Here is a 72,089-nt window from a genome sequence, read left to right on the forward strand (position 1 = left end):
GCAAAATCTGATGAGCCGGTTTGCTTCTTCTGCAATGGAGCAGGACACAAGAAGAAATACTGTCAGGCTTACCACGCATGGCGTGCTAAGAAAGGTATATCTCTTGCTTTGGTTTGTACAGAAGTTAATTTGATTTCTGTATCTAGATACACTTGGTGGATAGATTCAGGAGCAACTACTCACATAAGTGTATCTTTGCAGGGCTGCCAAAGTTACCGGAAGCCAAGTGATGATGAAAGATTCATTTTTGTGGGCGATGGTAGCAAGGTGGAAGTTCAAGCTATTGGAGTATTTAGATTATTATTAAAATCAGGCTTTTATTTGGATTTGCATGAAACTTTTGTTGTTCCGTCTTTTAGACGAAATTTAATTTCTGTATCATCTTTGGACAAGCATGGTTTTGCTTGTAATTTTGGTAATGGAAAATTTAATTTGTTTCATGATTCAAAGTGTGTTGGCTCTGGTTTTCTTTCTGTTTATGATAATCTATACACATTGGATGTAAATAGCTCGTACATTGAGGTTTTGCAAACAGATACAAGGAAAAGAAAATTAACAAATGAGAATTCAGCCACATTATGGCACAAGCGATTAGGTCACATTTCTATAAAAAGAATTAAACGCCTTGTGTCAAATGAAATTCTCCAACCCTTAGATTACTCAGATCTTAATGATTGTGTAAATTGCATAAAAGGGAAACAAACCAACTTAAGGAAATATCAAGCTAGAAAGTGTTCGGAAGTCTTAGAATTGATACATACGGATATCTGTGGTCCGTTTCCAACGGCCACAAGAAATGGACACCGTTATTTCATTTCTTTCATAGACGACCATTCGAGATATGGCTATGTATATTTGATTAAAGAAAAGGCTCAAGCCCTTGACATGTTCAAAAGTTTCAAGGCGGAAGTTGAGCTACAACTCAACAGACGCATTAAGGCCATCAGATCTGACCGTGGTGGAGAATACTATGGCAGATATGATGGATCAGGTGAACAACGTCGAGGGCCTTTTGCTCAGTTCATAGATGAATGCGGAATTGTCCCTCAGTACACATTGCCTGGTTCGCCAGCAATGAACGGAGTATCTGAGAGGCGCAATAGAACGCTTAAGGACATGGTAAGCAGTATGATTAGTCGTACTACTTTACCAGATAATCTATGGGGTGAGGCCTTAAAGTCTGCAGCTTATATTCTTAACAGGGTACCCACTAAAGCAACTAACAAAACCCCATACGAGATTTGGACCGGGCGTAAGCCAAGTTTAGGTCATTTGCGAGTATGGGGATGTCCAGCTGAGGCAAGGCCTTACAAACCTGCCGAAAAGAAACTGGATGAAAGGACAGTTAGTTGTTATTTTATTGGGTATGTCGAGCGCTCAAGGGGTTATAAATTTTATAATCCTACAGAACATAATGTATTTGAGACGGAAAATGCAAAATTTTTCGAGGATGTTGAGTTTGTGGGGGGTGAGAAAATAATTGATTTCGAAGAGGAATATGCAAATATTCCATTAGGTGTTGCGAGTTTTGTGGATATAGATCCGAGTTTTACTCAAAACACCATTACGGATGAAATCATTATTGAAACTCAAACTCAATAAGATGAAACAGCACAAAATGAAAATACAGAGACGGGTGCAGGCCACTCAAGGTCGCACGAAGGTTTGGAAGATGCTGTTGTAGGTCAGATTGTTTTAGACAATGCTGGAAATCCTCAGGAAAATTTAGAAGAGCCAATTAGGAGGTCCACTAGAGAGAGAAGGCCTGCAATATCTTCGGATTATGTAGTATACCTTCAAGAGCATGAGTTTGATGTTGGCATGTTAGACAATGACCCCATTAATGTCAAACAAGCCATGGAAAGCTCTAACTCTCACAAGTGGACCGCTGCCATGAATGAGGAAATAAAATCTATGGCAGACAATGACGTTTGGGAAATTGTCTCATTACCAGCAGGAAAGAGAGCCATTGGTTGCAAATGGATATTTAAAACCAAGCGGGACTCGAAGGGTAATGTAGAGAAATATAAGGCACGTCTTGTCGCTAAAGGTTTTACTCAAAAAGAAGGCATTGATTATAAAGAGACTTTCTCTCCGGTTTCACTGAAAGACTCTTTAAGAATCATATTGGCATTAGTGGCACATTTCAATTTGGAGCTTCATCAGATGGATGTTAAAACTGCGTTTCTTAATGGTGACATTGAAGAAACAATTTATATGGTGCAACCAGAAAACTATGTATCAGGAGATGCAAAGTCTATGGTATGCAAACTTAAAAAATCCATCTATGGGCTAAAGCAGGCGTCTCGTCAGTGGTATTACAAATTTCACAATGTGATTGTCTCATTTGGATTCGAGTCTAACATTGTGGATGAGTGTATATATCTCAAGTTCTGTGGGAGTAAATTTGTGTTTCTGGTTTTATATGTTGATGACATTTTGCTTGCCAGTAACGATATAAGTATGTTGCAACAAACTAAAAACTTTCTGGCGAAAAATTTTGAGATGAAAGATCTTGGTGATGCATCATTTGTCCTAGGGATAGAAATACTGAGGAATAGAACCCAAGGTATATTAGGATTATCCCAAAGGAATTATATCGATAAGGTTTTGGCAAGATATGGTATGCAGAACTGTAAACCAGGAAATACCCCTGTGGCAAAGGGAGACAAGTTCAGTCTAAACCAATGCCCGAAAAACAATTCAGAAAAGGAAGTAATGCTACAGTATCCATATGCCTCAGTCGTTGGGAGCATCATGTATGCGCAAGTGTGTACGCGTCCGGATATTGCGTTCATCACTGGCATGCTAGGGAGATACTTGTCAAATCCAGGCCCAGATCATTGGAAAGCTGCCAAGAGAGTCTTGAGGTACCTGAAGCGAACAAAAGATCATATACTCACGTATCGGAAATCAGAGAAGCTAGAGGTCATTGGCTATACCGACTCTGATTTTGGAGGATGTCAGGATAGCATGAAATCGACATCCGGCTACATTTACATGTTAGCCGGAGGAGCCGTTTCATGGAAGAGTGCAAAACAATCCCTTGTTGCATCTTCCACCATGGCGGCAGAATTTGTGGCATGCTATGAGGCATCAAATCATGGTGTTTGGCTACGGAATTTTGTCACTGGACTTCGAGTGGTGGATTCCATTGAGAGACCACTACAATTGTTCTGTGACAACAATTCGGCAGTGCTGTACGCAAATAACAACCGAAGTTCGTCGAAGTCTAAGTACATCGACATCAAGTTTTTAGTTGTAAAGGAAATAGTACAGAATGGTGAATTGAAAATAGAACATGTAGGAACAGACTCTATGTTAGCAGATCCTCTTACTAAGGGATTGACACCGGCAAAATTTGTAGAGCATGTTGCTCATATGGGTGTAATCTCTATTGAGGATATTCAGTTTTAGTGGGAGTCTATGATTTATAATTTAATGTTCTATTTTTCATTGTAATTTTGGATATGTAACTTGTGACATGTAACAAGTGTTATATATATTATGAAGTTTTGGCATTCTGTTTCTCGTTTATGTTTGACCTCTAATTAAGTTAATTTTTGAAATTCAGTTTCAAGATTTAAGTAGGAGACCAAGTTAGAAATAGGCATGTAAGATCACAATTGCATGTAATTTCTATGCTACACATCCACATCATGATTCATGTCATTCAGCTGTATTAGTAATGTGATTATTGAGGGTTTAGTTGCGAATAAATGCGACGAATGCCGCTTTAGTCCTTTACTAGTATAATTGATGGACCGAATTGGTTTGGGAATATATAAGGAAGACAGTAAAGAAATGTGCGCACATAAGGAACACAATGCATAATTAAAAAGTCATGACATATTGCTCAAGTGGGAGATTGTTGGATTTATTGTCAACCTCGTTGGATTTAATGCCAACATTGAGCATATATGTAATCTAATTATGCATTGTTTACTGTCATATATGGTTGTCAATTAAAGTGATCAAATAAAGAAATAGACAATCAATATATTCATTAGGATGTGGTCCACAAATGTGTAGAACAATTTAGGCAAAAATCAAATCATTGATGGACTGATTCTCAGATTTGCAATTAAGGGAACAGATTTTTCAGCAGCTGCACGGATTTTGATGCGACTGCACGGTTTTTGATGCAATAGCACAAAATACCTTTTTTAAGTTGGCATAAGGCCAGAAAATCTGTTTAGGGTTAGGGTTTGGCAATATGCCAACTCCTCCTCTCTATAAATAGGTTGGTCCCCAAAGCACAAGCATATACGAAAAGTTGCAGAATTTTCTAGCCGTCATCTAGTCAATTCTGTAGCCTTCTCTACTTCTCCCCATTAAAGAATAGAGATGTGAGATCATTAAGAAATTGTGAACACGATCTCACAAGGGCAGTCTTGTAGCTTTGGAAGGCTTTATCCTACCACTAAGAAAGCTGTCGACGCTTCAACCTCTACATCGGCTCAAAGTTTTTCTTGCCGCTGTCTTACAAGTTCATCAACCGCTTTTGAGAGAAGCTTTGCATAAATGCCCTAATGGAGTCAGGTATTGCGTCTGCTCCCTAAGAATTGATGAATTTTGCATGATGGCCATTTTGGCATAGGTAGATCAATAGTGGCATATAGAATTGAATTGTTTATGTGTAACAATAAGGTTCCAACAAGCCATCCCTTCCTCTCACTCTCCTAAAATTGAAACATAAGCATGAAAAAGAAACATGGCTTTTTCCTAAAAAAAAAAAAAAAAAAACGCGACATGGCTTTACCAGTATCTGAAGCTTTAACAGGAGGAGGTGAAGTGTTGATTAATTTGGTGGTTCGACTTGTCGTCGATTTGAATGGTTTGAGAGGGTTGGTGATCTTGTCAGGGACAAGTGGGGTGGCATAGATGCTCCCTTTCCATGAGCTAAGAAAAAAAACAATTGTCATTTTTCATCCTTTTTAATATTTTAATTGTTAAAGTCAAGAATTACCTCTAATTTTTACACATCTTTTTCTGGTTATCACATAAATTGAGGATCTGGCTCTATTCTTTAATAAATTTAAGAAATATTGATGTATACTCTTATTTTCGATTGAAGTCTTATACAAAATTCTAATTAGTTAGTTTTGAAAAAAAATCTAATTAGTTTGTAAGTTTTGATATTTATTTAACTACTTATGTACTATGTTGTAATTAACTGAATATATATGTTGGGATAAACTAAGCAATACTGCACTGCTTTGTGCCAGTATGCAAAGGATTGAAGAGAGATGAATATTTTTCTGAATAGAAACAACGCTTTATTTTCTTTCTCTCTTACTCAATTACATAGAGTTCTACAGTATTTAAAGCAATACAATGTTCCTAAAATAACCATCCACAACTTCCCTAAATTAAGCACCCACTACACAACATGCTAAAAATAACTAACCACTACTCTAACTAATCCTAAAATAACTATGCTTAAAATAACCAATGCCTAAATAATCATTGCAGTTTTCAAACGTCTAAAAACTGCTTCTAAATAAACTAAACCTATGCAGAGATTATCTAAAAATAATTTTGAATTAACTTTCAACACTCCCCCTTAATTCAAAATTGATTATGCCAAAAACTGCTTTGAATTCTTCAAACATTCCTCTTGCCAATGCCTTTATCAGAATTTCAGCCTTATGTTCTTCTGAACTTGCACTCTTGATCTCCATTGTTCTTGCTTCTAGTATTTCTTCTTGCAATGCTTGATGTTAGTTTTTCATTTTCTGCCATTTCTTCAAAGATTGCGGATCTTTGCCTTCCACCTGCTGTATACACCATTAAAAGCATGGGTTGCTTTTTTTTTTCTTCTTCACAGCATGCTTGCTGTTCTTCCCTCTGTTTTCTGAAACAATCGGCTTGCACACAGCCATATCTGTTCTGCTGGAAGCACTAGACATCTTTTTGTCGTGCTGAAACTCAAACCCGCCAAATCTACAATGGTCACGTCCACCTCTGCCTTGAGAGGACTCCCCCTTTCTGTAGAACGCCTTTTCATCGTCTTTCTCCTTTGATCTGAACTTTGCTTCATGGGTCTGCAGTGATCCCATCAGTTCATCGAAGGTGTAGGTTGCTAGATCTTTGGACTCTTCAATTGCTGCAACTACATGATCAAACTTGGGTGTTAGGCTCCTTAACACTTTCGCCACCACCGTCTTCTCTTCCATGGTGTCTCCAAATACTCTGATTTGATTGACCACCTGTTGTACTCTTGAAAGGAAAATTTGCACAGATTCTTCCTTGTCCATCTGCAATGTTTCAAAGTCCCTGCGTAGGCCTTGAAGTTTGATTTCCATGACTCGAGTACTCTCCTGAAATGCTGTTTTCAGGGTTGTCCACGCCTCCTTTGCATTGGTGGCTGCTGCAATTTTCGAGAAGATTGTGTCGTGCTCTACTTGTTGGATGAAGAACAGCGCTCTTGCATCTTTCTTCATGGTTTCTTGTGGATTTGGATCAGGATTGGGAACTCCTTTCTCAATCAAGTCCCATAGGCCATGCGATTTGAACAAGGTTGACATCTTGATACTCCAAAACTCATAATTCTCGCCTTTGAAGAGAGGAATTGCTGGTTGCGTCACATTCACCAAGCTGCTGCTGTTTTCTGCCATTGAAAACGCCCCAATTCTTCAACGTTGCACAACAATCAACTCTACCATCAATTGCAACTTGACTCTGCCTTCAATTGCTTGCCCACCGAACCTTCGGCTCTGATACCATTTTGTTGGGATAAACTAAGCAATACTGCACTGCTTTGTGCCAGTATGCAAAGGATTGAAGAGAGATGAATATTTTTCTGAATAGAAACAACGCTTTATTTTCTTTCTCTCTTACTCAATTACATAGAGTTCTACAGTATTTAAAGCAATACAATGTTCCTAAAATAACCATCCACAACTTCCCTAAATTAAGCACCCACTACACAACATGCTAAAAATAACTAACCACTACTCTAACTAATCCTAAAATAACTATGCTTAAAATAACCAATGCCTAAATAATCATTGCAGTTTTCAAACGTCTAAAAACTGCTTCTAAATAAACTAAACCTATGCAGAGATTATCTAAAAATAATTTTGAATTAACTTTCAACAATATAATTATATATACATTGAAAATAACATTTTAAAATATTAGCTCAGAGTGTGGACGAACTTCCTGCCTTGTTTCACAATATTTTTAACGGGTATAGGAACACACACTAATTAATATTTTTTACTATTCGTTTGTGTAATTTGAATTTGAATTTTGTAATTATTATATTTTCGAAAAATCGAAGTGACAGTAGAGTCATTGGGAAGCATTGATGGATATCAGCATCAATGCATTAAAAAACTAACATAAATATATAGTGTGTGTAGACTGTGGAGTAATATAAAAAATGTACAGGGTAGAAACTGAATAAATCAATCCTCTGAATTAGTATAACCATGAACATATTATACTATATAGGATAAGGACATCACTGATGCCAAACACAATTCTTCTACTTATATAAACACAATATCCAGCAAACAACATTGGAGTAGTAACTACTAACCTTCATAAAATTTCAAGCTAGCTAACATGCAAATTCTCAACCTTTTCTACAGTTACAAAAATAAAATAAAATTAACAAAGAACTAAGATGAAAGAAAATCCTCTTAGTGTTCTTGTCATTCAATCCTCTGAGACATCTTCAACTTGTGATTCTTTTACTGCAGATTGAGCTTCAATCGGTTTCTCGGCAAGAACCGATAATAATGTCACAAAAGGAATAAAGATGGACACCAGCTTAAGGATCCATAATTCTTTTATTATTAATGCAAGAATAATCACACCTAAGTTGATGATGAACAACGAATCAAGACAATTGACATTGGGTTTTCGTTCTAAATCCTTGAGAGCATCAGAAATCAACAACGGCGAGCCAATGTAATTGGGCCAAAATTCGAAGTGAAGATATGCAATAAGAATCAAAATCGCAAAAAAACTATATCCAATTATGACTACAATTTTGAGAGCCATAAAATTAGAGATAAGTAATGTGCCAATAATCACCAGTGAGAGGAAGCCTATCATGCAAAAGTCCTCTACAAAACAACAATAATAAGAACTACGATTTAATTTTATTCTAGTAGTAAGAGAAATAATACTAATTTATTTGTGTAATAGATAGAAATAAAATTAGAGTTGGTTATGGCTAGTTTCAATTATATAACAATGTCAGATACCCGTGTAAAGGTATTTTGGTCATAAAAAAATTTATTCACACTCATATATGTCTTATCAATTTTAATCACCATAAGCATCGCCTCCCCCCACACTCTCTTAAAAAATGCAAGAAGAAAGAATAAAAAAGCAACATGGCATTACTTGGAGCTTTAACAGGAGGAGGTGAAATGCTGACTTGGTCGCTGGACTTGTCATCGATTTGGATGATGCATTTCGGGTTGACTTGTTCGGTGAACTTGGGTTCGACTGGGTCTGTGGACTTGGGGTCAGCTGGATCTCTACTATTGTTGGGGATGCTCTGGTGATGGTGGTCGTGGTGTTGGTGATCAAGGTCGCCATATTGCATCATCTTTTTATGTTTCACTTTATCTTTAATTCATCTATCTAAGAAAAAAAATATAGCAGTTTAAGTTGTAAAAGCCACAATATATGTATGGAATATGGATGTGTTGAATATTTTTGCTAATAATTTCCTGTGATTTCTCAGCCTAAAATAGAGATATGGTATATATTATCTATATAAAGTTTGAAAATGGTAAGAACTATTGCAAAAATATATAGTATATAGAATTTTTTTTATAAATTTACTTTGATTTTGCTCCAATTAGTTTGTTGATTGTCGCAGTTGAATGATCATCAAAATATTAGTTTGGAACTTAGATTGGTTCTCATGGTTTTTAAATTATTACATAGATAGAAAAGTAATTATTAAATTAACAGTTCAATTTGTTTGGCACTTTTTTTGTTCTCATGATTTTACATTATACTAAATTTAACATTTGCAATCTATTTATGTTGTAGTTAGCATAAAAAAAAATTTTGAACATTTTTTATAGTTAGCATATTTTTTTTTTAATAAAGGTCGGATGTCAAGGTACCCAACTATTTAATACTCTTGTAATACAACAAAGTATTTCCCCTATCTGGGTTTAAACCCTTGACCTCCTACATAGAGACTATGTGTCTTTGCCTCTAGAACAAAGGTCAGTTCTTAGTTAGCATATAAATTGAAGATCTAACTCAAGAACTAGCCTTTGATGTAGTGGCAAAGGCTCATGGTCTCTATGTGAGAGGTTATGGATTCGAAACTCGGATGGGAAAAATCCTTTGTTGTATTACAAGGGTATTAAATAGTTGGGTGGCTTGACCTCCAACCTTTACTCAAAAAAAAAATTGAAGATCTGACTCTATTCTTTAATAAATTTAAGAAATATTAATGTATTTTCTAGTTTTCGATTTGAGTCTCTTCAAAAAAAATGTGTGGAACTCTTTTAACGTAAATATCAATATAGTTTGTAATTTCTGATATTTTTATTTCAAAGTAAATATCAATATATCCTATTATCACATATTAAAATATTAGCTAAAGTGGGGGACAAACTTTCTCTTATTTTACCTTAAAAAAAAAAACCCTTCTTTTTTGTTTTCATTTTCCAGTTTTGGCAGAAAACTCTTCTTTGTTCCAAGGTATTGAATTGTGGAACTCTTTTAACGCTAAAAGAATTGAAGTTGAAATTTCATATATGTTTCAAATTTAAATATGTACAGGATAAGAAATTTCATGCAAATGAAAAATTGGAGATACTTTTTTTGAAACTAAATAAATCAAACCTCAGAATTAGTATAACCATGATCATATTAATTATACTAAATAGGATAAGAACATCACTGATGCCAAACGCAATTCTTCTACTTATTTAATGCCCACAATATCCAGCAAACAACAATGTAGTAGTAACTACTAAACTTCATAAAATTTCAAGCTAGCTAACATGCAAATTCTTAACTTGTTCTATCAGCCACAAAAAAATTAAAACAAAAAAGGAAGAAGAAAAACTATAACAAAGAACTGAGATGAATGAAAATCCTCCTAGTGTTCTTGTCATTCAATCGTCTGAGACATCTTCAACTTGTGATTCTTTTACTTCAGATTGAGCTTCAACCAGTGTCTCGGCAAGTTCGGTAACTTGTTATTCTTTTGCTGCAGCTTGAGCTTCAATCCCTGTCTCCGCAAGTTCGGCAGCTTGTGATTCTTTTAGTCCCCTGATAATTCTCTCATTTTCAGGATAAATCTTTATTGCCGCCTCATAGTCCTTCACAGATTCGGTCCAATTTTCAAGCTATTTCCAAAAAAAAGAATCACATTTTCATGATTCAGTTGTTATCCAACAATTATAGATTCAGGAATTGAACTGTTTTTTGGGTCTGTGCATGTAAACATTTGGTATTATACTATTTGTTCCGAGTACAATGTTTAGAAAATGATAAGCATGCTAGTATTTGCATATTATAATTAATATGCTGATATTATTTTTTCAAATTTCACCAATTATTCTGCAATGATGTCGATTTGATGAATAAATCACAGACTTTTTTGGCTTCTTATCTCTAATTATTATGAGTAAATCACAGATTGGTATCAATAAGTCACCTTGGCATATGAGTCAGCACGTAGGATGAGAGCCTTGTAGTTGTCCGGCCAAATTTGAAGGACCTGATTGCAAATTTCAATGCAATTTTTCCACGTCTGCATTTGCCAGTGACAAGCCGCGAGATTGTTTAGCAAGGATACGTTGGACTTGGCAAATTTCAACACGACCATGTATTCCTCACGTGCTTTCCAGTAATCTCCCAATCTGTAACGCTCGTTTCCCTTAAGGTAGGCCGTCCATATTAGTCGAACTTGTGTCTGTATGGCACAGATTTCATCATTCAATGTGTCTATCCTGTGGGCCCTGTCTGCTTCTTCAACAGCATTGTCAAACCTGTACAAGAGGTTTTATAATAAGCTAAAGAGTTATGAACAACATACTATAATCCCAACAAAAAAGAAAAAATAATATAGTTTGCCTTAATTACCTTCCTAGTGCCAATTCAATTTGCGCATTCACGGCACATAAGTATGCCTCAGGCATCATGCCGAGAAATTTATTCAAACTTGGTAGCTTTGACTCAAGCGCAATAGCTCTCTTCATTGTTTCCTCGGCATGCTCAAGTTTATCCAACCTAAGAAGCATCTCAGCCCTAAATGCCAGTATCTGAAATTAAACAGATTTTGAGACTTATAATTGAAACAAAGTCAGAGAACGATGGCTTGAATCTTAAAAAAATTCCATTGAGTTAATTACAGGTCGAGAAGAGTCGGCTCCTTCTGCTATCATGGCATTGACTTCTCTGAGAGCGGCAATCCAGTTGGCATCTTTTCTTGCAAATCCACCCCTCCTCAGGTGATCCTTCACTTTCTCTATGTTTGCACTTAGGTCCTTTTTGTACTCTTGACTCGCCTTAGTCATGTGCGAATGTGCCATATCAATAACTCCAAGCCTGCATTTGAATTAGGAGAACCTTGATTGCATACAAAAAATGTGGAATTGGGTTGGAAGAGAACCACAAAATAAATGATCGAGAGACAATTCACAAGAAAAACAAAATATTGCACACGAGAAAAATGTCAATTTCACTTTATTTCAGCAATTTGAGAAAGGGTCAAAATTTAAAGATCAGAAATCATTGTATCAGAATAAATAAATCCAGAAGAGAAAATTACAAATGGTTACAGATATATATTCAGTATAGAGTTCCTACAAATTGAATTTTCAATATCCTTGCAAAATATGACAGTAACTACATAAAGATCAAACTTTTACAGAACAGAACCACTAAAAAGTTTCCAGTAATTCAATTCGCCCAAAGTGTAAATCCTTTAAAGCTAAATCAATGCAATAAAGATCAATTCTGTGCACCAACAATGTCAAGAATCATACAGTTCAAATCTTTGTTTATTAAATATACTGAAATTTCTCACTTCATTTAAAAGAAACAGAGTGAAATGGAATGGCACCAACAAATACAAGAGACGAGCATATATATATATTTTGTTCTACTTGCCTTAGATGGAACAGAGACAGTTTTTCATGAAGTCTACCATTGTCAGGATCAAGCATGCATGCTTCTTGAAAATCATTAAAAGCCTCCTCAAACCGGCCCAGACAAAATAAAGTTTCTGCCCGAATGATCTTCAAATATACATCTCTGGGTTGCATGTATACCGCCTTGTCATATTCCTGCAATGCCTCTTGATACTGGCCTTTGTTGAGCGCATCATCCCCAGCCTGTACCGTCTCTTTGAAGACCATATTTACTGTGTTTATGACACTCCCATACCCGTAAGTTGATCGCCCGGATCCGAGAACCTTTGTTTTTGGAGGGGATTTGAACCAGGAATCCGTTCTCGGATCTACACCATGAGGGCTGATATTACCCCGTATGATTTTGTCGCTAAAAGGACATTTGCTTGGCGGAGCGGGTCTGGATGGGGACCCGGTAGGAGAAACTTGAGGGCTGGGTGAATCAGGTGGGGACTCAACTGTTGAAGCAGGGAGCGAGTCATCTAAAGTTGGCGCTATGGATGAGGATTCGGATCCAGCAAAACTCCATCGATTGGGTGTCAACCCTGTTGAAGAAGTAATTCGAAGAATTGGGAATTCTTCAACGGTTAAAGAACTACTTTCACGACTGTTAAAGAAGTGGAACCATGAGTTCTTGTCTGGCAAGTTGGAGTTGCGGTTCACAACTTTATCATCAGGTTTAGAAGAAGATGAGCATTCGGCTTTTGTTTTGGAAGGCCTGTCGAGTTTAATATCAGGATCATCATGACTAGGAATCGGTTTTGTCTCGAACTCGTAAATGATATCATCAGGCAATTCATCATCATATTCTGACATTTTATTTTGAACAGGGGGTGAGAGACAAGTATCCTTTTTATCACCATGTGCTGACATTGTAGAGAGGTTTTGGTGGATTAGTGGAGAGAATGGCTGATAGAGTCTTGTGTTCTTTAAACAGAGAAAGAAAACAAGAATGAGGAGAAACAGGGTATTGTGTAACAAACTGAATGGCCGTTATATAATGATTAACGAAGGTGGAATCAGGGGCAAAATTGTAAAAAAAAGATAATAATAATAATAATAAGATACGTGGAGTTAAGACAGGAGCACTGATGTAACTGTTTCATATAAGAGTATCCTTGTCAATAAAAAAAACTTGTAAATTGTCTGGATGCAAATGCAGACCGTTGGATTGGGAAGTTGTGAGATCTTTACTTCTTTTACTTCTTGCTTGTTCCACGTTAATAAATAGTTAATAAACTAAGTAAAGAATGTCTTTGTAAAAGAAGAAAAAAAAAACTTTGATAATTAGAAGAAGAAAAATAAACTTCAAAAGATCAAGAATGTCTTTGTAAAAGAAACCAACAGTAAACAATTTGTTAGTACTTTCTTAACTATTTTTTATCATTCAAGTTGCTTATTTAATTTCCCTTTTTTATTTGATATTGTAGTTGTCTCTTTAAATAAAATTTTAAGTAATGCTAAACAGGCTGGATATTTGAAAAGATTAGATAATTTTGAAGGAGTTGGGGATATCTTAAATTTGTATTTTGGAGACGATACACTTTTGTTTTTAGAGGCCAAATGTAACATGGTAGAAGCTTTAAAAATCTAACTTTCTGGTTTTGAAAACATGACTGGTCTTAAGATTAATTATCATAAAAGTGTGATGATTCCTCTAAATATTAGAGAAGTTGAAAGTAGTAGATTAGGAAATATTTTTGGTTGTATTGTTTCTCAATTACCAATTACTTATTTGGGGGTTCCTATTCATTGGAAAACTATATCTATTGAGTGTTAGTAGGTGTTGATAGACAAAATAGAAAACGATTGCAAGGATGGAATGGCAAGCTACTTTCTATAGGGGGTAGAATTACTTTACTTAATTATGTCATTTCTACTATTCCATTATATTGGTTAGCTATTTATAATATGCCTGTCACGATTAAACATAGAATTGATCAGTTGAGGAGATGATTTCTTTGATATGGGGGACATTTAGTTAGGAAAAAAAATTCACTAGTATCACAGCAAGAAGTGTGTGCAGATAAGGATCAAGGGGGGACTAGGATTGATGAATTTAAAGGCTATTAATTGTGATTTACTGACTAAATGGTGGTATATATTCATGATCCTGGGGTAAATGGAAATTAAAAATGCATTCTAAAATCTAAGTATGAACTGTTAGGTTGTACTACTACTATGTTTGGTTTTTGGTCTGGGGTGTATAAACATAAGCATATAGTGGACTTAGGTTTTAAAAAGGAACTTGGTAATGGAGTTGATATATTGTTTTGGTATGGTAGATGGTTAAGTGATTGTGCTTTATGTGATTTATATCCAAAATTATATTCAATAGTTGTAGATAATAACATTACAGTGGCTGACGCATGTGCTGAGGGTACTGTAAATTTGGTATTTAGAAGACAATTGATAGGGGATTTTAGGGATGAATGCATGAAGTTATGTGATCAGTTAGGTAGGGTGCATATATTTAGGGATAGAAAAGATAGACTTTTTTTGGAGATGGAATGGTCAAGGTAAATTTACGGTTCACTCTTTATATAAGTGGTTGGAGTTTGGAGGAATTAGGAATAGATATTACGATACTGTGTGGAAGATCAATATTTCTTTTAAGATCAAAATATTTCTATGGTTAGTTAAGAAAAAAAAGTGTACTGACTAGGGTGAATTTGAGTAACCGAGGATGACAGGGGAATGTATCTTGTGTATTTTGTGGCAAAGTTGAGACTGTAGATCATTTGTTTGTGCAGTGTCCTTTTATTCCTAATATTTGGAATTGGATAGCTGAGTGTAACAATTTTCCTTTTGATTATTCAACTATTGATGAATTATGGTCGATGGTAGAATTACTCAGAGGAGCTATGTTGTGGTTAGTATGGTTAGCTACGAATAAGTTATGTTTCCAAGGGTTACTGATACCTCGCATATTTAGCCTATATTTGACTTGATTTCGTACCAAATTCACGTTCTAAATTGTCAAAATCATGTGCATTTCATTGATATATCCTTAGAATTTGGTACTGCTGAGAGTTTGTTTGTTTTCTGCAGGATTGGAGCAAAATACACGAAGAAACGGCGTTTTTGGACTCCCTGGTACGGCCCTTACCAGGCTTGGTACGGGCCATACCAGACTTAGCCGATCCAGCCTCTCTCCCATCTTGTACGGCCTAGCCGTACCACCTTGGTACGGGCCGTACATAGATGCCGCCTGACAGAATTCAAATCTTGGCATAGGCTATTTAAAGCGAGGGATCTCTCCATTTTGGGGGATTCGATTGGATTCACATTTCATTCCAGATTGAGAGCTCAGAGAAAGAGAGAAAGAGAGCAAAGGAGCAAGGAGAGAAGAAGAAGGAAGAGGAAGAGGCGAAAATCGACGGATCAACCCCTTCTCCACTCCCGATCTTCGATTTAGTTCTATCATGCCTCTCTTTATCTCTTTACTTGTATTTCTGGACAGATCTATGACTTGTGAGTAATAGATCATTGTTTCTAGGGTTTGTAGATGGATTTTCTTGATTTGTGTTGCTTTTCTTGATTTGGATCTTGTATGAACTTTTTTGATTGTATTGATTGTGTATTTGCTTGTCTTGATTACTTTGTCTTGCTGTGATTGCATGTGGTGTGCCTATAGTGGTAGATCAACCCTAACAAGGTCATGTGACCATTGCCTTCTCTCAACCAAACCAATCCCTTTAGGTAGACTTGTTCGAATTGAAGCCGAAAGGTTGAATTCTCCCCTAATTGACAGATTAGATGATACCTTAGATCTCCAATCAATCAACTAGAGGATCTGGACCAAAACACGAGAGTTGAGGTTTAGAAACCCTAGAAGGTAAAGAATTGACTCCAAAACCTAGATCTTGAACCAACAAACGAGAGTTGAGGTTTAGGAACCTTAGGTATGGTCAATTGAACCTTTCTCAAGAGTTTAAAACAAGGTACCAGCAAGAAATGCATCAACTCGAACTTGTAAGCTTTGTTCTGGTAAATCAGTACGGGTCTTACAAGAGTGGTGCGGCCTACCCATACCAAGCCCACACGGCTTGGTGGAACAAGGTTGGTGCGGCCTAGCCGTACCAACTTGGTAAGACCCGTACCACTAGAGGCAAATCAGAGATGAAGTCTGAAACCCTTGAAACATCTTTTATCCTAAATCAAAACACAGTTTATACCTTTCCTTGCACAGTCACTATTCTATTGCATTGTTTGATTGCTTGAGTTGATTCTTTAGGAAGATTAAGTACCAAAACTCCCTCTTTCTCACTTCTAGTCTTTAGTCGAGATAAGTAGATTCTAGATAAAGAAACCGTCCCTGTGGATCGACACCCGATTATACTCCTCGATAGGGTTGTGCACTTGCAACCCTAATCGGAAGGTGTAACCGCGGTTTTAAAAGGTACGCTCCCAAGCGTACCGAAACTTGCGTTGCGCTTTCACGCGAACAGTTACAACGAATTATAAATCGGTAGGGTCTCAAATCATAGCTTTAGTGCATTTTTGGGTGAAGAATAAATGCTCTGGTTCATTGTTGAAGTTATCTCTATTGCTTCCTACTGATATTAATCAAATTGTAGTATATTATGTGAATATTTTATTGCAGGAGGGGCAGCATGGACAAGAAGGGGTAATCAGGGGGTTACTGCCTATCGATGGATCCGACCCAAACATACATAAAGTGAAGTAATTGAAGAGTAGGGCTAGGTTTTGATTTTGAGTTGTTGGTTTATGTTTTTAAGGGGTTGTTTTGTAATATCATAGTTTGTGTTTAGTTGGAGATTTTTGCTTCTTTTGGTTCGATGCTATGTTGCAGTTTGTAGTGTTTTTGATGTATGTTTTCAATTTGTAGTTTGTTCTTAAAAGAACTAGTACCAGAGGTTTGGTACCGACTCCTATGACATTGTAGGTTTCTTTTATAATAAATTGGTGGTTTATCCACTTTTATGAAAAAAGAAAAGGTTGCTTATTTAATTAAGATTTAATTGTAACAATTAACATTTTAAAGTACTTAATTTGCCTTTTAAAACATCCAAAAATGTTATCATATATTTCAGTAGTCTTGCAGGATTGCTGTAAATATTGAAAAACATGGTCCTATCCTATAAATTTATTGTTTTCAAACTTTCAGTGCATGAGACAACAAAAATCTTGCGAGTTACATTCCAGTGAAAATACTCAGAATTTACAAACTATTTTGGCTTGTGCTGCAAGCTCACTGCATATTACCAGAACATACTGACTTGTTATGTACTGATAAGTGACTGACTGGTACAGTGACATGACTAACAATTAGGGCTTTTCTTGGTAATAAAAATTAGGGTTTTCCAGGAACTTACAAGTGAGTTAGTTTAAGAACAGAGTAGACTAGAAGCCAATATCCTCTCTTTCAAGTATTTGAGTATCTCACTAATGCCATGCATAATCAAAGGTTCAGAATTAAGAAAGGTTCATATTTTTTTAGTGTTGGATGATTTAAATTTCTGAACGTAGGGAGACTTATCTCAAGATAGATTTTATAATGCAATACATATAACCAGAATGTCTCAGTGAAAAATACTAACATGTCTCAGTTTCCTATCAAACTCCTAATATTACCAGAATATCAGTAGGTTAAAGCCACAACAAAGAATCAGGAACAAAAACTATAAGAACCTGAAACAACCTGACAAGCCTATCCAGCTTCTTCCAGCACACCACATAAAGCAAATTAAATAGACAGAAATCTGCATAATCTACCAATTTATTACCATAGGATACAAAATTCAAAAGTTCAAACTACTAACAAGCTTAGCTTGGTTCCAAATTCCAATTAATAAAGCATTCTGAAGGAAAAACTGCAACACCAAGTTCATTTAACACGTCACATAAAAGCTAAAAGCAGATGGTATCCATTACTATTGACTCAACTCTTAGATTGCCTCAATTCAGGCCGCACAAAGTCAGCATCAGCTGGTACAGATATATCAACGGTAGGCCTCAGCTGTGCACACACCTCAATCGCTCCGTGGACTGGGTCCGAGAGGAAGTTGCTGATAAGGTCACGGTTTATTGCCGATTTATTGTCAACTGACACAAAAGCCTGTTGGGTAAGGATGTAGTCGAAACGTGGGGCCCACTTACGAGAACCAAGCCGAGCTGTGGTAGAGCAGTTATCTACCATGAATGCAACACCACGTGCATGCATAAATGGGTTCAGGGAATCTACAGCCTCGATCAAGCTCTCATTGATGATTTCTGAGTAGGAGTGCCCCTTCTTTCTTAGCACCTCTATCTGTACAATAGAATTAACACAAGAAAACAGAAAGAGGTTTAGGGTTTAGGGTATGCATTCATACACACTTTTCATTAATTTCAATGATTTCTTGGCAGAGAAAAAGCACGATAAAGATATACCTGGGCCATCATCAGTGCAACAAAAACTCCAGCAGTGAAAGGGCATAATGGTCCTAAGTCGCCTTCAGGCCGTGTGGCACGCACCTGTTCACCGACTTTCCACATCCTTGTCTGATCAATATTACCCATAGGGAATGCAGGGAGCCCTTCCTTCTCCTATGACACATCACAAGTAAAAGAAATAAAATAATAAGACACAAACACATTTTGACTGTTGCAGTGTCTATGTGGTCACAGAGAGAGAGAGAGGCATTACATAAAACCGACGGCCAGCGAGTACAACACTGCGTATTTCACTTCCAGATGCAACATCTTCATAGCATTCATACAGTATATCCATGCATGGATAATATGATGCACTATATGCAGCATTGAATTCCTTCTTTCCCTCCTCTGTGAGTGAATTGTACACAGCAAGCATACCCTTGTATATCATGAAAACAACACTAGAATTTAGCAATAGTGCCATGTATCATACACTACAGAAACATTTTCCAAATATAAATAGTACCTTTGTAGAGATGGTTCTTGATACAATCCCTGTTATACACTCAACTGTATTTTTATACGCCAGATCCTCAGCCATCCCATTCTCAGTGTACCTCCTAAAAAGCGCCTCGACAATTCCATGAACAGCACCGAGTAATATTCCTGCAAAAGTATACTATTACAATCTAAATGTAACTTTATGAAACCACCCATGAATATACATTGAAAAATTACAAAAGTACCCCTTTCTCCAAAGATGTCACTCTTGTACTCCTGCTCAAGAGTTGTAGCAAACGTGAAAGGAGAACCCAGAGCTACAGACCATGCAAGCGCCACATCAGTCGCCCTCCCATCAACATCCTGTTTGCAAAATTAGTTCAGTAAAGATTTTCTATGTACAGTAAAGGCTTGTAAAAGTACCAGTATAAAATGCCAGATGACTGAACTCACAAGGTCTAACACAGTAACACCAGTACAATATAGATGTCATGTACAACATAGTAATACTGGTATGGAACCATAATTGGTGCCCCACAAATTACATTTAATTCAAGTAGGCAGAGTACCAATAACTGAACCAGTTCAGTAAGGATCTATCAAAATCAGCACAGTAAAAGTGTTGTTACAAGAGCATGGTAAATACCTGGTGGACACCAAAGCTAGAATTAATACCAGCACCATTGACCTCCTTTCCTTGCACATAAAGCCTTCTTACAGATGGGCCCATTCCCTTGGGACATACTGCAATGACGCTAATGTTTTTGGGGAAATCGAGGCCGAGGGATTGTAAATGCCCCAAAAGGAACCCATGTGACAACCCCAAAATGCTGTTTGGTTTCATGTGTGAGAATATCTTCTCATAGTTGTCAGCCTGAAAATAAAAATAAAAATAAAAATAAAAATCAATACTTGTACATTTGAAGAACAGACATGCTAAAAGCACATTTGCATTTTAAACCCCCTGACAAGTTAAAATATCGAGTGCAGTCCCAAAATAATTGCAAGTAGGCCCCTGGCGACTTTAAAACTTCATAAACAAGCTCCTGGCCATGTATATTTATGATATAAACCCCTTGAATCCTTGAAATTACAATGAAGACCTTCTGAATTTACAAATAGGTCCCTGGAAATCGAAAAGCTTCACAAATAGGTTCTTTTGAGCCCTTTTGAACACAAATCAACTCCAAATTGACCCAAATAAATTCCTACATGATCCAAATCAAGTCTACATTAATTCTAGACCCAAATTGAACCCAAATTGAATCTAAATAAATTAATACTCAAACAGTCAAATATGCAGAAAATAGAAATAAAAAGTAAACCTGAGCAGCATCAGAAATGAGCAAGAGCACCAAGTCACTACCCGAAATGGTGTCATATATGTCACCTAGTGTACCACTTTCCTCTGTGAAACCGGCTTTACGAGCTTCATTGAATGAGCGGGACCCTTTCCTCAGACCAATCTGAAACAACAAATTAACTGAAGCAATGAACCAAGGATTTTTAGTCTATAACAAAATATTTTACAAGTGTGAAAATGTAAAAAGAGGCTAACTTTGACAACTATGTCTGATTTGGCTTCGGCAAGGGAATCCCTCAAGTTTTGTGCTTGTGCTGGTCCCTGAGATCCCCATCCGATCACACCAATTTGCTTGATTCCCTTGAATGCTTCTGGCAAAAGAGGGAACAAATCCCTTCCTCCTCTCACAATATACTGTGAAAAAGATCGAGTTTTTCATACTAATTAACAACAAAAGATAGAAACTTTCTCCAAATAGAATCGAAATCAAACGAACCTCGTCATGACCAGCAAGAGAAACTTTTTCTTTCTTGAAAACTCCAGAATCGAAATCAAGGGATGGAGGAGGCTTGGAAATGGATGGAGAGGAGACTGATCGAGTGGCATTGGAGATGGAAAGACGAGGTAGGGTAATAGAGGAGGAGGTGGAGAAGGTGAGTAGGGTTTTAGGTTTGGGTTTTAGGGTTTGGGATTGAGAGGGTAGGTAGAGAGAAGAAGATGCAGTGGAGGTGGCGGCTGCCATTGTTCAGTTGATGCTGCCCCTGCCCGTGTCCGTGTCCGTGTCCGTGTGTCAAGAGAGAAAAAGAGAGAGAGACGCGACAAGTGTAACTCGGGTTTATATAATTTGAAGCAGAATAAGCTCAATTTGTTCAATTAATTACCTCCATTTCTTACAACTGGAGAAGTCATAAGCATAAAATCACTTGACTGCATTTCTTTTATGGAACCGAATCTCCTGTTTCTCTATGGACACGAAATTTCTTTCCCTAAATCACTAATGCATGAATCCGGAGTGAATTTTGAGGCAAAACTATATCCAATATTATAAGTAACTTTAGGGGCAGATAATATGGTTCCTTTTTGTATAGGGTACGTTTGGATGTGAAGGGAATATCGTTTTTGTAAGTTAATACACTATTTTTTTATGCTATTTTCTGTTTGAATCACATAAAAATAGCACTATTTTCTGGGTTAGTGTTTTTTTCGCTAATTTGTCAAAATATGAGTTAGCGCTAATTTCATAACAGCATTGTTCTCGCTATTTATGTTGCAATATCCGAACGTACATACAGTCATTTAACTATTATATGTAATTTAATCAGATTTTTGAATCTTTTTAATTCAATCAACCACTTAAATATTCAATTCGTTGTAATTGAATCTTCCAATTAATTCATGTTAATATTAATTGTTAACGACAATCAATATTTAATTTAATGGCAAAAATAAATGTCCCTCATTTTTATTTCTTAAATAAAAAATAGTACTTGGCTATTATTTTCTAACTATCAAGATCCTTAGATCATTTTTTTTTTCTAATTGAAACATCTATTTGGATTGCAGTGTTCATAAGCAGCTTTATAAATGGATACGTCCAGTATTAATGGAAGGGGAGAGTATAAGGTGGAGAGGAAGACAATTTCAGATGGTCTTCTTCAATATTTAATATTTTGTTTGGCCTTTGGCTATCTCAAAGAACAAAATCCTCTTGAGTTCATCTCTGATTCTGTAAGGTATTTTTCTGAGTTGTATCATACTTGTATGAAGACAAAAAGCTGACTACGCCTGTATTATGGGAAACAAAAATACAAAGAAATCGTTGTGCATTTAATGCGGGATCATTTTGCAAAATATTTTTAAGCTCTCTACTTTTAATGTCTTATTTATATTTTTATTTTTAAAGAGAAGCGTTCAAGTGCCTTCATATTTTGTCTTTATTTTTTTTTATTTTTAAATAATAAAAAATTTAAATTTATATATATATACATGATGTGATATATATTATTTTTTCTCCGTACATATAGAAAATTTAAGTTTAAAAGTTTGCTAAATGGATAATCAGCCTAAACGGGTGTTTTTTTACAACACTAGAACTAGTTAGATTTTAAGTTTAAAGGTTTGCTAATACTACTCGTCACGTGTGTCGATTACGTGACGTGACCATATTCGAGCAAAAATTACACATCACGTCACGTCACGTCACATCACATTACGTGGTCACGTCAAGTTACGTCATGATATAAAACATAGAGTATCCAGTTGTTTCTAATTAATTTTCATTTTTTTGTTGGTACGCATAGAGTATCCAAATTTTTCTTTTAATGTAAGTTCAGTGATACCGGTACTCATATAGTACTGCTTTTTATTTTCTCTTGTTGTGTCCAATAAATTTTTATAATTTGAATTTTTAAAGTAATATCAAATGTCTAACTGTCATTCATAAAAAAAATTTGCAACATTATTAATTTATTTTAGAATTTTTTATATTTTTTTTCTAAATTTTCAACAATTTAAATTAAAATATAAAAAAAATTAATGTGAATAATTTACATCACATGTCACGTCACATCATGTGCAATCACAGCGTGACTACATGTGACGTGACTATTTGTGTGACGTAACTGTTCGTCACTATTTTGCTCATGTCACGTTATGTGAAAAAAAAAAGTTTATAACATAATGTGATCAAATCACAGTGTGTTTGTCACATCACATCAAATAGTAGGCCCAAGATGTACAATTAAGTAGCTAGGCCCTTATAATTATTTCATTCATATTTATATATATTTGATTCACAGAGAAATCTTGACAATCAAGGCGGATCCACATAGTCTCAGATGGGGGTAGTCGTCTTTTCTGAGTTTTGAGTTTTAATGGTAATCTATCGGTACCGATTGACTTTGTCTTCTTCTAAAAAAAAATTTTGCCCCCCTCTGAATGTTTGATTTGTGATTCAGGTTAAATTTAGAATTAAGATCAAAATATTTTTTTTAATTATGATTAGTAATTAGAATTATAAGTTAAAGCATCAGAAATTATAAGTCAGAGTATTTGAAAGTATAAGTCAAAATATTATTTTTTTTTATCAAATATCCAATTAATTAATAAATTTAAATCTGATTCGATATTTTTTTACTCTGACGAGAATTTTGAATCCGCCCTATTGACGTTAAGCTCAAGATATGTGAAATCGAGTGCACATAAATTTCATTGCTATGTCAGACTATACATGTGGTCCTTTTACACACATGACCCTATTCTTTATTTTTATTTACACATCTTACTAGAAGTCAGGGTTTAACAACTCAAATATAGTGAACAGTGCTGAGATTCACTAGGCGTTCATGATTTTAACTTTACTGTCAACTGTCAAGCCTTCATCTCACATATCTTACAAACATACCCTTATAGTTTTATATATTTTCTATAAAGTCCATTTTTTTACCAGTTAAGACAGATCTAAAAGCCCATGGAAGGGAGCAAGTGATGACACGTGTGCACAACAACCCTTACACTTATTGATTTTTGTATTATATTATATTTTATATGTGACAACAAATATATGTAGAGGAGACATCAACTTACAACATTTGAAAGTTACAACAATTTATAATAATTTGATTTTACGATTTTCAAAATCCAAACAGTCGATCCAAACCGTACAACATGATATTTATATTAAAATGTGTTTGGAGGTCAAATTTTATATTTTTTAATTTTTTTTTACTATTTATTATGTATTTTTCAAAACTGTTGTTTTTGAGTGGTCCAGAATTGTCTAAAAACAGCAGTTTTATAAAATACATAATAAATAGTAAAAATATTCAAAAAGATGTAAAATTTGACCTCCAAGTATATTTTAATATAGATATCATGTTGTACGCTTTGGATCGACTCTTTGGACTTTGAAAATCGCAAAATCGAATTGTTGTAAGATGTTGTAACTTTTAAATGTTGTAAGTGGATCCCTTCTCATGTATGTATCTATAATCTATGAAAATATTTATATTTTTTTAGAAGATCCTTGAAAGCTAGTCTGTTGCTGCAATCAGTGACTAAATTATGTTAAAATCCACACTTTAGCTCAGTGCCAGAATCCGATGAGCGTTTTAAATGCTTTAATGAATGAATGAATGAAAAAACAAATTATGATGAACATTATTTATTACAACGAACTAGAAGAGAAGTAAATGTGACACAATATAGTTAAAATCTTTCATTATTGATACAAGTATTACATTACATCAAAAATAGGATTACAAATCTAAAAAACAAATTCTAAGAAATCCCCAAGAATATGACACATGTCTAAACAAATTGACACGTGTAAAAAATAAATTCGAGATATATTTCCATATCTCCATGAACTTTTTAAAATTTGATAAAAGTGAATAAAAAACATTATTGAGTAATCTCAATGTCACGTCTATTTTGACAAATCATTTCATTTTTGGTATTAAAATGATTTTCAAGAATAGCCTGACATTGTACACTAAAATAAAAGATATACTTCCATATCTCCGTAACTTTTCAAAATTTGGTAAAAATGAATAAAAGACACTAATAAATTTTTATTATACTCAGTAATTAAATTATGCAAATAATTACCTATTATTAACAAATCTAGATAGTTATTGTCTTCTTTGGACGTCATATATTTATTGATTTTCTCTGATATTACATTGTATGATTTATTAGAATCACATACAAAATCAGTCGTACAATTATCAAATGTATGTTTTTTGAAACTTTTTTTATAAAATAACATTAGTCATATTTAAAATAATTAAGTACTCATTTTAATGTTTGTCGTTGACTCTTTTATATTTTGTATATATTATTGTTGGTATCATTTATATGATTTATAGAATATTTTATTAAAGAATCGAGCAATAAATGCATGATAAATCATGCAAAAAAAATTCTCTATCCATCTCTCCAAGCTTGATTGTGTTGAAAAAAACTTTCACATGCTTGTACTCTTTGCAACCTTGAATCTTTACAACTGTTGATATACATGGTTGACCCGTTTCTAGGGATCAGATGGGTCCAAGTCTGTGTCGCCTTCCGTGTTAAAGCATTTTCATTTTTTTCGTAACCGAGAAGAAAAAAAACAACAACACCTACCTCGCAAATAAGTTATATAAACTGCAAAATTTTCATTATATATGTGTATATCTCTCTACGCGTATATTGGTTTGAGATGTTTTCTTTTAAATGCTAGTCTCATTTTTTAGAACAAAATGAGTCCAATATGGAATAAGATTGTGCAACTATTTTGTTCAATGTTATCAGAACCGAACCGGGCATTGACCCGGCAGAAGCTTCGGGTCACTGGTTTATTGGTCGGACCGGCGGGTCAATCGGTTCAATCGCTGATTTTTTAAAACAATTGAGTATGATATTGAATTGTTATCTGTCATCTTATTATAATGTGAATTACAGTAATATTATGTACATAAAGTTTAAATTTATAAATTTAGTTACATAAATAATCCAAAGTATAATATTTATATTATTTGTTGCTAAATTCGATTGGTATACATCAGGTTTTTTATAATTTACTATATAAAATATAAATCATCAAAAGAATAATTTTTTAGTTATTTTTATTTAGAATAGCACACACCTGTATGTCAGTTTTACATGGTCGTGTCAGTACAATATTTAAAGCCAATATTAATTTTCATTATTGATTTCTGAAAATTTAAATCAATACTATTTCATATAATTCACTTTAAAAATAAACATGTTTAGAAAAATAAAACGCAACATAACTTTTTTTGTGCAATAAAAAATTCATGCTTAATATACAAAAAAGAAGAATTAATAATTTATTTTTGTAATATATCAAAACTTATGACTTCTTCGGCAACAGGAGTTGCCTATGATATCAAAGCTTAAAAAGATAAATTAATGGGCCACTTTTTTAATTGGGCTTTCTGTGACATATCTTCAATCTTCAAAGATATGGGTCCCACTGTCATATTCACCTTTCTTTTTTCCATTCCCCATTTCCCCTTCTTTTTTTTCTTGTTTCCGAACTATTTTTTTCAACGAAAATCTAATCTAAAACTTCAAATGAATTTCTCCTGACTGAGTTTTGCTCGAAATGTGTCGGTTTTTTCACTAAAACCGGCCGATCTAACCGGTTTTGGCCGGTTCAATAGCATAAACGATCCTTCAAGCGAACCAAACCGGACTAGTGACCGGGTCCGGTTTTTTTCGGTTTAACCGGTGGTCCGGTCCGGTTTTGATAACACTGATTTTGTTAGTTTTTTTTTTTTCCCTTTTGTGATTTGGACCTCGAATATATCATTTAATTTAAACTAAAAATGTTTGATATGACTAATAAGTATAAAAATCACAAGTCATTTTATACGTTTATTTGTTTTTTACATACTTGAAAATTTAATATTAACAATTTCTAGCTATTTAATATTAAAAAATCAATTTACAAATAAAAATTAACATACTTCAATTGTGTAAATACATATGTTTATTTTAATTAATAAATTTATAAGAGATGGTGTCTATAAAGTTAACACCGTTAGTTTCTTATTTTTAAACTTTACCATTTACTTATAAAAAAAAAAATTTCTATGTAGATACAATTCTTGAAAAAAAATGGGCGAATGTACATCGCATTTCAATTATACGTACTCCCGTTTTATATTCTTTGCTTATTTTATTTTGCAATTATTAATGAAATAAATTTACTATTGAGAACCATTTTTCGACAAGTTTTCGGAGTGTTGAAACAATGAAAGGTAGGGACATTTTCTCTGATTTTCTATATCGCTACAACTAAAAATTAGCAGTACAACCCATGTGTTTGTTGATTTTCTCTGATATATTATTGTAAAATTTATAAGAATCACATACAAATTCAGTTCTAGAATTACCAAATATATGTTTTTTGTTACAAAATTCAATTATAAAATAATATTATTCATATTTAAAATAATTAAGTAGACATATTTTCTAATGTTTGTCGATGACTTTTTTATTTTGTATATATAATTGTTGATTTGTTAGTATCATTTATGATTTATATAATTCATAACATATTTTATTAAAGAATTGAGCAATACATGCATCCATGATAAATCATGCAAAACATTTTGCTCTATCCATCTCTTTTAAGATGCTTTTGATTGTGTTACAAAATCTTTCGCATGCTTGTGCGAAATTACGCAATTTAAAGCATAATATTTGTTCAAAATTTATAAAATACACCTCTAAACATTGAAATTACGCTATTCCCCCTCAAAACTTCAAAAACTCATAAATTTATTCATTTTATTGTCGTTTATATTAAAACTCATTTTAAATTTACAAAATATTTTAACTTGCTATTTAAATAAAAATATAACTATAAAACGATCAAATAAATAACTGAAAAAGCAATACAAAACTTGGCAGCAAGCAGGCAAGCACATCTAATATTCCATAGATTAATATATTCAATAAGCTAAACATGATACAATTTAACAAGTCATCATTAACAAAATAAAATAAATAGATCCTTGGAATGGAAATATATTCTAAATTCTAAACCTAATATAAAGTAAATCAAAACCAATTATGGTTGATTACTTGAAAATTTTTGGATTGGATGAAATATAAAGATGCCCATATATATCGATTTTAAATATATATTGCCTCACATGCCACCATACTGCAAAAAGCAAGAACAAATAAAAACATTACTAATCATGTAAAAGAAAGCAAATAATACAACTGTTATTTTTGTTTGAGGAAATTTCATGTATACTCTTCAAAAACTTTGAAATTATGAAATTTTAATATTGTTTTTGTATTATTGTTACTCTATATGGGTATGTTTGGATGTGTCAAAAATACAAGTTATTCTAGAATAGAGACTATTTGGAATAGCAATGTGCATTCAAACAATATTTTTACTGTCTGGTGTAGCTAGAATAGTTGTCATTCTCTAATGAGTTTGAACCCGATTAACTATTTAAATTCGGTTCGTTAGTTTTTTGCCCCTTCTTGATAAAAATCATGAATCCGCCCTTGACAATAAGCTCAAATATGTGGTCCTTTTACACACATGACCCTTTTCTTTATTTTTATTTACACATCTTACTAGAAATCAGGGTTTAACAACTCAAATAGTGAACAGTGCTGAGATTCACTGGCGTTCATGATTTAAACTTCACTGTCAAGCAGTGTTATCAAAACCGGACCGGACCACCGGTTAAACCGAAAAAAACCGGACCCGGTCACTAGTCCGGTTTGGTTCGCTTGAAGGATCGTTTATGCTATTGAACCGGCCAAAACCGGTTAGATCGGCCGGTTTTACTGAAAAAACCGACACATTTCGAGCAAAACTCAGTCAGGAGAAATTCATTTGAAGTTTTAGATTAGATTTTCGTTGAAAAAAATAGTTCGGAAACAAGAAAAAAAAGAAGGGGAAAAAGAAAGGTGAATATGACAGTGGGACCCATATCTTTGAAGATTGAAGATATGTCACAGAAAGCCCAATTAAAAAAGTGGCCCATCAATTTATCTTTTTAAGCTTTGATATCATAGGCAACACATGTTGCCGAAGAAGTCATAAATTTTGATATATTACAAAAATAAATTATTAATTCTTCTTTTTTGTATATTAAGCATGAATTTTTTATTGCACAAAAAAAGTTATGTTGCGTTTTATTTTTCTAAACATGTTTATTTTTAAAGTGAATTATATGAAATAGTATTGATTTAAATTTTCAGAAATCAATAATGAAAATTAATATTGGCTTTAAATATTGTACTGACACGACCATGTAAAACTGACATACAGGTGTGTGCTATTCTAAATAAAAATAACTAAAAAATTATTCTTTTGATGATTTATATTTTATATAGTAAATTATAAAAAACCTGATGTATACCAATCGAATTTAGCAACAAATAATATAAATATTATACTTTGGATTATTTATGTAACTAAATTTATAAATTTAAACTTTATGTACATAATATTACTGTAATTCACATTATAATAAGATGATAGATAACAATTCAATATCATACTCAATTGTTTTAAAAAATCAGCGATTGAACCGATTGACCCGCCGGTCCGACCAATAAACCAGTGACCCGAAGCTTTTGCCGGGTCAATGCCCGGTTCGGTTTTGATAACATTGCTGTCAAGCCTTCATCACACATATCTTACAAACATACCCTTATAGTTTTATATATTTTCTCTAAATCCATTTTTTACCAGTTAGGACTCAGATCTAAAAAACTATGGAGGATACCATAAACTGAGTCAAAAGGGAGCAATTGATGACACATGTGTGCAGAACAACCCTTACACTTGTTGATTTTTGTATTCTATTATATTTTATATGTGACAAGAAATGTATCTATGAAAAATATTTATATTTTTTTTAGAAGATCCTTGAATGTTTGTTTGTTGCTGCAATCAGTGACTAAATTATGTTCAAAATCCACACTTTAGCTCAGTGCCGGAATTAGATGAGCATTTTAAATGCTTTAATGAATGAATGAAAAAAAAATCAAATCATGACATCCTTTATTACAACGAACTAGAAGGGAAGTAAATGTGACACAATATAACTAAAATCTTTTATTATTGATACAAGTATGACATTACATCAAAAATAGGATTACAAATGTAAAAAAAAAAAAAAATTCTAAGAAAAAACTACAAAAAGATGACACGTGTTTAAAATAAATTCGAGATATATTTTCATATCTCAATCAACTTTTTAAAATTTGGTAGAAGTACATAAAAGACACTAGTTAGTCATCCTAATTTCATTTTATTTGAATAAACAATTTAATATTTGGTGCCAAAATAATTTTCAAAACAAGTCTGCCATTATACACTAAAATAGAAGATATAACGTAAATCTAAAAAAAGATTAAAATCTCATTCTTCTGGAATTTACACATGTTAAAATTGTAAAGTTTGTTTCATAAAAATAAATTTGATAGTAGAACACTGGCTCCTTACTCTGTTTGAACCGGATATTATCCCAATCCATCCAACTCAATTGTCTGAAAAATAGTTAGGAGTATAACTAAATTAATTAATTTCTTGATTTCTTTTACGAGCAAGATATCGTTATATATATTTTTTTTTCTTTTTTCTAGATACAAGCAATATAAGCCATATGTTTGTTGATTTACTCTGATATGTCATTGTAAAATTTATTAAAATCACACATAAAATCACTTATACAATTACCAAATATATGTTTTTTTTTTGTTACAAAATTCAATTATAAACTAACATCATTCGTATTTAAAATAATTAAGTAGACATATTTTCTAATGTTTGTCGATGATGCTTTTTTTTATTTTGTATATATAATTGTTGATTTGTTGGTATCATTTATATGATTCATAAGATATTTTATTAAAGAATCGAGCAATACACCCATGATAAATCATGCATAACATTTGCTCTATCCATCTCTTTTCACATGCTTTTGATGGTGCTAAAAAATCTTTGCATGCTTGTACTCTTTTGTACCTTAAACCTTAACAACTGTAATCGGATGCGTCCAAATCTGTGTCTCCTTCCGTGTTAAAGCATAATATTTGTTCATTTTTAATTCGTAATTAAGAAGGAAAAAAAAAAACGCTTACGAATATGTTAAGAGCATCTATATCTGTGGTATTATTAGAGTTTTATAATATGATTTGGCAGTTTCTAATTCAGTTTCAAAAATGTGAAAGAGTTTATTATTTAAAAATTATGTAGTAAAGTTTCTTATTAAGAAATTGTTTATAAACTCCATGCTGACTAATGATTGGCTCAAATTATTTCTCATTTTTAATTTGTTGGTGATATGACTTAATAGAAATTCTAAAATTAATTACAGAGATGTGATAATTAAAAACTTTAGAGACCTTAATTTTTAAAAAGTAGATAACATTATTAAGAAACCCATTTGAGTTGCTGAAATATAAATGTTCTTAAAAGCAGTTTTTTTAAATGACTAAAAGTCAGCGAAATTTACATTGAGTCCCTGAAAATATATAATTTGCAAAATTTTATGTGAGATTAATATATCTCAAGTTTAAAAAAATATTAAACATGTATATCTCTCCTAGGGGTGTCAATGGCATCTTTTTATCCGTTTATTCGACCCGTACCGTATTCGATAAGACGGGTATGAATAAGATCTTTTTTTCATAAACTTATTGGGTAAGGATACGGGTAAAGATTTTTTTTCCGTTATCAAAACCAGTAAAGGTATGGGTAAAGCCTATTTTGTACCCGTTATCCGATCGGGTAATTATATAAAAAAAAAATTATATATATTATAGATCTTAATGAGCATTGAATTATTATCCATCTCCAACAGTCCAACTAGCAACTACTCTTGATCTTGGAAAACAAAATTTATTAAATTTTCTAAGTTGAGCAATTGACCATTTATGTAACTGTGTTAAACATAATTCACCATTAAAGCACTTGAATAATTGACTATCTTGTTTTTATTTGCATGCCTGATTTATTTTAATTAAATAATAGAGATATTTGTTTTTTGGAATTTGTGTTTTAATTAAAAAAAACAATTTAGTTGGAATTAATTTTCATATTAGTAATGTGATTATATATGTGACAAATAAATGTATCTTAGTGTTTTATTTAATAAATAATAAAAATAATTATTATACAAGTATTAACTGTTACTTACCCGCTACCGTTTTGTAACAGGTAAGGATAGAGTTCGGGTATGAAAATGTTTCTATTCGACTCTTACCGTACCCGTTGACACCTCTAATCTCTCTACGCCTATATTGGTTTGAGATGTTTTGTTTTAAATGCTAGTCTCATTTTTTTTAAAACAAAATGACTCCAATATTGAATACATCTTGCAACTATTTTGTTAGTTTTTTGTGATTTGAACCTCGAAAATATATAGTTGAATTTAATATAAAAATGCTTCATATCAGCCAATAAGTATAAAAATCACAAGTCATTTTATAATTTTATTTGTATTTTACATTCTTGAAAATTCTATATCAACAATTTTTATTTATTTAATATTAAATAATCAATTTACAAAAACATCATACTTCAATTGTGTAAATACATATGTTTTTTTCAAATAAATATTTTTCAAAAACAATTGTTGATAATTTGTGTCATTTAACCTATTTTAGATTGTATTTTTATTTACTTAATAAATTGACGATAAGACCGATAGTTAAAATATTTTAACTTGCTATTTAAACAAAAATATAACTATAAAACGATCAAATAAATAACTGAAAAAACACATCTAATATTCCATAGATTAATAGATTTAATAAGCTAAACATGCTACAAAGCATCTAAACATGATACAATTTAACAAGTCATCATTAACAAAATAAAATAAATAGATCCTTGAAATGGAAACTAGCATGGAATTTCATATTCTAAATTCTAAACCTAATATAAAGTAAATTAAAACCAATAATGGTTGATTACTTCTAGATTTTTGGATTGGATGAAATATCAAGCTGTCCATATCCATAGATTTTAAATATATATTGCCTCACATGCCACCATACTGCAAAAAGCAAGAACAAATAAAAACATTACTAATCAAGTAAAAGAAAGCAAATAATACAATTGGTTATTTTTGTTTGGGGGAATTTCATGTATACCCTTCAAAAACTTCGAAATTACGTATTTTCCCCTCAGAAGTTCATAATATCATATTTACCCTTCCAAATTTCAAAAACTCACAAATTTACCCATTTTACTGCCTTTTCTATTAAAACTCATTTTAAATTCATAAAATACCCATTTTACCCTTTACTACAGAAAAGAAAAGATATGTAGAATGTTTCAAAAAATGACACTCTTCTAATTTTGCGGTTTTTGAGGGCAAATGTGTAATTTATCTACTTTTGACGCTTACAACAGCATATACCTAACTAGGGGTGTTCAAACAGTTCAGTTTGTTTGGTTTTTCAACCGAACCGAAAAATTTCGGTTTAAATGGTTCGGTTTTTTGGTTTTGCTTAATTAGTTCGGTTTGGAGTTTTTCAAAATTGACTAAAACGAACCGATTGAACCCATTCTTATAATTAAAGTGTGAACGGTTCCCCACTCGATCTCTCTCAGCCAAACCCAACCTTTTTTTTATTAAAACCGAACCCCTGTCCAGTCCCCACTCTCTCTGTCTCCTTCCTCAACCTTCGCTCCCCACTCTATCTGTTTTTTTTCTTTTTCAAAACAAAGCTCCACACTCTCACTATCTTTCTCTCTCTCTTGCCCCTGCTGATTGCTCCTCGATCTCATTATTATTTCTCTCCTTCTCTCTCCAATTTTCCTGTTTACCTGCTAAGGTAACATTTTATACTTTCTTTAATTCTAATTTTGTGTAGATTGAGGGTCTGATTTGAATTTGACGGGTTCCTAAATTTGATCAATCAAAGAAAGAGAGATCAAGGCAGTTGCCCTAGAGATTTTAAGCTTGATATTTTTAAAATTCTCAAGGAATTTAGATGCTTCTTTTTTTCTTCTTACTTGTTTCAGTTCAACCGAACAAACCGAAATTTGATTCGGTTTGTTTGGTTCGGTTCTTAATCAGTTGATATATTTAAACGGTTCGGTTCGGTTGTATTTTCTAAAACCGAAAAAAAGTTTGGTTTGAGTAGTTTAGTTCGGTTTCAACTGAACTGACCGTTTGAACACCACTAGATGTCACTGTGTAAGCATTAGAAATAGAGAAATTACCCATTTGCCCTCGGAAAACAAGAAATTGCTTCACAACCATTTATTCATTAAAACCCCTTGTTTGATGGAATCGGCAAAAATCAGAATGAGAGATTTTTATACAAAAAAAAAAAAAAATAGAACATACAGTGGCTGTTGGCTCCATATTGCCTAAAGCATCTCTCTTTCCTGATTGGTCAGATCTTGGACCCTTGCCGTCACCCTGTTATTAAAAGTTTTGAAAGAATAAAATTAGCTAATATAAAATTACCACATTGACTTCTTCAAAGTAAACAGAGATAAATATAAATAATAAAACAAATAATTCCCGTGTCAAAAGAAAGACATACTTCAGCCTGTAGCAACAAATTTCATACATCCCCAGTCATATAGATTCCATCAAATGGAGCAATTTGCGAAAAAAAAATAAAAATAAAAGAAGGCATTAGAGAACAATGTAGATAATACAGATTATTACATATAAGGAACTTACCTAAAGATTCCATGAAACTTAAATATTGATACATACTTATGGAGAATTGTAAATAATGGATATAAAGTTTCTTGGTTTTTTATTTTACTGTCATTGTCCATTGATTTTTTAAAGCTAATGTTCAATTGAACTTTTTAAATTCATAGATTTGGCAAGAAAAAAATTTGACTAGAATTAGTGATCTCCAATAAATTCATTGATTTGGCAAGAAAAGGATAATATTTTAACTATGTCTTGCTGGTAAAATTTGAAAAAAATTGAGACATAAAATGTAGGAAACCTCTCTGTAAAGGCGGAGGTAAAGCTTAAGCGGCTCAACATATTCTTCAAAGCCAAGTGTTGCCATTGCCCACAACAAATCATCTCCATTAATTGTCTTTCTCTTCTCTCTAGCACACTTGTCACTTGCTCTGCAATTCACAATATATTTTACAAATATATCATTCTTTTCCTATATTTATTTCCTAAAACAAACAAAAATATTCTTGTAACTCAAAATGTCTCTAATTTCTCTTCATTCAATATATTTTTTTGCTACTGATTGACACTTCTTACAGTGAAAGGTGTCAATTTTGTACAATTTTTTCAAAATTTAATTTGGAAAAAAAAAAAAAAGAGGAATTGAATTGGGTGTTACTCGCTGGTAATAAAGCTGATGAACTCAGAAACACACTCCTGAACAGATTCCTTTGCATCTTTTGCAATTTTCCCATTTTCTGGCACAGCTTTTCTCATTATCCTTCCAATATTCGCTATGGGGAGGAACCGATCCTGTTCCCTGGCACCTCCGCCACCTCCACCAAGATGATCGCCGGAGTGGCCGCTCTCCGGCGACAAGGGCTGCGCTGACGCATCCGTCATGGAAACAGCCAATAAATCCAAACCCTAACTCCATCGAAGAAAAGAAAAGAAGCAAAAAAAAAATAGTGTATATTATTCGGTCTATTTTGTTTGTTGAGATTAGGATAAAAGAATAGCTTACCTTGAATGGACGGCGGGGATGAGAACACGTAGTTGATCGGAAGGGGTGGAGGGGAGCGGTGAGGATTTGAGGGAAGAAGAAATCTAAAGGCGGTGGTGCTGTCTCGTAGAGGTACAAAGCCTATAAGGACACCTACTCCTTTTGTGATTTGTGAACTTGAACTGCGCAGGGCTCTCTCTGTCGAATTCAGATCCACTAAAGTAACCTAATGTTTTAGTTTTGATCTAGACCTTCCGATCTTATATAACACGAATATAAAGGCCTGAGTTTCTAATCGGACGGTTTAGATGAAAACGAACAAAATGTGTTACTTTTAGGAAATACCTATGTTCTCTCAGTGGAGTTGTTATGTTTCGACAAAAATTGAAAAAACTTGGTCCATGAGAAGGGGTAAAGATTTTAACAGAGTAGTTTTGGCTTCATGCAGCGTACGAACCATATGCAGTGCTGTTTTGATTCTATAGTCCGTACGCTGTATGAAGATAAAGATGATCTGTTCAAATGTTACCCCGTGAGAAGCTCGTGATTGGTGGATCTATGAGAGGAGATTTTCTGTGGTTGATTATTTGTGGCGATTATTATTTGTGACATTAAATTGAACATCAATAGAGAAACTGGTAATATATGATAAATATTTAAGTTATTTACTTCTAAATATGTTGGATATAAAAAAATATAATATATATTTTCTTACAAGATACACAAGTTTTCTGTAAAGTCGTTTCAGATATTGGCCACAGAGAATCTCCTTTGATATCACTCATCACGTGTTTCTCTATTATTGGTCGATTTAGTAAGTTACCTAGTAATTCAAAGGTATTTCAGATAATCAGCCACAGAAAATCACCTCACGTGTTATTGAACAATGAAACACCAGTGTATCTTGTAAGAAAAAATATATTTCTATTTTACATCTACAATATATTTAGAAGTAAATAACTTAAACATTTATTTTATTTTTCCCTTTTCATAGAAGATACACTAAATTGATATAATAATAGAGTCATTAATCCACAAGATATACTACGCACTCCAACTTCATGAACTAATTATAGTGAATTTCTATAGCGACAAATTCAGATTAAAAATGTCCAAAAAAGTCTAAATTTATTATTATAATATGGGTATAATTTAAAAATAGTTTGTCGGTCTAAAATGTCTTTGAATTTATCAAAATTCTACAATTTTAAGAAAGAAAATAATTTGTGGATAGATTGCAAATATTTTAGAAATTTATTTAATTTATCTATTTATTCGAAAAGATATTGAAAACGAAAAATTAGGCAATATTTTAGATAATATAGCATATGTTGATAGAAAACATGTAAATATACAGATATAAACTTCAACATGCACATAAATATCACAAATATAATAAATTATTATAATTCGTTGGTCTCTTTATTTTAGAAAATAGTAATGGAATAATACTATAAAAAAATGTTGTATAAACTTGCAAATAAAGCTAAAATAATGTGGGCCTAAGATAGATTCAATTTTCTAAAAATAAGATAGATTGTATTAGTGAGTTCACAATGAAATTAGAATTTGTGTAATGAAAAAAATACATATTTTATAATCTCATAAATAGAAACGCTCCTGGACACATTAGCATGATTAGCATGTATTTGGATCAGATTAAATCCATACCATTTCATACATGTTTTTACGAATTTTGAAAATATCCTAATATATCAAAGTATTTCGAAATACATAATTTTCTATTTATAAACAATATTGTAAAGTAATATAAGCTATTTAGAATTTTAGATGGATTGTATTCGATGATAAAGTACACTATAAACAGAACTGAACCTAAATATCAGAAAGAAAACCAAAATAAGAGAAGAATACCTGATGAACACCTTCACATTTCCCTAAGAACACTAAAATGCATATACCAGTGGTAACAGAAAAACAATTAAATCAAAATTCAGGAAACCAACAAATGAACACCAACAATAATAACTGGACACAAGAAAACAAAAAACCCCCAAAAAATATACATGTACAATAATAAAAAATAAAAAAAGGAAAAAAAATGTGCACTACACAGAAGGTGGAACTGCTTCAACAGGCTTTGTTTCTTCAACAACCTTTGCCTCCTCTGATTCTGCTGCCGGGGCCTCACTTTTCACACTGTTCTCATCTTTCGGTGCATCTACCGCCTCAGAAACCGGCGGCTCAGATTTCTCAACAACCACTTCTTCATCTGTCTTGGTTGCATCGTGATTCAGTTCGTCAGTATTATTAGCTGTGGTCTCACTCTCATCCTTTGGTCCCTCCAACATAAGCGGTTTATCCTTCTCCTTCTCCTTATCGTCCGAAGGAGCAGCAATTGGTGCTGTGATCGGAGCTCCAATTGGAGTCCCAATGGGATTATTAGTGCTTGTAATTGGTGCACCGATTGGAGTTCCACTGGGATTAGGGTTTTGAGTTGTGGGTGCGGGTAGTGCTCTGGGTTTTTTAATTGTGATAGGAGGAGCTGAGAGAGAGGCCATGCCAGGTGGGAGGATTTCAATCGGAGATTTTTTCGCGGCTTCACCTAGGGTTGTCAGTTTTGGATCCTCGAGAGAAGCCAAGAAAGCAGCCGCAGCATCAGTTTTCACAGATGGATTGTGCTCCATTTCTCTCTGCAACATCTTATTCCATGACTCTACGAGGCTTCTGAGTGTCGGCCGGCCATGAGACTGATATATTCAACAGAATAAATTTTTTAGCATCCAAATTATAATATTAATTAAAGTTGAAGTGGAGAGATAATAGATAGTGATATTATGACATACATAAGCATGTAAAACGGCCTCAGCAAGCATTCCAGTGTCTTGCCATGCTTTCTCCATGAGCGGATTGTCTCCTAATACTGCAGCAGCAAATGCTGCCTCACGGCCATGCCCAGCCGTTATTAAATTATTCACCAAACCCTGGATAACAAAACAACATCTTGAATTAGTTCAATTGCTTAATTGAAGATCATGATGTGTAATTTTTTTTTTTTTTTTTTGCACTCTTTTCTATTTGCCAATTACATCCAGAATTTTTTGTGTTACTATAAATTGTGATAAAGGTTAAACTAAGTAAATATGTATTGTAGTAAAAAGAGGCAATATTACTATTTCATCAGAATTTTTCAACCTAGCTAAAGTAGTAGTTTGCGTGGGACAAGGAAAAATATTTCTACTTGTTAATTACAAAACAAAACTGTTGAATGCTGGTCACAAATTTAAGAAATGCAAAATCTCAGGCATTAACTGAAAGTAAAAATAGGTGCAATTTGCAAAACCTTTGTTCAACAAAACATAGATCCTCCGCCATCATATGGGGAGTAGATCTCACTAAAAAGGTAGAAAAAATTAATATTTGACCAAAGCTTTTTTTGCCATTAAAGTTTACTCCAGTTACGTTTTCTCTGACAGAGAATTACAGAGAAACAAAGTGCTCAGTGTCAGTTGCAAATATAACAACTCTCAGGTGTTATTTAATAAAAAATTTAAAAAAAAAAAAAGAGGAGGGTTCCAATGCCTGATGCCTTTCATACCTCATCATACCTCATATTTTATATCTTCATTTTCAAAGTCTAAATTGTCAATCCGAACCATTCAACATGACATCCATACTAAAATATGGTTGGGGATGAAATTTTATAATTTTTGGAAATTTTTTACTATTTTTTAAGATGGGTAGAAAATCACTGTTTTTTTAACGGTCCAAAAACAGTGATTTTGTACATATCTTAAAAAATAGTAAAAAAATTCCAAAAATAATAAAATTTCATCCACAGGCATATTTTAGTATAAATATCATATTGAGCGGTCCGGATCAAAAGTTTGGACTTTGAAAACGAAGATATAAAATATGAGGTATGAAAAAATGAGGCATTGAATCCCCCTCCTCAACAAAAAAATATAAATATCAATTCAAAGAATAACAATTAAAGCAAAATATGAGAAAAGGTTTAATGCAGCTTTTAGACCTCACTAACAGGAAATAATGGGTTCTTTGCCTCTTGTTTAGATAGATTTTTATTGCTAGAACTTGTGGAAATATTTAGGCCATATTATAGTTTGTATCAGCCTTTAATATCATATTACTATGAGAAAAATAACATACTGAAAGGCGAGTGAGCTCTCCATGATTGGCAAGGCGTAGTGCTAGGCCCCTGAGCATTTGGCCACGCAATGCACCTTTAACTGAAGCTGCAGCCGCCAATCTTTTGAGCACCTCTCTTGCAATATTTGATTGCCCAGTGGCATCAGCTGCATCAATTAAATCAAAGAACTCTTTCACAAACTTCACTATTCCTTGCACTGCATCAGCAAGGTTCTCCTGCTTCGCAACTGTAGGTGGGGCCACTGTCAGATTCAGTATCTCAGTAACATCAGCAGGACCCACCCTCTCTAGTCCAATGTCTCGGCTGTTACTCATTGTGAGAAGACATTCAAGGGCTCTCTTTAAGTCATTGCTCTGCATGGCCAGATCAAACTCCAACCTGATAACAAGGAAAATTTTCATTCGACAAAGTTGAGAAACTGTTTCCGTACACACTATAAATCTTGGAACTGAAATAAAAAAAATGTACAACAATAGGTATCCAAAGAGAGAGAGCAAAGCATTCACTGTCATGCAAGCATATGTGCATACAGGTACACACAAGTCTCCCACCTGATACAAGTACCCAAAATTCAAAATAATATAAAACAGTAGGAAAAGAACATTGGTGTCCCTATTCATAACCTCTTAGATATTCCCGGTAAATGGAGAGCTTCAGTGGCATAACCCATGCCAAGCATGAATTCTGCAAGGTCATCATGGTGCTCTCTAGCAAGCCAACTTGCCCTGCATAGCACCGTGGCATTCGCGTAAATTAATATTTAAGAGGTGATGTGCACAATATAAAAATGTTTAAAACAAAGAGTAAACGAATGATTTGTAAAAATGTACCATTTCACAGCACTGACTGGATCGCCATGGGCTGCCAGGCACCTGCAGCGGATGCCGGGATGGCTAAGAGACAATGCATGTGCACACATGTACCTATAGAAGAATTAAAATGATGAGATATACGCACTAGACAGAGAGAGCTTTAACCTAATAGAGAAAAATCATGAGTTCAACACATGAATAGTCCCAAGTATTCACTAAAAACAGTGGTAATATTCAGTCATCATTAAATAGCGGTGTAGTACAATTACGTGAATTTTGATGCCAGCATTTGTTTCTTTTGGTGTTCTTTCAAGCTGTGCTCATTAAAAAATTTGGATCAATGCTCTGTTTATAATCTTGTCCTTTGGAAATGCACGACAATTTATGGGTATGAATCAAGGATTTGATGTGTATAACTACCTATCAATAAGCCAAAGAACACGATCTCTGACACCAACAATGACAAGAGGACCAATGGGGCGTCTCTGCTCCTGAGGGAATCGAGTGACAGCAACATTCACACCTCCTCCTGCAACAGCAACCTCTCCAGTTCTTCTCTCTTCAGTGTCTCTCTGTGAAACTGTTTCATCACCCCCCCTTGTTTGCTTTGGCAGGGTTATGAAAGGAGGTATTGACGGGCCCTGCTGGAACGAGGCCAGACGAACTACCTGAAGAACCCCAAAAAAAAAATAATTAAGTGTTGTGCAAACTGCAAACTTTCATGCATTGAACAAATGATTCCATAAGTGATCATGCCCTGGAATGAGGTTGGTCCGCTCAATAAACTTTTAACCTCAGTGAAAATGGCAACTTACTGACCCAAAACAGACGGACAAGCAAAATTTATTCATGTGGTACACGAAAAATACTCATATATTGGAATTTATTCTTTGCAGGTTCTTTTAAGTGGAGATAATTGGCATAATTGAATTCTTGGATTTTTGTTTTGTTCTTTTTACAATAAATGGAGTTGCAGTGAGTTAGTAGTAATAGCTAACTAATGTAAAGAGAGCAGTGCATTCAAAACAAGAATCTTGTCTGAAATAAGTTTACCTGCAACATGGGAGGCCTTAGTAAGATTCTCTCACTTGAAGTAATTTGAGGAGTCTCAACTGCTATTAGAGCAAGTTCCCCATGTTGTGCAACTGCATTGCTTTGCGCTTGTCTTGCTTTCATTTCTTCTTTTCTTTTCTTGGTTTCTATATCAATTGGGGCCACACCAGCATCCACAAAGACACACCTGAACATTTTCTCTTATCAGATAATAAATGGAAACAGAAGTTTCATCAAATATTCTAGGTTACAATGTTTTGAACTGTGGATATATTGGTATGATTGAATTGATTTCCAAATTCTTCTTTCCAGTGCCACTGAAACCTCCAAGCAAGTAATCATAAGAAAAAATAAACAAAAGAACAGATAACAGATAGATAAATGAAGAGATGATTTTGACAAGTCTCTTACTCGATAGTGGTTGGTGTTGCAACAAACAACTGCCGACGATGCCAGACACCTCCAGTGGCAAATGGAATGGCAACATCGCCAAGAAATCTAAACTGGGGCCGCAAAGAGGCAATTACAATGTGCTGATGGTAAGCAAATGCACAATACTCCACGGTTTGGTCCCATGCAGTCCACTCCGGCTGTGCAAGCAGGCCACTCACTGGTTGATATGTTTCCCAACTATAAAAGTTTATTATTGTAATATTAGCAAAGGAGTTCATTATGCTAGAAAGATAAATAAAGGAAATTTAAAATTTCAGAAAGCTCTTTTTTCTTCTCTAAATTCTACAAATTATCAACCACAAGAACAAGAAATATCCACATGCAAGACCAATAAAGACTCAAACAGTAAATGCACATATTGTTTCTCATAAAGAAATTTCATATGCTGGGATGGGCTCGACAACAAATAACACCTACTTATACAGAAACACATATAAAATGAACGTGTTCTGCTAATGTAGTAGAAAAGATTCAAAATCCAAACAATGATGCAACTAGAAAGAAATGTTTTAGGTAATGACATAACAGTATAAGACCAAAAGAAGCACCTGTATAACTGAAAATTTTGAGGGGCAGCCTCAGAGGACCTGTTGGCAAAGGGATCATCAAATGATGAGTGGGGCCCACTGGCACCAAACCCAGACATAGGCATTGTGCTAATAGTTGATATAGCAGAAGCAGTTGAGGGGCTAATTCTACGTGATGTCCTATAAGCAACCCCAATCAATGCACCTCCATGCAAACCAATAACCTTCATTGCAGTATGATTATTCAAATTCTGAATCAGCTAACTATTTACAAGTATGTAAGTGATGTTGAATATTAACACGTGTGCTTGATTTCAATAGTAGTGCTCCCATATAGGTGTCATTTACAGTGTGTTCCAGATGATATGTACCAAATTAATCATGTATTTTGCACTCTAGGCATCTAATAGCTTTCTATCCCACTTGAGACTTCTTCATGTTTCTATGATAGTTTAAATAGCTTGCCAGGATAATAGTAGTGCACAGAAAAATTACGTAGTGGTAAGCATTGTATTATGATAATCATGCAGAACCAATTATACAACAATTCAAAGAAAGTAACCACAATTTAAAGCTATTTTTTTCTTACAACACATTTGCTTTCAGTGTAGGTAATATTTGTTAATTCTAGTTTGAATATAAACTCTTTTCCAACCTGATATTTTATTTTACATTTCATGTAAAATCACTTTTATGGTAGCCCCAATAAACCCAAGTGAAAATTATTGGTTCCATGTTGTAACACAATAAGTGAATTCCAACTTCTTAAGATGAGTTGAAGATAACAAACCGGCTCATTGCGGCCATCAATTGACCTTTGAAGTACATGTGCAGTTCCATCGTCCAACAAAATCCTGACTTGCACCGTAGCTGAAGAGGCAGCACTTGCAGCAGCAGCAACAGCAGCAGCCTGAGCTGCAGCGGCCTCCCTTGCCTTCTTTGATGACCCACTTTTCATTGGTGGGGGCAGCCTAGGCATTAGTGCCGTCTCAACCAAAGCGTACCTGTCACGGCACGCATCCCATGCGAACAGCTTCCCTGTGCCTGAATCCACAACCGACCAGTCACCAACCTTGTAAACCACAAAGGATGGAACGTCAGGCCACACAACAGCTACATACCTGTAAGCATAGGTAGATTTATAATATGAAATTTATTAGGTTTTGAAAAAGGAAAAGCATTGAAGAGGATTTCTTTGTAAAAAATATAAACTTTTAGGACAAAATGCTGGCCGATTATAGTGCATGCTGGTAGTGCTAACCATACTTGTACTTGGGAGTTTTGTACAATAAGTCAATAATAATGTTTCTTCACTATTAGATTTGGTTTACAAAAGCAGTTGACACTGAGTTCCAAAGTTGAGCTCAGAACTGTAAGCAACAGGTATATAACATGTAATGGTACTTTCGCTTGTGTACCGACCATATGTAGCAGAATCATTCTTCCAGAATGCCACACAAAGTTCTCTCCTATAGACTTAATACCAACTCATCGAAAATGAAATAGCAGGAAATAAATGGAAGTATGCAAGTTCCACTGAGAACTGTACGCAACTGGGATCTAACATGTAGTGATAATTTGCACTTGTGTACCAGCCATAACGTACCAGTATCATTCTTCCAGATGCTATACAAAGTTACATCTACTGTTGACTTAAAACCAACCCATGCACAACAAACTATCAGGAAATATAGGGGAGTACGCAAAAAGCCATTTTGTTATTCAGGCAGTATAGAAAAGTTCCTCTTTCAGTATTTTCAGAAGAAAAACCTATATTGAGGGCCACTTCTGTAGTAACATCATTATATAAAGGTTTTTTTTTGCAAACTTTTTACAAAATAAGGTCAGTGGCTTACTTTCCAGAACTGCTGACCGAGAGAACCGAGTAAGAATCATGCGGTGCAGGAGTACTAATATGCTTCTTAGCCTGCTTCACAACCAGCGACTCTGCTGATTCACCCCTAGCACGGATCGCCTCGGCAGCAGGGCCGGCACTAGCCAGTGTTGGATTTGCAGTATTTGACAGCTGGAAGTTGAGTAACTTGAGTTCCCTTTCAACAATGTACACAGCAGAGTGCTCGTTTCCGCCAGCTGGTGTGGGAAGGGGGCAAACAGCTGGCAATGCCCTTGAGTCAAACTCACTCAGTATAATGCCGATGTTGGTACCAGTTGCAACAAGGTGTGGTTGCAACGGGTGCGCTACCATGCAATATGCCTGCAGAATATACAAACGAAATTAGAATACAGAGGAACACTGCCTCATAAAAGGAAGTCCGGTGTTGGAAAGCACATCAGTTGGAAATTTGTTTTGTGGTTTCTTGGCTTCAGTAGAAGGTATAGGCAACTACCAGAAGAGCTATACAAGTCAGTATGAATTCCGTATCTATGTACAGCACTAAAAACATAAAAGTACCAGTACAGTTTCTGGAAGTCCCTAGTCTTTTACTATATTGAGCAGTCGGTAACACTAACTAATAAAACACAAGAAAATAATTGATAAATAAAAAGATTGTGAAATGCAACCAAATACCCTTAGTTTCTTGGTCTGTGCAAGCACTTGTGGGGGAACAAGAGATGATAACTCGCATAATGGTCTCGTCAGAGCAGAGTACGTTGGGTGTTCAATAGCCCTGTTTAAACCCAAAAGTCAAATATGAACTGCCTTCTGCAAACTTTAACTTCAAAATGACAAAACAAATAAAGAAAAATATGACATACCAGATATGAGAATCTTTGACACACGTAAGTATATCAAGGTTAGGGGCACGAGGATGGCACCATGATGCCACACTGTGGCATGCAAGCTTATTAACAGGCTTGATGCGCCTCAATTCCTGTGTAAGATGTATTGTGATTTTCTTAACAATTGGGCTTTATTGCAAACTATACTGACTATTTATCCTTATTTATATAAAAACAGACAGGACTGGCACTTGAACAACCATTCAATACATTGGCGGACAAAATATAAACAAAGAAGAGAAAGTCAATGCAAGTGCTTAAAAAGCATGAACAAATAAGCACACCTAAATCAAAAACAAAAAAAGGACAGGAAATTGAGGTCATCACTGGGCACAATTGTAGTAATAGATGTGAAAAGCAAGTATATATGGGATTTATGGGCCACATTACCCAAAATGGCAGTAGGAACATACTATGGCAGTGCCTCACAACATATTCCCAACTTTTACATTATTAGTTATCAAGCAAACATCACAGACACAATTCGAAATCGTAAGTGATGCTCTGAAAATGTTGCTTAACTTCTAGTAAATATACCTTAAATGTCATTGTGTCCCAGATTGCAAGAGTTTTATCAGCACCAATGGTGATGAGTTGTGGTGCACTTCCCATTACTCTTGAGAGCTCAACTGCTACAACACCCCCGTCATGTGCCTGTTCACACCCAATAAAATAATGAGAAAATCAGATTATTATATGATAGCAGTTTAAGAACAGGCACTTTATTAGACATACTAAATTTGTGCATTTTGAGAACTTCAGACTGAAGTACGATACATAGTATCTACAAATACAATTAAGTGCTGTCCTGAAATAAGAAAGGGAGTCCCATTCTATTCATCAAAAGCATGAATTTGAATTTTGGTTTTTCTCATTCGTTCCTCAAAATTTTGAAGTTCCATGCTAAACAAATGAGGAGGAAGAATTACCTTGAGACTAAGTTTTGGAACGAGTTCACGTGAATCATTGATATGATCAGCACTCCATAGTATAAGAAGGCCATCACTAGCGCCCGATACCAAAAATTGCTGATAAGGTCAAAATAGACAACAACAAAAAAAAAATTCTGCATCAACTATAACAAAGTCTAATTTATCAAAATTCATATCACGTAGTAACAAGTACCAGTAAATTAACCATGTCTTAACAGAAAAGTTAGTGTTGTGTGCTACCTCACCACTAGCTGCAACAAATGTCATCAAGCAAGCTATGGAGCCTTTATGACCTCCCGTGTACCTTCTGACCATCTACACAGTATACCATCTTCAGTCATGATTCATTAAAATATACCAAAAAGTTAAAAAAATCAATTTAGGAAGCTTCATATAACCTTCCATGTAATCATTGATAATACTCTTATAACACCATCAGAACCACCAAAAGCAACAAGTGGGCCATCGTTGGAAGCAGACCGAGATAAGAACTCCATACTATAATAAGAGAAAAGTTGAACATTTACTGGTGGCTCAAGTGATATTCAAACATTAAAAATCGAAAAAATGGAAAGGATAAAAGAAAAAGGACTTGCGCACGCTTAATTAACCAAATGGATCATGTACTACTGAATATTAACAAACATTTTATAAGAACACCAAAATATGTCCAACCTCACTCTCGAGATAGATCACGAGGACAATTTGGTCCTATTTTTAGAAGAAATAACAAAAGAAAAAGCATAACATCTAATCCTATTATGCTTAGTGATTCACAAGAAGAAGCTTTTTCACATACCAAAGTAGAGATCGATTATCAAGCTCCTGTTTGGGTACATCCCGTCCCCGCATGGTCACAAGATCCAAAAAGATGGCCTTATTCTCACAACAAATCACAACAAAGTGTCTCCCTCTAGTGGATGTCACTGGGCTACCACCAAAAGCAGAGGAGTTTTGGTTCACTGCAGTTGGGGCCTCAGAAGCCGCAGCCCGGCTACGCCAGTGCTGCCAGTAACGCACGTCATCATCAAAGAAACCAACCTGCTTCACACTTTACAGAAAGATGGTTTGTCAGTGTAAGGGCATTATTGTAATTTTCCATGTCAACCAGATTGTAATAGACCAACCATTACACACAAATCAAAGTGAAAGGGGTCATCCCAGATGGACTTGAACTGGCATGTCAATACAAGCTTGCTTTAGTAAGGTACCTCCATAATTGATACCAGTATGATACAGAACCGTATACCTAATTATGGTATGAATTGAAACAGTATGTACAGTTAACTTACAAGATGGTATTATGCAATTCAGCACTGAATGTTGTATATCTGTACCAAAATTCTAGAAAAATGATGGTCTAAAGAAGGGTAAAATTGAGTTACCTGCCTCCTCTAATGGCCTCTGTGGGCCTCCCTCTGTGGGAATCTGTGTCACCCTCTGCTAATTTCTCGAGCTTTGCTCCAACTAACCGCCTCTCATCTACTCCTCCCGCTTTAAGCTCGTATATTATCTGAAATATCAGATCAGTGAGGATTTATAATGCATTGATTGTAATTCCTATAGAGAAAAAATGAAGTTGAATGGAAACCTGGCGGTGCTCCCAGTCCCAAACGGAGACGCGATCGGAGGCATCGGCAGTGACCATCCATGGATGCGTGGGATGAAGCTGGATCTTCACGATCTTGTCGCTCGTCGGGCGAAATGCCCTTAAGCGAAGCATCTTACTCTCTCACAATGACTTCCTTCACTTCTATACTTCTCTAGAGAGAGAGAGAGCGAGAGGTTTGATAGATCTGAGGAAGAAGAAGAAGAAGAGAAGAGTTTCCGAGTTGTAACAGGAAAAGGAATGAATTAGAGATCTGGAGTGGTATACAATTACGAGAAAGTGGAGGGTGGGATTGAAAAAAGTGAACCCAAATCCTCTCTGAGGCAATCAGGACCGTCTGATCATAATCCGGATCAAACCGGCACGAGTTGGAATGCACGGATCCTTGAATATTCATGCAGATTCTAATCGGACGGTTCAGATCTAAACAGAAATATTCTGTTACCTCAGGTGATACGAATTCAAACAAAGGTATACAAAATTACCAACAAGGTTGTTCTTGATACGGTTTAATCGGTTTTAATGGATTCTGAATCGAGAGAGTTCGGATTAAATGGTTTTCTGATTGAATGGATTAATTCAATTTATTTTTAAATTTTAGTTTAATTGTTCAGTTTAATTTAAAAATTTGAAAACCAGTAAGATCGAACTGATCGAAATTTTTAAACATAACACCTATATGTACTGAACACTTGAAAAATTTAAAAATTAACAAAAAAAAATGTTTATTTTTATGATTAAACTTCTTATTTCGGATTGATTTTAATTACGTTGACAAGTTTATTTCGGTCGGTTGTATTTTTACTTAATTTTATTTCGGTTTGCCTATTTTATTTTTTGTTTTAATCAAACCGAACCGTTGAACGCCCCTAATTCCAATCCATTTAGTACAAAATTAATTGAGTTTATTTACATTAAAATTTTATTGTCTTAATTTTAGTTAAAAAAAATTATAATTTTTATTCAATCTTACATTCATACCTTTCGATTTCTTTAAAGTAAAAAAACTAAAACAACTCTTTTAATTCATCGACTATGAATTGGTCTGAAATTTGAACTGGGAATTGAGTTATCTAAGCCTTAAATCATAATTTGACATGATCTTCTGGGCCAGCCCAATATAACTTGTGTTAGCAAGTTAGATGGGCCTTACCAATTCAAAAAGGCCCTTTCCACTGCTGTGGGCCTTTTTTGTTCAAAAGGGAAAATGAGAGAGAACATTAGCTATTTGTCATTGTTTTTACTTTCTTTTTTTAATTTTTTTTTTCTTTTACCAACTAACTAATTTATCAATCAAGCCATAACTTCAATTCGGTTGGAACAATATTTAAAATAGTTTAATTTGTATAAGCAAATAATAATCAAAATATCATTTCCCAAATTTACAAACTAACAATTATAGTTGAATAAACTCACTAGCGCTTAAAGCCTTAAACTGAGTACATAAATTTAAAAACACACTAAAAAAAATCACTAAAAATCTCTTGTAATTGATCATAAAAGGTGGCCCACTGATAAAACTACAGGACCACCATCTCATCTCTTCTCAGCTCAGCTCTTCCTCTAAAACTTTTTATAGAAAGAGAGATAAACTCATATCCCGTCAACCCAAAATTTACACAAACAAAACCATAAATCCCAAATTAAACAACTAATGTAATGTAACGTTAGACCTGCAATCCATTACCATTCGGGTAGTAGTTTCCATTTCCATTTCCATTCATCAGAGGTTTTAGGGGTTTCTTCCCGTTTATAGGACCATTTTGGCAGAGTTTTGGGTTCAAATATACATTTGTTGTAACTATTTTTGGGGTCGGTTTGCATCCCTTGATGTTGCTTTGAAGAATGGTGTTTAATTGGCCCGATGACGCTGCTATTAGCCCTATAAACATCAAAAAGAAAAAGAAAAAAAAAAATTAAAACTGGTACAGTATGGACAAAGCAATTACCATAATATGTTGCTTTCATACTTCCTAACTGGTACCTTATAAACCTAACTTTTATTACATACATGTGCAGGTTAGGTTCTCGTACCAGTTAGTACAAAGTAGTAAACTAGCACAAGCATTTACCTAAAAATAGGGCAGAAGGCTTTCCCGGTCTTGATTTGAACTCCGGGTGAAATTGTGCACCCACATAAAACGGATGGTTCTGTAGTTCTATGATCTAAAATCCATTAAGAAAAAAAAAATAATAGCATGTTAAATGTTACAATACAGGTACAAAAAGACAAAAGCTTTTTTATGGTTATAATAAAAAAATAATAAGTAATAACACACCTCCATTCGTTTTTGTGTCTCATCTTTTCCAACAAATGTAAGACCAGCTTTTTCAAACTGCGGGACCATTTCGGGATTCACCTAAAAGGATAAAATAATTAATATAGTTAAAGAAAAGAAAAGAATGTGTGAACACAAAATGTAGATGTAATAATTAAATGATTGTTTTTACCTCATATCTGTGTCGGTGCCGCTCATCAACATAGCTGACATTGCCATGCCTATCAAAAAAAGATGTATACTAAATTAATTAAAATTTAAACCAGAATATATATATAAGAAAATAGTGTTGGATATGATTTCTTACAACTTAGCAGCTTTGCTATTTCTTGTCTGAAAATAGGTTCGTCTTGATCCAAGCCTCATAGTCCCTCCCATATGTGTTTTTGAACCCTGGTAAATTCAATTAATTATACTTTCGTACATGTATATTTAATCAAAAAATTGATAAATGGTGTCAAAATTGACAACTACCTCTGGCATAAAGATGACACATGGTGATCGGGTATCCGGGTCAAACTCAGTACTATTTGCACCCGGTAACTTCATAACTGATCGGGCAAATTCAATCACGGCAATTTGCATCCCCAAACAGATGCCTAAAAAAGGTATTTTATTTTCACGCGCATATTTGGCAGCTAGGATTTTCCCTTGTACCCCTCTATCTCCAAAACCTCCAGGTACCAATATACCTTCAGCCCCCTAAAAAAATTTAAATATCATTTGTTAAGATATAAAGGTATACATGAGAATGCATTCATGTAATTTCACATTTCCTCAAGAGTAAAACAGATTATTTTAAACTAAGACTGAAATTTATATACATAAAAAAGTAAAGCTTTCTAGACCTTGAGTAGATTCCATGCTGAGTGGTAAGCTTCTGGATTCTGCAAAATAAAATTACGGGTATAAGAAATGGTATGAATAATCATTTTTTCATTCAGTGCTATAAGAAGAAGGAAATATAACCTCTTCACATGTAGTTTCTTCAAGGTCAGGAGATGGGACCCAATCCACCACAAGTTTCCTATTACAAGCCACAGATGCATGCAACAGAGCCTACATAAAATTTACAAAACAATTGTCACATATTAAAGAAGCAATACATTACACGATTAAACTGAAATATGAAAATAAACAATTATGCCATCTCTTCTTACCTTATTTACAGAGAGGTAGGCATCAGATAGGCCAGTATATTTCCCAACCATGGCAATTCTAACCTGAAAACAACATAATCGAGGGACTTCAATGAAAAAATAACTAACATGAGAAAAATAAATGTTGAAATGTATGTCCCAATATACTCACTGGTACATCCAGAGAATCACATTTTCTAGCCATCTTTGTCCATTCATCCAGCTTAGGCATGCGAGGCACCCCACCAACACTAAAATTCATTGCATAATATCTTTATTTTAGTGTAATGAAGGTAGATTTCAGCTTTACCAACTCTGTTATACATGAAAAAATGATGAAGGTTTAAATAAAAAGTTGAGAATTAAACATTGAGAAACCAAACCTTTGTAAGTTCAATACTTTAAGAATAGAATCATGGGCCTTTTGCTCCTGCAGTAGTTCAAACAAAATATACTCCATTTAGTAAATGCTGAAAAAATAATACAAGGAAAATTAGAATCTGAGTATGATTATCAACTATACCTTTAACATTAAAGGGATGTGCCAGATGTTGGATACATCATGCAGATTAACAATGTTACCAACCTGAAAAATATAAAGTTCATACATATCAAATTAGACTATAAAAGTAAAATTGTCAAAAGATGTAAAAGTACGATTTAGTAAAATAAGTTTACCGGGACATGGCAGAACTGTGATAGCTTTTGCTTCACATTTTCATCCAGTACCTAAGCACAAAATATAAGTAGTCAAATAACCAAGAGAAAAAAAAAATATATATATATGGTGAAACAAGAGAAGTAAATGAAAAGGTAAGTAAAAGAAGCAAAATAAAACCTCGGCACTACGACATGCGAGAATATCAGGAGCAAGACCAAGACCTCTTAACCCTCTGACACTATGCTGTGTTGGCTTAGTTTTCTACATAGGCATTAAAAAAATTACTACACTAACAATTATCACGAGGAAAAAAGAAAAAGAATTGAATATATTGATGAAGATGTATATACCTGTTCACCTACTGCCTTTAGAACTGGTACAAGGCTAACATGTACAAGACAAAAGTTTCCCTGACCTGAACAAAGACACAGTTTGAAATAACTGAAAATGAGTAACCAAAAATACTGAAATAAGAAATGAAATAATAGTATTTATGTCATTTTTTCCACATTTATAACTTAATACATCCACATGCCAGATAAATATACCGATTAATCGGTTGCAATTATAAATGACTGACCTACGCGATAAGAGAATTGGCCGAGAGCCTCGATGAACGGCATGGATTCAATGTCCCCTGCATTAACAATGCCACTCTCATTATACCCTGATACATCGGGCCCAAACAATTGCATCTAGTACTTGCCAAATTATAATTATAAAGAGAATAAAAGGTCGACAGACGGGTACTAGCTGCAATTTAGTTATTTACTATATCTAATATTTGTTTGAATAATCTAAAGCTTTCCCCTCTTTTTTCATTACAAGGTTAAGTCTTTCTGGTAAATCAACAAATTTCAAAAAAAAAAAAAAAAAGATAGGGCCTTTTTAAAACAAATAGAAAACTGTTGTCACCTATGGTGCCACCGAGCTCAATGACACAGATATCAGCGGGGCCTTCTTTACCATCTACAGGAATTGATGCCACATGCTCGATCCGCTCTTGTATTTCATCAGTAATATGGGGCACCACCTTTGAAAGAGGAAATATCATAAAATATTACCAAATTAAGATGACGTGAAGGACTTTAATGTCTTCATTTTCAAGTTTGAATTAAAAAAAAAATTCAATAAAAAAAAATCTTTTGTGGGCCTAAGTATTGAAAATTCTCACCTGAACTGTTTTGCCCAAGTAGACACCTTTTCTCTCCTTATTGATAACAGACTATACAAGAATAAAAGCAAATTTGTAGTAAATTCCTTTAGCAAGTTTAAAGATCTATAATTCTACAAGTATAGGAATTAGGTAAGGCTGTCAGTTTACCTGATAAATTTTTCCTGTTGTAATGTTGTTGTCACGGGTTAATTTGATGTCTAGAAACCTCTCATAGTTTCCAAGGTCTAAGTCCACCTTCAAAATAGCATAAAGAAACTTACTTATCTAAGATAGAGAACATTTTTATGGGTACTTAAAGCTTGGAAAATGAGGTTGGTTAAGTGATAAGTGCACTAATGGCCCCACAAGCAAATCAAGAGTGCTGTCAAGATTTTGAAACCAATATAACCTCTCTACTAATCAATAATGCACAAGAGAAAATGGGAGTTGAGTTTTTGATAAGAACACTAGCGATTCACATCAGTTAGCAAATTATGAAAAGGACTAGTTACGGATTTCCTTTGCTTTCTTCCCTTCTAAGGAAACCATGTGACAGGGAGTAAAAGCAAGGGACAGCAACATAAACCTAAACAAGAAATTAAGTGGAAAAAAAATAAGTGATTTAGTCCTTACAGTTTAGCTTTTAGGAAACCTGTCCTCAGAGTTTTTTTTTCTTCAACAAACTTTTTCAACATAAAATTAATAACCATTATAGGTTTTTTAAAATATTTCATCAACACTCTGTTTACTTAATTAATTTAACTTAGAAATCATTTTCCCATCAGAATAGATCTGAAAAGAACTTACTTCGCCACCATCATCTAACACGTATACTTCGCCGTGCTCAAATGGAGACATAGTTCCAGCATCAGTATTGAGGTAAGGATCTGAAATACAAAGTTGCACCATAAGAACAATTTTATTTACATTTTGCCTAAATATACTCCAAAGTGATTTACTTACTAATTTACTTACCTCTATACAAAAAGTTTTCTTGTTTGGTCTTTACATTTTCATATAAAACCTTAATTGACGCTATTAATTTTTTTTTTTTAAATCCTTACCAAAATGGAGATGGCAGGCCAAAAGTGAAAAGAGGTATAATTTGATTTTAAACATAGCAGGGTAAAATGGTAAAAGGTTAATAAATTTGGTGTATTTACATTTGATTAGTCCACATTGTTAGTTTAAGAGCGTAAGCATTTGGCATTAAGGTCAAGGAAAAGTCTCAAAGTCACTAGAGACAAAAAGGAAGACCGGCACCGAGACAAAGGAAATATAAATTTCGCAACACAAAAGTCCAAAGTCAATATTTTTTCACTAAAATAAACTGCTAATACTTCGTAGGGGCTTCTTTGCAAAATGGCTTGGATAATTAAGTTACATTATAGCAGACTACAAAACTCGATCCCAATTTCGCAAGGCGGTCAGATAAGCTTCAAGTCACTGAATCTTAGGCCCCACGAATCAGTGAAACAACTTACAAATAGCAATTTCTCCATGAATACTACTACATGAAGAAGGGAGGGAAAACCGAAAAACAGTGAAAAGAGAAGAAAATGAAACCTATTTTAATGGAGGTAATGCGGAAGCCACAAGCCTTGAGAAGAACACCTATGCTACTGGCGGTGACACCCTTGCCCAGGCCACTCACCACCCCTCCTGTTACCACTACATATTTCATCTTCCTTTCTTCCTTTCTTTCGCGAAAGAGGGGAGGGAGAGGGAGAGAGAGAGAGAAGGGGGGGTTTAAGAATTGAAATGAGATTTTGATTTTGAGAGGGGTTGCGGGTCGTTAAATAGATACACATACACTCGCCTCTTGGTCTCGGATGCTGTGGGTCCCACACTTTCTGACGTCAGCCTAATAAAAGTCGAATTCGCATCCTCTAAGATATCTCATATTTTGCGCGACTTTTTGGAAAATCTCAACCGTTCAAGGACGTTCTGCACGAATCTCAACGCTCACATAATATGAGATATCTCAGGGGATGCGCACTCATAAAAGTCTGATGAGAAAAAGAAGGAAACAAATCTGCTACGATTCCAACAAGAATAGGACTGTTTTTTTCAAATTCCAACCATCAAAAGGCAGTTGGTTTTGATGCACGAATCTTGAAACAAATAAGTGGTTGGATTTGAAAAAGCAGGTTCCTAATAAAAGTCCGATAAGAAAGAAGAGGGAGTCTATGTACTATGCATATTACGATTTGGGCCGTGCTATGGCTCAATATTTGATTTTTCAAAATTTTAATGGTCGATCTGAACCATTTATCTTGTTCTCCATATTAATATGTGTTTGGAGACCAAATTTTTCATTTTTTTCATTTTGTTTTTACTATATTTTTAGATTTATTGAAAAACACTGTTTTTGGATGGTCCAGAATTTCAAATCAAGTAATTTTCTAAATATCTAAAAAAAAATAGTAAAAAATTTTAAAAAATGTAAAATTTGATCTCCAAACACATATTAATATGGAGAACAAGATAAACGGTTTGGATCAACCATTATAATTTTGAAAACTCAAATATTGAGTCGTAACACGGACCAACCTGTGATATGCATAATACCATAGACTCACTCTAGAAAGAATGAATCATTTCGTCATATTTATGGTGCGTGTAGCGCTTTACTGACAAGTGGTCCTGTCCTTATCACAGAAACAAAATCCATTAATTAATTAATTAATTAATACAAGGGAGGGAGGAAAGGAGGATAATTCTTTGACATTAACTCCAAGGGAATCTTTTGAGTTAATACATATGGATCATCCGACTTGCTTTAAATTTCGTGCGGACTAGATTCGCATTAATATTAAAGAACTCATGTGTTAAAATCAGATGATCGGATTGATTCCATTTAAAATCAGACGATCGAAATACATTAACTCAAAAGATTCCCTTAATGCAGAGGAAACATGTACGGAAAGTAGGGAATATTACAAATTTTAAATTTGTGGGTCTCTGTTTGTGTCAATATGAGTTCGGGTCTAATTTGAATGCTGAAATACTATGTACGTGGAAAAAAAAAATCACTTACAGACACAGTAACAGCCGAACAGATCCCAGTGTGAAAAGGAAAAGGATAAACTTGACCAATATATTATAATTATAATATGTCATTGAATCAGAGACGAGATTTTCACAGCAATCGTTATCTGGTTTCCCTGAAACATTACAATTACAATTACAATTGAAATTAGGAAATCAAAACTGGTTAAGGTTTTAATTGATAGAGATCTTCCACTAAATCAACAACACCGTCATATAGGACAATTGGATAATATATTTTTAAGCATTGTGTGTTGTATTCATGTCTTTTGAAATTAACCGTGGATGCATGTTAAATCAGGGGCAGAGCCACACTTTTAAACTATGGAGATCAAATATATATAAGGATCAATCGTATAAAATTTTCGTGTGGAGAATGGAGATCAATTTTACAGTTTTTTGATATTTTACTCTAAATTACATAGAAAATCACACATAATATAAAAAATATTTTAAAAAATGGGGGTCAATTGATCCCCATACTCTCTATTTGCCTCTGCCTCTGTGTTAAACAACCTCTAAATTGCATAAAATATGATTGGTATATTATGTGGATCTCAAATGAGATATCTACAAAATGAGGAGGGTTCAAATGCAACATAATTTTGTGTTCCACATCATTTATCTCCACTTTTAAAGTTCGGACAATCTATTTGAATCGCTTAACATGATTTTCATAATAAAATATGCTTGGAGACCAAATTTTATATTTTTTTTAAATTTTTTTTACTATTTTTTAAATAGGTACAAAATCATTGTTTTAATGAAATTATGGACCATTCGATAAAGCGATATTGTAGATATGTAAAAAAAAAATAGTAAAAAAAAATATAAAATTTGATCTCCAAAAATATTTTATTATGAAGATCATATTGAGTGGTTCAGATCAACTGTTTGAATTTTGAAAATAGTAATAAAGAATGTAAAACATATTGGAGCATAAAATCACGATGAATTTGAACCTCGTCTTAAATAATAATAACTTAATATGTTTGAAATTAAAAGTTCTATCAGAAGCCACCTACTTAGGGCCCATTCGGCAGCCCAGTAGGGAATAGGAATGGGTATGGGTTTTAAAAATTTTGAACTGGATTTTACTGTTCACAGTGGGAATAAAAACTTCAGTCTGAGCAAAAAAAAATTTCTTACGGTGAACAGTAATCTGCCGAACGGCCCTTATGGAAAATAAAACCAGGGAATATATTCTATTCTTGCTAATTCCTTTTTTAGTTACTTTTTTGCTTTCTATCCTGCTTTTTTATGTGAAAATTTAAAAGATGTATTCTCACCACTTTTGTGCATATTCTCACCTTTCACACGACTCAAAGTCAAAAGTACTTTGGTACGGTTTACACTAGAATTATATTATGGGAAAAAATAAATACATAATTCTACAATAATTTCTTTTTGTGAGGGAAGTTTCTCCACAATTTAAAAAGAAAAAAGTTGAGAAAAATGAGATTTATCAATGATTATTGAAGATAGAGAATAATCTTGCTTTTTTGGCTGAGAATTTTGTTTCAAATGGGATTATGGATTTGAAATAATATTACATTAAACAACATTGCACTGTAACGAATGGACCGCGTAACAAATTAGAATTTTTTTACATATTTACATTATTTATTCATCGCCTTCATTATCATTATTGGTATTATTATTTACATTATTCTACTATGTTATTCTTCTCAGCTTTCGTATTCTTTTTAAAATTTCTTATATCATCATTATCATAAGTATTAATATTATTTTTTATTAATATTATTTATTATTATTATTATTATTATTATTATTATTATTATTATTACTATTATTATTATTATTATTTACATTATTCTACTATGTTATTCTTGTCAACTTTTGTATTATTTTTAAAATTTCTTATATCATCATTATCATAAGTACTAATATTATTTAATAATATAAATAACTATTATTATTATTATTATTATTATTATTATTATTATTAGATGAGGGATCCACTTACACCCTCTTTTGGTGACACCGGATTACACTCTATATTTTCAAAGTCCAAACAGTCGATCCAAACCGTTCAACATGATGGATATATAAAAATGGGTTTGCAGATCAAATTTTACATTTTTCTTGAATTTTTTTACTATTTATTAAGATGGATACAAAAATTCAATATCCAAAAACATCGATTTTGTAAAATACTTAAAAAATAGTAAAAAAATTCAAAAAAATGTAAAATTTGATCTGCAAGCACATTTTGATATATCCATCATATTGAACGGTTTGGATCGACTGTTTGGACTTTGAAAATTTTGAAAATATAGAGTGTAATTTGGTGTCACCAAAAAAGATGTAAGTGGATCCCTCGTCTTATTATTATTATTATTATTATTATTATTATTATTATTATTATTATTATTATTATTATTATTATTATTATTATTATTATTATTATTATTATTATTATATGATAGGATCAATCATTAAATATACTATAGCATGTAGTGTGTTGAGATATTTTCCTAAAAAACAACAAGTGTGTTGAGATATTATCTTGGTCAGATTAGAATAAACAATGATGTTAACTCCTGATTAATTAGATATCGTTAGTGAAAAATTAATCAACATTATCTCCTTTCATGAAATAATAATTAACATTATCACCTTTGTCAGGTTCATACTTCCAACCCTAGTTGCATGATAGCAATTGATACTTTCTTTGATGATCAATTGTCCCTATGACGTCAGCAGTCGAAACAAACGGCTCACAAAATTTCTTATTATAATAATTTAAAAAAAAAAAATTCTAACTTTATAGTCTACAATTAGAGTCTTAGGATACGTTTGAATGAGAACTAGAACGGCTAGAATATAGAATAGTGACTGAGAATAGAGAAAAAATAGTGATTTTTAGATTAATGTGAAATTGATATTATTCTGATTAGTAAAAATGTTATTTGAATTGTATATTTGGAATAATGAATAGATGTGACTGATAAAGAATATTGTTAACAATGTGTTAATTAAGAAGAAAGATAGGCAAATGAGGTCTCAAACGAATTGTCACAACGTGGAGATAACATAAGTGATGTCAATTTTATAATTTCGGAATTGTGTTGGCAGAAATCTGAGAAAAAAATATTTTTATCTCTCTCTTCACACTTTCTAAATAGCAGTTATTCTAATATTTACAAGGAATAGAGAATAGCAGCTATTTTAGCTATTTTGAATAACAAAATGTTGTTTGGATGTACATTGCTATTTTGAATAGCTTTTATTTTAAAATAGCTCATATTCTTGACAAACATACCCTTATTATATATAGTGTTGCACCATATTAAAATTTCCAAAACAGAAGGGATCATTTCCAAATTCTATAATTTTCTTTTCTTCAATTAGTGTAAAAAAAATGATTATTATGTTAAACTCTCTTTCAATTCATTTTCTTTCCTTCATATTTTTTAATCTTCACCTTCTTTATTTCAAACTTCATGAACCAAACAAGATGTTGGAGTTTCCGAGAAAAATTAAAATTCATCAGTGTGATTGATTGATATCAATTTATGAACCCACAAATAAGGTCACATGCAACTAGGGGTGTAAATAGAGCGGACAATAGTAAAACCATATTCATATTTCTTTTTTCGGATACGGAGACGAAGATATCAAATGGATTTAGATACAGATACAAATCGAATTGAATATTTATCAAAATAATATAAAAAATTAAAAAAATACTAAAGTTCATAATATTTATCTAACTATAATTAATAACACAATTTTTTATAATATATATTAAAATACTAGTATCATACCCGTGCGTTGCAACGGGGACATATTATAAGAAACAAATATATCAATGAAAATAATAATTATCTAAAAATTAAAACACATGTTAATATAAAATTTATATGATTATGTATTTTTAATTAACATTAATCGTGATCTCTGATAACGATTTGATGATGTGATGATTCTTTATTTTTAAGTACCAATGATGTCAAATAATAGCTCGATTCAAATCTAATATCAAATATCAAATATCATACAACAATTCAATATCAACATATAATATGATATCAAAAAACATAAATAAAAAGTGTTATTGTTTGTATGTATAGGATATATACACACACACACACATATTATAAGAAAAATATATATTCACACACACGTTCCAATTTATATTCTTCTTTGTTTCCAATTTAGAATACACACACACATACACACATTGATATATTATATATTGAAAATATATTCTAAATTGCCCACACCAATATGTATAGAAACAAAGAAAGAAAAATATGGAAATTAAAAAAAAATGATTTCCATTGTGATTCGTATAAAAATGAAGAAGTAAGGAAACAATAAATAAGAAAATATAAGGTTGAGTCTTCTCAATTGAAGAGGAAAAATATGGAAATAAATGAATAAGGAAACAAATAAATATATAGCTAAATTTCAGAATTTGTTCATTTTAAATTGTAACGTATCGTGTGGCAGCACATGTGGTGGGTATGTTTGTAACTAAATTTAGACTTTTATACATAAAAGAGATGCATTTAATCAAAAGAAGACAAATTATGTAATTGGAGAGCTGAGATCAAATCCGAAGTTTCATGTCTCAATCGTAGCCGTTGGCGGATCGGACACCCAACGTGCTTATAATATATATTAAAATATATGTTGTATATCTACTATTCGGATACGGATAATTGAAACGTAAAACCATATCAGTATACTTATCCACACAAATATTCGAATATCAGATATCCATATCTACTTTTTTGAATACGCATCAAATACAGATCGGAAATTCTCCATACCGTTTTCACCCCTACATGCAACTCCTAATAGTAGTCCCCTTGCTTCAAAAGTTCCATCAATTTTTAGTTGTGTGGATAGGTCTTGTATAATTGTATTGGTCAATATAATTAATGCATATTTTACCACATAATTAAAATTTCATAAAGACAAACCTCAACTTAATTTTTTTTTTATATATATATATATAAGGTATAAACCTCCACAAGTATTTAAATACCATAAATTAATTTGTCAAATCCGTCCCACCACTATTTTATTATACAATCAAAATAATAATAAATAAACATCACTTTTTGTTAGTTTGAAGTAATATTTATGTCTGTAATAGCGATATATATATATATATATATATATATATATATATTTTCAAAAATAGTAATTTTGTGAGCTTACTCTCACTATAGTTGTCATATTTTATCATACATTTGTGAAAGTGACAGTAACCGAATGGAATGATGAGATATGTGATAAAATGTTGACAACCTCATTCCTACATTTGTCTTCTTGTATAAATTATACAAAGACAAAGAGTCAAGAAGGAAAATTTTATGTCCATCTCCATTTTTTTTAATATGAGAAAAGGAGGAATAAATTAAGCCGTTAATTAATTCCAAGCTCAAAAAATATTTTCAATTGTAATTATGAAAGAGAAGGCTGGAAATGAATGAACAAGTCACATTCGTCTTGCCTAATTTTTAAATTAGTTAATTCAATATTTCAAAGATTCAACTTATAAAAGTAATTATTTTACATGTAAAATATTTCGGGTATAAACCAAATCCTATTGTTTCTTTCAAAAATTACATCATGGTGTCAGAGCAGATTCATGTAGAGGTGAATTATTGTTTAAAAATCGATATATTTACTCCAATTTTTGTTTATAAATTATAACTGCCAAATTGAAAGCAGTGAATTTCATGTAAAATTAAACCAAAATCATTAATTAAAGCAAGATATCAAAATCATATTAGTGGATTGATTTTACCCCAGTCGGGTATACCCTACCCTGCCCTCCCGTACCCTATGCCCGGGGTACCCGTGCCCGAGCCCGGGTATGGGTCGGGTACGCGGGTAGGCGGGTACGGACAAAAAACGGACCGGACTGGTTTTTTTGGACAAATACCCGACCATACCCGTACCCGACTACCCTTACCTTTACCCGTACCCTTACCCGATACCCTTACTCGATACTCGTATACTTTAATTCAAAATTCAATAACCAAATTTCAAATTTTCCCCCACCCTTATACCTCATGCAACTACACAAAAGAAAAAAAACACACAAAAAACACACAAAAAAACACACAAAAAAAACAGAAAAAAAACCGGACCGGACCGGACCGCCCTGCCCCTCAAGGGTACCGCGGGCATGGGTATAGGACGGGCAGGGAACGATTTTTGAAAAAAAATACCTGGCCCGAGATACCCGTGCCCGGCCAATACCCCTGCCCCTGCCCGGGTATACCCGGTCCGCCCTGCCCCTGCCCGTCCTTAAAACACTAAATCATATGACTTAATTAAACTTAAACAACAACAGACAAAGAGGTCAGTGAGTCTCATGTTCTCAAACTGTATTATGACAGGTGGCATGGCAATGTAAATCAATCACATGCCACTGCAAACTATTATGGAATCCACAATAACTTAATTAATATGTCTCGTCAAATCAAAAAGGAGAACATGCATGGTCTGAGTCTCCATTCATATATCAATGAATAATTATAATATTTTTACCTCATCAAACAATATTAAATATTTCAGTAAATTTAATTTTAAAATTTATCGGATTAATTTTCAATGATAAATTTAAACTATTAAGAGTCACTTACTCTACGAATAATATATTTACATATAAATTATATATAAAAATATGCTAATATGCTACGCGTAGCATAGAGGGCCTCCGTGTAACGGCTCAATATTTGAGTTTTTAAAATTCTAACAGTCGATCCGAACCATTCAACATAACCTCCATATGAATATGTACTTGCAAACCAAATTTTACATTTTTTTTCAGAATTTTTTTACTATTTTTTTAGATAGGTAGAAAATCACTTAATCTGAAAAATGTAAAATTTGGTTTCCAAGCACATTCTAATATGGAGAACATGTTGAGTGCTTAAGATTGACCATTTGGACATTGAAAACGCAAAAATAACTTGTAAGCATATGCCCTCATATGCTTATGCAAGCAGAGTAGCCAACATCTATCTCTCTCTCTCTCTCTCTCTCTCTCTCTATATATATATATATATATATACTCGAAAAAAAATTATATATTTTAAAATTAATTTAATATAAAGTCAAGTGATAAAAAAAATATAACTTTGATTTTTTTGACCGCTTAACTTTATATTAAATCAATTTGAAAATTTATAATAAATTTTATATATAAACACATTATTAGTGAAGTGAAGTGGATATGTCTCAACAATTTGAATTTGTCGTCCAAAGTTAATCCGATAAGTTTTAGATTTAAGAACACTAATTCTACTCAACATCATTAGAAAAGATCTGAAATCTTCCTCCTCATTAATTTCATATATACTTGAATTGTAAAAATAATAGGAGGATTATTTAGAACCAGCTTTTAGTCTGGTGATAAATGCAATGTTCTTTAGGTGGGAGGTCACGGTCTAAAACTCGGATAGAAAATTCTTTGTGGATAATAAACTAGTCAAGATGTGGGGACACATTGGAGGATAAGTTATAAAAAAAAATTTAAATGTCTTTAATTTTTGTGTCTTTTCTTATGTCTTAATTTTTTATTTTTCTAATAATAAAAATTTAAAATTTATATGTTAAAATAAAACCATTAGACGTGATCAATATTATTTTCTTTACATGCACATAATAATGTATAACTTTTCAATTTTAATTTTGAAAAATCAGCGTTCATAATTTATCTACATCAGTATATTTTTTTTTTTTCAAGCTCTTCATATTAATTAAAATAAAATTGAAATATCACAATAACTTATATATGTGTATATAATGAAAATAATATAAATTATATATAACATCTTTTGAAAGTTATTTTAGCTTCAAAAATAGAGACATTTGCGCACATAACATGAGATTTATTGCTATGATACTATACTATAGGGAGGAGAGCATAAAGGAATCCTAATTAATTTCGTTTGCCTTCTTTTCACGGTAGTTTTATTAATCCCAACGACTCTCTCATTTACAGATTGATGCATCATATATGAGTCACATGAGATCGATGTTTATTATGTAATTTAAGCACTTATGTATCAAATTTTACTTAACAAACTAACACCTAATTAAGGGATTTTTTTGTATCTTTTTGCCTAACTAGCTAGTTGAATATATATATATAGATATAGAGTTAGATGTAGGCATCCAAAGTAGGCTTGATTTAATATAGTAATGTACCTCAATCATCGCCGTAGATGATGTTTACAATATCTAAATTCAGTTAGGATTCTCTTTTCCCCATGTTCTCTCCTGCAATAGTTTGAATTCCTCATTTTTTAATTTAATTTGTGATAAAACCAAACAACTCATAAAATGGATATGTTTGCTAGCAACAGGTATCTTATATTCAGGGGCGAACCCACCTTGAGACGGGGGACGTACAACTGTTTAATTTCCCTGAATTTTGAAATTTAGTGAAAAAATACAGATTTGATATCACTTTATCTCTTTCTGGAAATTATTTTAATTTGCATCTCTCTAGAATTGGAAAGCCTGCCAGAGTAGTTCAAAAGCACTGTTAATGAGAAATTTTGTTGTTTTTCTAGAAAATTTATAGAATTTATGGGTCCGACCCAACTTTGTTGTTTTTAATATGTAAAATGATATTATTTTATTGTTTTTATTATGTAAGAATATACTATTTTTTATTATATTATTATTTTTATTTAATATCTGATTAGTTAATGAATTTGAACTTGATTCTTGTCTCTCTCAGATAGAAATCCTGCATTTGCTCTGCTTATACCTTTTTTTTTTTTTTCTTTTTTTTCTTTTTTTTGACAAAAGTGGGTAACCCCCACCTGTTTCTTATAGAAACAAAATATTGCAGTTATACAAAAATCAACGAGGTCAACCTCATTGTGCAAGATAACCATACTGTCAAATATTCGCAGAGGCAATATTACAAAACCAACTACTAAAACAACCAATTAAGCAACTTCTAGAAATGGCAAAAATGAACTAAAAAGTTAAGCATCAAAAGAGGCAGAGTTGTAATCCAAAAGAGAGCCTTCATTTATTCTTGTATCAGATGACGAGAAGGCCATGTGGTGAGATTCAACCCTGTCTACCAGGTATGCTGAGAGATCCATTTCCTCTGATCCAAGACCTCCTTCCTCTGTATCTTGACTGTGGTCCTCCTCTATAGTATCCGGCATAAGATGAACCATGCCTACCTGAGTTAAATTACAAGCATGCATTGGCAAGATCAAAGTTAATTTAAAGTTGGTGTCATCATTTTTAATTTTGCACCAGAATGAAGCTAAAGAGATTATATTAGAACTAATGCTAGCTACTGAGGGAATAGAAGTATTATTGAAGCAAACTTTATTTCTAGCTAACCATAATGTCCAAAGGATAGCTGCTCTTACAAGTTCCACTAAAAGCTTATCTTTCAAAGGAATGCAACTATCAATTAGCCAAAGGTCCTCGATTGTTTCGCAATTAAAATTAAAACCATTGTGCTATATAACAAGTAACAAATAAATGATCGGTGGTCTCTAATTCTCCACAAAATATACATGATGCATTACCAGACCAGCCCCTATTAAGTAAATTTGATTTAGTCAAAATTCTGTTTTGTTTAAGAAGCCATAGAAAAACTTTAATTTTTAAGGGTATATTAGCTTTCCAAATTGTTGTAAAAGTCTTATTTTTAATTCCTCCATACTCTAGCCATTTGTAAAGGGAATGTACTGAAAAAATGCCATTTGCATTCCATCTCCATGTGATTAAGTCAGGCCCTATAGTGGGAGTAAAGAGACAGTTATTTTTCAAGCTATTCCATTCAACAAGGAGAATACCAGTAAGTTGCTCTGCTTATACTTATCAACGTAATTAATTCTAAAGAGATTTATTAACAACCGAATCATCCCGAACTCCATCCAAGAATAACACATTGCCACATGTATTAATCATCTATCAATATATATAAAGTTTTAAAAAAAAATTAAAAACTTCTACACTTTTTGGAAACTTTTGAATATAGCAATATTTTATTGGAGGACGAGTCAGAGATGATTTTACCTCCGACAAGAAAATTAAGTTATTATCCAATTTAAGACAAAAGTTATTTCCTGTTTAAAATATAAGGTCAACTGGATTTTTTATTTCAATATTTGGGGGGTTTATTTAATAATTATCATTCTCATATGCAGATATACTTGAACGCATGATGGTAATTAATATTCCATAAAAAATAATAAGCCTCCAAATTTTTAACAATGTCAAACCATTGATATTTTCTCTCTCCTCATTTTTTGATCAAATACTCTCTTTTTTTGCATTATGCTTCTCTCCCTCATTATTTAAATTGGTTGTGTCAAATTTTACATAATTTAGATATCATTTAATATTCTATGAAAGTAAGTTGAATATATATTGTTTTATGAGTGAGTCTACGGTACTATGCATATCACGGGTTGTTACCATGCTACGGCTCTATATTCGAGTTTTCAAATCCTAACGGTCGATCCGAACCGTTCATCTTGTTCTCCATATTAATATGTGTTTGGAGACCAAATTTTACATTTTTTGAAATTTTTTTACTATTTGTTTAGATTTATTGAAAATCACTGTTTTTGGATGGTCCAGAATTTTCAGATCAAGTGATTTTCTAAATATCTAAAAAATTAGTAAAAAAATTTCAAAAAATATAAAATTTGGTCTCCAAACACATATTAATATGGAGAACAAGATGAATGGTTCGGATCGACCGTTAGGATTTGAAAACTCGAATATAGAGCCATAGCACGGTAATAACCCGTGATATCCATAGTACCATAGACTCACTCTTGTTTTATTACTATAAAATTTGTATCATTTTTTTTAATATTCTTTATGTGCATCATATACATATAATATAGCTCATATTTCAAATGTTAGTTGTTAGTTGTCACTAAATCCCCATCCTTTAATATACAATAATATATCATTTAAATATTCATTAATTAACTTCTAATCAAATAGAAAACTAGTTGACCACATATATATAGGATATAGGAAATGAGGATTTATATATAAACTACAATGTATTATATATTATTATATATACATATAAAATATTAGCAACCGGCCATGGGCCTCGTACGTGCAAGTAATTATATATTATTTATGAATAATATGTAGTTACATGATGCCTACTAATTAGAAATTTGTGAAGTTCATGCATGCATGATTAGCTGTCCTATATATATTTCTTTCTACTTATTTTCTTCATATAGTCATCTCAATATATCAAATTTCAGATAAGATTACGGCATATTTCATATAGCTAGTCATCTTAATTCCGACTTAAAACTTGGTCAGACAAATGCAATTTCCTCTTTCTAAAAGGGAAAAATAATGGTTCAAATTATAGAATGAGGCTATGGTAATATGCAAACTTCATATTTTATATTTTGGAGTCTGATAATTGTTCTCCAAATAATCTCCTAATGTGTCCCTTAAGTATTTAATATCTAACTTTTATTTTCAGTGCTCATATTTAAGCTTTTAAAATTTTGTATACAATATTTTAAAATGCTACTCGCAACTCGCAAGTATTTAAACCTTTATTTGAAAGCAATTAAATTCTAAATCTGTATAGTTTTAATTTCTAACTACTTTTGTATTCAAGCCAAAAAAGGAAACATTTTTTCACCCACTACTTTTTTTCCCTTTGATCATTCTTGTCTATTTTTTCGATGATCCGAGATGAATTTTGCGAATCTAAAAATACAAAACGTTTTTTACTCGATTTTCTCTTTCAAATGAGATCCATGAAGAAATAATTTTGAGTTTTTTTTAAAGTAAAACCCACGAGCACTATTTAAATATTTGAGACAACTACTTTTAATGATTCTATACAGAGATTTAAATGTGTGATACTATATGATCGACATCATAGGTTTAAACGTTTGAACATAGTAGTTTAAATGGTGCCATCAACGGTTTAAATGGTTGTAGACTGATGTTTAAAAGATGAAAAACATAAAGTGATCATGGGTTTTACTTAAAAAAATGACTTCAAAATAACTCAAAAGTATTTCTTCATGGATCTCATTTGAAAAAGAAAATCGAGTAGAAAATGCTCGTATTTTTAGATTCTTAAAATTCACCACAGATCGTTGGAAAAATGGACGAGAATGATCAGAGAAAAATAAAAAAAAAGTAGGTAAAAAGATTTTTTTTTTTTTGGCTCGAAGACAAAAGTAGTTAGAAATTAAAACTACACAGATTTAGAATTTGGTTGCTTGCAGATAGAGATTTAAATGCTTACGAGTAGCATTTTAAAAATGTTCTATACAAAACTTTAAAAGCTTAAATATGAGCGCTAAAAATGAAAGTTAGACAAAATTGGAAGATTTTTTCTGCTAAACTATGAGCTTGGGTATGGTGGCTTGGGGACCAAAACATTTCTCTTATATTTTATTTTTAAAATCTAAATGGTTGATATGAATCATTAAACTTAATTTTATATGAAAATGTACTTGTATACTATTTTTTTAGATAGATAGAAAATCACATGATTTGTAAATTCTAGGCCATCTAAAAGAAGTAATTTTTTTTTATCTATTTACAAAATAGTAAAAAAAAAAAATATATATATAATGTAAAATTTAGTCTGTAAGTATATTTTTATATGAAGATTATATAGGTTTAACTGTTGGGATCAATTGTTTGAATTTTAAAAATAAAGATATAGATTTATAGCACATGCTGATTTGTAATATACATGCATATTATCATATATAGCCTCGCTCATAATATCCATATAACTTCTATTGAGGCCCCTCCTTTAAGCATCTTCCACAATAAATATTCGTCGACAAGAACTCGATCTACAACTTATTGTCCAAAACACCTTAAAAAATTTTTTTTTGAGACAAAAGATGAAATAAAATCAATTGATTTTAAATATTTACAAGATAATTTTCATTCAGATTCCGAACCTACAATCTTCACACAAATGACAATATCTTAGTCATTTGATCAAATATTAATTCTCATTTGAACCACATTAATTAAAATAAACACCCCTTTGAACTGAATTTAGCACTTATTTAAATCAAATTAATGAGCTTGCCTATAGGGTATTTTATTTTAACCTAGCCTAAACATGGGGAAGGTATTCAGATAAGAATTTTGTAACTTTAATATTCCTTTTTTTTTTTAAAATAAATATTGTGTTGTGTCCGCCCTGTCTGATTTATTATTAAAATCAGGGTAATTTTAAATACAATTGCATATTGATATCCCAATTCATACAATCATGCATGATATATATGTTGTCAGTTTAGCTAATAAAATACTGAATTAATAATAAGACTTGTTATAGCAAAACCTTGAAACGAGGTCAGGAGCATATATAGTCATATATATATATAGAGAGAGAGAGAGAGATTTTATGGACTTGTCATAAAAATATAATAATAAATTAATATAAGAGGCATAGTATAGTATAGTATCCCATCAAAATTGACGTGATGAAGGTCCATATTTTGTCAAGATTTCGTGGTATCAACCTTTTCCAAAATTCCAAAATTTTGTGGTAATAAATGCTGATTCCATAAAATTTTGTGCAGTACGATTGGATGCAAATTTTTCGGTGATCTTTTGGGATTGAATGCATGTGATCTGTCTCCAGTCCTCACATCATCACGTGCAATTGTAAAGGATCTGACAAAATATAATATATATATATATATACATAGAGAGAGAGAGAGAGAGAATGTCCAAGAACTGATGTATTACTTTTACCTATTTCAATATATATTTTGGCTGCCAAATTTTTTTTTAATAAAAAAAAGAGAGAAAGAATGACTAAGTTCAAAATGTTTTTTTCTAGTCTTCAAAATAAATGATTTGATTTTTTGATTTTCAAAATTCAAACTGTTAGATGTTTAATCTATATTAAAATGTGCTTGGAGACCAAATTTTATATTTTTTGAAATATTTTAGGATTTATTAAAATAGTTTGAAAATTACAGTTTTTATTAAAATTTTGCACCATAAAAAAAATGATTTTCAAACCACCTTAATAAATAGTAAAAAAGTTCAAAAAAATATATAATTTGAACTCCAAGCACATTTTAATATAGATTAAACATTTAATAGTTTGGATCAGCTGTTTGGACTTTGAAAATTGAAAACCGAATCATTTGTTCTGGAGACTAGGAACAAATATTTTGAGCTTAGCCAGCCTCTATATTGTTGGTCCCAAAGGCACCTAGAAGGGGGGGGGGGGGGGGGTGAATATGAGCCTTTTTAATTTTTAAACTAAGTTATTTTTAACTAACGTGCTTATGTGTTATTCTTGGCAGAAACAAGAATAACTTTAAATTAATAAGAGTTCTTTACGGAGTTCGACATTAACGCCTACGTCTCCGGGGCTCACGACCTTCTAGATGGCGCGTCTTTCTTTATCCAATGAGAAAGGAAGTAGAAGGTGGATCCGGTGAGCCTTTATAAAGCTTATGAGAAATCATACGGCCCGAGCACGAAAAGGACTCACAAGCACTAAAGGCTCAAGGTTGAATAAGGCGAGCAACAAAGACTCTAGTGTTTGAAGGAAATAAATTGATTATACATGATCACTCTAAATCTTACAAAGAGATTGAGTATTGGTTGTGTATATTTGAGATTGTGTATGAGTATTGAAATTTTAGTACACAAGCAACAATGGTTTTTTCTAGATCTAAGAATTCTAAATTTAGCAGTTGGGAGCGGCTAGAGTGATAATCCAAATCTAGATTTTGCTTCTATTTATAGAGAGAGAAGCATAATAAGGTAAGTTGGCATTCACCGTTGTAACGGTTCCTGAACCATGATAATGGTTAGCCAATTTACTTAGGCTTGACTGCTGAGAAACCCTAACGGTTTATGAACCATTGTAACGGTTGTCTTTGAAAATTTAGGGTGTCATTTTGATTTAATCCATTGTACAACGGTTTAAATACATTTATACAATTTAATTAAACTGTTACAACGGTTCCTGAATCGTTGCAACGGTAGACCATAAATTGACACATTCTCAAGTATATTTTACCAATTTTACATATATCTAATCCTAGTCTTGAGGTGATGCTTCTATTTCCAATGCTAAATGCTTCATGATTACATCCTTGATAAATTTGACACAGTGCCGAAATAAATGGGGAGGACAAAAGTGAGAATTATTGTTAAGAAATTGTATCTCCTTTCTTTATAAATGGAGAGAACCGGACAAGTCTATTTAATTTGTTTCATAGACCCAACTGTCATAACTGACATGTCGGTGACAGTTTTAAAAGAAATGGGAAAACTGCCAAACTGTAATAACGACAATTTCTGCGATTCTACCGTCTTCTCTCTCTCTCTCTCTCTTTTAAAAAGAATAGTATTTTTATTCTCTCTCATGCAACTCCTAACAGTGAAAAAAAATAGTTTTATAGTACCGTTGCAGACTACTTGCAGGAATCCAGCTCTTAATTATACCACGTGAGAAGGCATTTAGGCCATGTTCGGCTGCACAGTGAGAATGGGAATAGGAACGGGAATATAAAAAGTTTGAACTGAAATTTACTGTTTACGTGGGAAAAAAAAATTCACTCTGAGTGAATTTTTTTTTCCCATGTGAACAGTATTTTCGGAATTACATCCGAACAGGCCCAGACCGTAAATTCAAATTTCAAATTTTCGGGAATACAGTTCAATTTTCAGGAAAAAAAATTGACGAGTGTGGGTTGGGGAAATTCAAATTTTTGAGTTTATAATTGAACCGTTGGATCTACTTTTACACGAATATTAAAGAGGTTCTATGAATTTCATCTTGAACTGTATTAGTTCGTATTTTGAATGGACGGTTCCGTAACCAGTTTGAACTCCATCACCTGCTTTAGAAGCAGAGAAGTGCAGAGGAAGCAGAAGGGAATTGACACTGTTCGGAGGTGACGACAGTGTGTATTTTGCTGAAATTTGTTACTTTCAAATTGAAGTGTACGAAATACTGTTCGAAGGTGACGATGCGCTGATTATCTTCCTCTCGTTCTTTCTCTTTCCCCTCTGTGCACTGTTTCTGGA

At 33.0% G+C, this 72,089-nt stretch overlaps 4 protein-coding genes and 1 long non-coding RNA gene across 5 annotated transcripts; all 5 read right to left on the minus strand.

Annotated features, from left to right (window-relative positions):
• Nucleotides 1-17,858: 17,858 nt before the first annotated feature.
• Nucleotides 17,859-21,144, minus strand: LOC144548429 (ketol-acid reductoisomerase, chloroplastic-like). The gene is made up of 9 exons (XM_078297086.1): nucleotides 20,813-21,144; nucleotides 20,572-20,730; nucleotides 20,339-20,479; nucleotides 19,660-19,887; nucleotides 19,259-19,376; nucleotides 19,039-19,178; nucleotides 18,784-18,951; nucleotides 18,528-18,683; nucleotides 17,859-18,405 (listed from the first exon to the last, which is right to left on the minus strand). The coding sequence occupies exons 1-9, from the start codon at nucleotides 21,056-21,058 to the stop codon at nucleotides 18,037-18,039; spliced, it is 1,725 nt and encodes a 574-aa protein (XP_078153212.1). The 5' UTR covers nucleotides 21,059-21,144; the 3' UTR covers nucleotides 17,859-18,036.
• An 11,450-nt stretch (nucleotides 21,145-32,594) lies between these two features.
• LOC144548717 (uncharacterized) lies at nucleotides 32,595-34,516 on the minus strand. Its single transcript, XR_013509432.1, has 3 exons — nucleotides 34,375-34,516; nucleotides 34,173-34,247; nucleotides 32,595-32,870 (listed from the first exon to the last, which is right to left on the minus strand). It is a non-coding gene; the product is annotated as an uncharacterized LOC144548717 (long non-coding RNA).
• Nucleotides 34,517-34,690: 174 nt separating this feature from the next.
• LOC144548715 (nuclear transcription factor Y subunit B-4-like) lies at nucleotides 34,691-35,634 on the minus strand. The gene is made up of 3 exons (XM_078297442.1): nucleotides 35,500-35,634; nucleotides 35,155-35,402; nucleotides 34,691-34,927 (listed from the first exon to the last, which is right to left on the minus strand). The coding sequence occupies exons 2-3, from the start codon at nucleotides 35,376-35,378 to the stop codon at nucleotides 34,741-34,743; spliced, it is 411 nt and encodes a 136-aa protein (XP_078153568.1). The 5' UTR covers nucleotides 35,379-35,402; nucleotides 35,500-35,634; the 3' UTR covers nucleotides 34,691-34,740.
• Nucleotides 35,635-37,352: 1,718 nt separating this feature from the next.
• On the minus strand, nucleotides 37,353-47,980 carry LOC144548250 (Transducin/WD40 repeat-like superfamily protein). The gene is made up of 20 exons (XM_078296937.1): nucleotides 47,721-47,980; nucleotides 47,515-47,642; nucleotides 46,929-47,180; nucleotides 46,528-46,627; nucleotides 46,370-46,444; nucleotides 46,127-46,225; nucleotides 45,735-45,851; nucleotides 45,174-45,289; nucleotides 44,986-45,085; nucleotides 44,312-44,670; nucleotides 43,246-43,576; nucleotides 42,477-42,679; nucleotides 41,887-42,105; nucleotides 41,476-41,662; nucleotides 40,843-41,090; nucleotides 40,441-40,533; nucleotides 40,234-40,335; nucleotides 39,610-39,988; nucleotides 38,286-38,423; nucleotides 37,353-38,189 (listed from the first exon to the last, which is right to left on the minus strand). Exons 1-20 carry the CDS (start codon nucleotides 47,850-47,852, stop codon nucleotides 37,548-37,550), a joined length of 4,020 nt encoding a protein of 1,339 aa, XP_078153063.1. The 5' UTR covers nucleotides 47,853-47,980; the 3' UTR covers nucleotides 37,353-37,547.
• Nucleotides 47,981-49,140: 1,160 nt separating this feature from the next.
• Nucleotides 49,141-54,737, minus strand: LOC144548251 (uncharacterized). The gene is made up of 21 exons (XM_078296938.1): nucleotides 54,540-54,737; nucleotides 53,781-53,860; nucleotides 53,142-53,228; nucleotides 52,992-53,042; nucleotides 52,733-52,850; nucleotides 52,398-52,454; nucleotides 52,168-52,232; nucleotides 51,995-52,078; nucleotides 51,835-51,885; nucleotides 51,680-51,742; nucleotides 51,540-51,586; nucleotides 51,329-51,407; nucleotides 51,178-51,240; nucleotides 50,987-51,076; nucleotides 50,866-50,904; nucleotides 50,492-50,719; nucleotides 50,325-50,410; nucleotides 50,190-50,238; nucleotides 50,018-50,098; nucleotides 49,811-49,904; nucleotides 49,141-49,620 (listed from the first exon to the last, which is right to left on the minus strand). Exons 1-21 carry the CDS (start codon nucleotides 54,655-54,657, stop codon nucleotides 49,406-49,408), a joined length of 1,845 nt encoding a protein of 614 aa, XP_078153064.1. The 5' UTR covers nucleotides 54,658-54,737; the 3' UTR covers nucleotides 49,141-49,405.
• Between the last annotated feature and the right edge of the window lie 17,352 nt (nucleotides 54,738-72,089).

This window comes from Carex rostrata, chromosome 33, assembly GCF_964058835.1.
Source record: "Carex rostrata chromosome 33, lpCarRost1.2, whole genome shotgun sequence".
Taxonomy (NCBI): domain Eukaryota; kingdom Viridiplantae; phylum Streptophyta; class Magnoliopsida; order Poales; family Cyperaceae; genus Carex; species Carex rostrata.

Bases quoted from the DNA above. Each gene is read 5' to 3' on its own strand.
- LOC144548429 (XM_078297086.1), bottom strand. From the start codon at position 21,058: ATGGCAGCCGCCACCTCCACTGCATCTTCTTCTCTCTACCTACCCTCT. The intron at 20,480-20,571 runs GTTAGCCTCTTT...TTGTTGTTTCAG, and splicing joins AATCAGACATAGTTGTCAAA to ATTGGTCTGAGGAAAGGGTC. The intron at 18,684-18,783 runs GTAATGCCTCTC...GATGTGTCATAG, and splicing joins TCGCTGGCCGTCGGTTTTAT to GAGAAGGAAGGGCTCCCTGC.
- LOC144548250 (XM_078296937.1), bottom strand. From the start codon at position 47,852: ATGCTTCGCTTAAGGGCATTTCGCCCGACGAGCGACAAGATCGTGAAG. The intron at 42,680-43,245 runs GTTTGTTATCTT...ACTGCAATGAAG, and splicing joins TTGATGGCCGCAATGAGCCG to GTTATTGGTTTGCATGGAGG. The intron at 42,106-42,476 runs GTGCTTCTTTTG...AAACTTTTATAG, and splicing joins CAAAATTTTCAGTTATACAG to TTGGGAAACATATCAACCAG.
- LOC144548251 (XM_078296938.1), bottom strand. From the start codon at position 54,657: ATGAAATATGTAGTGGTAACAGGAGGGGTGGTGAGTGGCCTGGGCAAG. The intron at 53,229-53,780 runs GTAAGTTCTTTT...GCTATTTTGAAG, and splicing joins TGTTAGATGATGGTGGCGAA to GTGGACTTAGACCTTGGAAA. The intron at 49,621-49,810 runs GTAAATGCTTGT...TGATGTTTATAG, and splicing joins GCCTTCTGCCCTATTTTTAG to GGCTAATAGCAGCGTCATCG.
- LOC144548715 (XM_078297442.1), bottom strand. From the start codon at position 35,378: ATGACGGATGCGTCAGCGCAGCCCTTGTCGCCGGAGAGCGGCCACTCC. The intron at 34,928-35,154 runs GTAACACCCAAT...TGTGAATTGCAG, and splicing joins ATCAGCTTTATTACCAGCGA to AGCAAGTGACAAGTGTGCTA.